Below are 72,089 nucleotides of genomic sequence, written 5' to 3'. Positions count from 1 at the left end.
ACGAGGAGGAGCCCAGGCCGCTGAACAACAGTGGACAGAAGGGATTTCCCCCGCAAGTGCGGACGGTGAACATGATATACGCAACCCACATCCCCAAGAGGGAGCGGAAGCGTGCGTTACGGGACATATATGCGATGGAGCCGGTCGCCCCAAAGTTCAACCCATGGTCCTCCTGCCCGATCACCTTTGATCGAAGGGACCACCCCACTAGCATCCGTCACGGAGGCTTCGCCGCATTGGTTCTAGACCCAATCATTGACGGATTTCATCTCACAAGAGTCCTCATGGACGGCGGCAGCAGCCTGAACCTGCTTTACCAGGATACAATGCGAAAGATGGGCATAGATCCCTCGAGGATCAAGCCCACCAAAACGACCTTTAAAGGCATCATACCAGGTGTAGAAGCCAACTGTACAGGCTCAGTTACACTGGAAGTGGTCTTTGGATCTCCGGATAACTTCCGAAGCGAGGAGTTAATCTTCGACATAGTCCCGTTCCATAGTGGCTATCACGCACTGCTCGGGCGAACCGCATTCGCAAAATTCAACGCGGTACCACACTATGCATACCTCAAGCTCAAGATGCCAGGCCCTAGAGGAGTAATCACGGTCAATGGGAACACTGAACGCTCCCTCCGAACGGAGGAGCACACGGCAGCGCTCGCAGCAGAAGTACAAAGCAGCCTCTCTAGGCAGTTCTCCAGTTCGGCCTTCAAAAAGCCGGACACTGTCAAGCGCGCCCGGAGTACCCTACAACAAGACCGCCTGGCATGTTCCGAGCTAGCGTAGCAATGCGGCCCCAACCCTAGCCCTCGCGATATAGCGAAACCAGCGCTTCGCGTACATAACTACGCTCTTGAAATACCATGGGCACAGGGGAAGGGGCACTATCACGGCACGCCCGAAATACGGCTTAAACCGCACCAGGGGCTGCCGGATTCCTTCTTTTTTTCTCTTACTCTCAGGACTCCATACTTCGGACGACCCGTTCGGCAATTCAACTGCTGCACAAACGATGCAAGATCCAGGGAAGCAGACGAGCCACGCCACATTATGGAACTCCCAGGTGGTCTCTATTGCGAGCAGTATACCTGTTTTTTAATACAATTCCGCGGCCTGCCCCTGGCCAGGACATGTTAAATAGTCCAATTTATTTGGCTTATCGCACTATTTGTATCGTTCCGCTTTCATAGCAGCCTTTCTATAAACAATGCATAGCTTTTTGTCTATTTTTTGCATTACCCTCTTTTTATATATATGTTTATTAATAACATGCTGCATCCGTACACTGTGGTACGGCAAAATACGCCAGGGGCTTCAGTACCCATCAATATGGCGTGAGAAGTCTGTCCACTTTCACAAGTGCGGCACCCCGAACTTATAGCACTATATGCATCGGCTCCGAATCATGATTTGGGTCAATAGTTGGGTTTGCCTGGATCCTATGTTTTGGTGCCTTACGTTCAGCTATATCGGCTAAGGTAGCACTAGGAGAACCACTGCGATTGTGCCCCAGTTGAGCTGGGCCGAGCACCTCAGTGGAGAAAGCTAAAACTGACTGTCATGATGAGGCGAGAGACCGGTCGTTGTTCGAGAGGTTTTTCGAGTCCTTAAAGGCTTATGCCGCTTCGAGCGAGGAACCGGCTTTGTCCGGCCAAGGCGTGGATAGCGCCCCGAACTCGGTCTTCCGAATACTAGGGGCTTCGCCGAAATTTAAAATTATAGAGTTCTATGGCTAAGTGAGAGTGTTCAAGCATTATAGTCCGATTGCCTTGTTCGTTGTGCTGACCGCCTCCCTCGAAGGACCCAATCATGGGAAAAAGAGCGCCCAGGTTTATCCCGAACACCCCAGCACTAGTGGCATGGGGGCAGAAGCCGACGACTGGCCATCTCTCAATTTTTTGATAAACGGCCGCACAGAAAGTAATATTTTAAATTCAAGCATTGCTTAGCGCATATGAACAAGTTTTCAGCGCACAGGATAACACGAGCGAGTTCATTCAAAAATTACATCCTTGGTACATTCATCTGCCACAAGGCGGGCACCAGCAAGAACATCCTTGTAATAGTTCTCGGGTTTGCGATGCTCCTTCCCCGGCGGCGGCCCGTCCTTCACAAGATTGTCACTGTCCAGCTTACCCCAGTGCACCTTTGCACGGGCAAGGGCCCTACGGGCACCTTCGATGCAGACAGAGCGCTTGATGACCTCGAGCCTTGGACAAGCCTCCACCAGCCGCCGCACCAGTCCGAAGTAGCTCCCAGGCAGGGCCTCTCCAGGCCACAGCCGAACTATGAAGCCCTTCAGGGCCTGTTCGGCAGCCTTGTGGAGCTCGACCAGCTGCTTCAGCTGGTCGCTCAAGGGCACAGGGTGTCCGGCCTCAGCGTACTGAGACCAGAATACCTTCTCCGTCGAGCTGCCTTCCTCGGCTCGGTAGAATGCGGCGGCATCGGATACGCTGCGGGGAAGATCTGCGAATGCCCCTGGAGAGCTCCGGATTCGGGTAAGTAACAAGTAGTTTACTTTTATATGTCTTCTTTGCATATAGAATGCCTTACCCGCCGCTATCTTTTTCACCGCATCCAATTCCTGGAGGGCCTTCTGGGCTTCGGCCTTGGCAGATTTCGCAGTTTTAAGGGCCGCAGCAAGCTCGGACGCTCGCGTCTTTGAGTCGAGCTCCAAACTCTCATGTTTTTGCATGAGAACCTGAAGCTCTTGCCGCACCTCGCCGACCTGCGCCTCAAATTTCTCCTGCTCGGCGCGCTCCGTGGCCGCTTTCTTCTCGGCCTCGGACAACGCCTGCTTGAGGGTCGCCACCTCAGTTGTGGCCCCTACAATAAGCAGTATACTCCTGTCATTTTTTGCAATTGCGCCTTCCTATAGGCATTTTTTCTATAAGGTATCTCTTACCTTCTTTCTCCTCGAGCTGCCGTTTGGCAAGGCCGAGCTCTTGCTCGATCCGCTTGAGGCCCTGCTTCAGGGCACCCACCTCCGCAGTCAGTGCGACGGTGGCCAGCAGCGAAGCCTGCATACATACATTGACTTCTTTTTTAGTTAGACTCCTGCGATATTTAATAGATCCTCTATTCGGCTTTTCTTTCCGAACGCCAAACAGAGCATCAGGGGCTACTGTCCATACGGTAATATTTTTACATATTTTTACTTACCTCGAAGCCTGTTAGAAGGCTAGCACAAGCTTCATTCAGTCCGCTTTTGGCGGACCGAACCTTCTGGACCACCATACTCATGATGGCACGGTGCTCCTCGTCGATGGAGGCGCCCTTAAGCTCCTCCAGCAGATTGTCCGGCGCTTCCGGTTGGACGGAGGACGCCGGCTCAGTAGGCTTGCTCCTCTTGGCAGGAGTTCGCCTACCGCGGTCCAGAACCGTTGATGATTCCAGCGCAGTGTCCGGCTTAAAGCCGGACTTGGAGCCCAGGGGGGTCTTGTCCCCTTCACTCCTGGAGTCCGGGAGGTCGCCTCGCGGCTCCTCCTGGACCACCTCCTCTCGCCCCGGAGCTTGTCGCGACGCCACTTCAGCGTCATCCACAGCACAGGGGGAAGCAGCGGGCGGAACTGAATTCACGTCCGATGAATCCAGGGAGCCGCTCGATGACTCGTCGAGCCCGTCCTTGGGCGGACTGCATGATTGTATCCGACGTTAGGGAAAGCTGTGCAACAAAAGGAATATCACGAGTTACTCTCGTATCCGAACACTTACGATCTCACCGGACGCTTGGCCCTGTCCGGCCACTCCTCTTCGTCCTCGTCGGCGTCGGGGACGTAGTCCGGCGGAGGGGTTTTCCTCTTCTTGGACCCCTCGGCTTCCCCTACTGGGGCGGCCTTCCTCTTCTCTCCTCCCCCCGCTGGAGGGGGAGAGGTTTCTTCTTCCTCCTCCTCGTTTTCACGGGAGGAGTGCGTCTCGGACTCGTCGGACGATGAGTCCGACACCACCATATGCCGGGAACTCTTTCGAGTCCCCGTGGCCTTCTTCTCCGGCACCACATAAGGTGCCGGAACCAGCAGCTTCTCTAAGAGAGCAGGGGCTGGGTCTTCGGGCAAGGGAGCCGGACAGTTAATCTGTCCGGACTTCTCCTGCCAATCCTGTCAAAGGTGAGGGAGTTTAGATCCCGCATAGAGTCAAACTATGAAAAAACTTAACATCCTGTAAAGGATGGAAATATCTTACCTTGACAGCAGGACGCTGCGAGCTGAATCCGCGGTCTTCGGAGGCGGATGTGGGAGCCTCGGCGCCTTTGGTTAGCCCCCTCCAGACATCTTCGTATGTCGTGTCAAAGAGCCTGCTCAGAGTGCGGTGTTGCACCGGGTTGAACTCCCACAAATTGAAGTCCCGTTCTTGACACGGAAGGATCTGGCGGACGAGCATGACCTGGATTACGTTGACAAGCTTGAGCTGCTTGTTCACCAGGGACTGGATGCATTTTTGCAGTCCGGTCAACTCTTCTTCGTCGCCCCACGACAAGCTCGTCTCCTTCCAGGACGTGAGCCGCGTAGGGGGTCCGGATCGGAATTCAGGGGCTGCGATCCACCTCGGACCACGTGGCTCGGTGATGTAAAACCACCCTGACTGCCACCCCTTCAAGGTCTCCACAAAGGAGCCCTCGAGCCATAGGACGTTGGCAATTTTGCCCGCCATGGCACCTCCGCACTCCGCCTGGTTGCCGCACACCACCTTTGGCTTGATGTTGAAGGTCTTGGGCCAGAGGCCGAAATGGGGGCGAATGCAGAGGAAAGCCTCGCACACGACGATAAACACCGAGATATTGAGGATGAAGTTCGGGGCCAGATCGTGGAAATCTAGGCCATAGTAGAACATGAGCCCACGGACAAATGGGTGGAGAGGAAAACCCAGTCCGCGGAGGAAGTGGGGAAGAAATACTACCCTCTCATGGGGCCTTGGGGTGGGGAGAAGCTGCCCCTCCTCAGGAAGCCGGTGCGCGATGTCTTTGGACAAGTATCCGGCCTTCCTTAACCTTTTGACATGGCCCTCCGTGACGGAGGAGACCATCCACTTGCCTCCCACTCCGGACATTGTTGGAGAGGGTTGAGGTAGGATGTGCGGGCTTGGGCGCTGGAGCTCGGGTGCGCAGAAGATGGATAGGCAAAGGAGGAAGAAGGCGTAGGTAAAAAGGTGGATCCTTATCCCCTTATATGGGCGGATGCGGCTATGCGTCCCCACCAGCCTAGTAAAACTCGCTTGCCTCCCAAGCACCGTGATAAGTGGCGCAGTTGGGTTACCCACGTCCGTATTAACGAGAATCCCGTAAACAAAGGGGACACGATCTCTGCTTTGACAAGACGTGCCAAGGAAACCGCCTCGCAAAACACACTGAGGTGGAGAAGTGAAAACGATTCGAATAAAGGCTTGGCCGTAGTGTGATGTCACGTTGCGGAATACGTCAGCAGATTAGATTGGTGTTAATATTATTCTCTCTATGGCAATACGTGGAAGATTATTTTGCAGAGCCGGACACTACTCTTGGTGTTTACAAAACTTTTATGAAGAATTTGGAGGAGGAACCCGCCTTGCAATGCCGAAGACAATCTACGCGTCGGACTCGTCGTCATTGAAGCCTGGTTCAGGGGCTACTGAGGGAGTCCTGGATTAGGGGGTGTTCGGGTAGCCGGACTATACCTTCAGCCGAACTCCAGGACTATGAAGATACAAGATTGAAGACTCCATCCTGTGCCTGGATGGGACTTTCCTTGGCGTGGAAGGCAAGCTTGGCGATGCGGATATTCAAGATCTCCTACTATTGTAACCGACTTTGTGTAACCCTAACCCTCTCCGGTGTCTATATAAACCGGAGGGTTTTAGTCCATAGGACAACTTCATCATACAACAATCATACCATAGGCTACCTTTAGGGTTTAGCCTCCTTGATCTCGTGGTAGATCTACTCTTGTACTACCCATATCATCAATATTAATCAAGCAGCACGTAGGGTTTTACCTCCATCAAGAGGGCCCGAACCTGGGTAAAACATTGTGTCCCTTGTCTCCTGTTACCATCCGGCCTAGACGCACAGTTCGGGACCCCCTACCCGAGATCCACCGGTTTTGACACCGACAGGCGCCACACCCCCCTAAGGCCCATGCGCCTAGGGTTGGGGGAAACCCTAAGGGGGCGCCCCCTTGCTTGGGGGGCAAGCCCCCCTCCCGTTGCCCCCCCCCCCACTAGATCTCATCTAGAGGGGGTCGGCCCCCTTCCTCTTTCCCCTATAAATAGAGGGGTGAGGGGAGGGCTGCATACAACATCCAAGGCGCAGCCCCTCCCCTCACCAACACCTCTCCTCCTCCATAAGAGCTTGGCGAAGCCCTGCCGGAGTACTGCAGCTTCATCACCACCATGCCGTCGTGCTGCTGTTGGAGCCCTCTTCCTCAACCTCTCCCTCCTCCTTGCTGGATCAAGGCGCGGGAGACGTCCTCGCTCCGTACGTGTGTTGAACGCGGAGGTGCCGTCCGTTCGGCACTAGGATCTTCGGTGATTTGGATCACGTCGAGTACGACTCCATCAACCCCGTTCTCTTGAACGCTTCCGCTCGTGATCTACAAGGGTATGTAGATGCACTCCTCTCTCCCTCGTTGCTAGATGACTCCATAGATTGATCTTGGTGATGCGTAGAAAATTTTAAAATTCTGCTACGTTCCCCAACAGTGGCATCATGAGCTAGGTCTATGCGTAGTTACTATGCACGAGTAGAACACAAAGTAGTTGTGGGCGTCGATATTGTCAATTTGCTTGCCGTTACTAGTCTTATCTTGATTCGGCGGCATCGTGGGATGAAGCGGCCCGGACCAACCTTACACGTACGCTTACGTGAGACCGGTTCCATCGACTGACATGCACTAGTTGCATAAGGTGGCTGGCAGGTGTCTGTCTCTCCCACTTTAGTTGGATCGGATTCGATGAATAGGGTCCTTATGAAGGGTAAATAGAAATTGGCAATTCACGTTGTGGTTTTGGCGTAGGTAAGAAACGTTCTTGCTAGAAACCTATAGCAGCCACGTAAAAACTTGCAACAACAATTAGAGGACGTCTAACTTGTTTTTGCAGCAAGTGTTTTGTGATGTGATATGGCCAAAGGTTGTGATGAATGATGAATGATATATGTGATGTATGAGATTGATCATGTTCTTGTAATAGGAATCACGACTTGCATGTCGATGAGTATGACAACTGGCAGGAGCCATAGGAGTTGTCTTTATTTATTTATGACATGCGTGTCAACATAAACGTCATGTAATTACTTTACTTTATTGCTAAAGCGTTAGCCATAGTAGTGGAAGTAATAGATGACGAGAAAACTTCAAGAAGACATGATGATGGAGATCATGGTGTCATGCCGGTGACAACGATGATCATGGAGCCCCGAAGATGGAGATCAAAGGAGCAAATGATATTGGCCATATCATGTCACTATTTGATTGCATGTGATGTTTATCATGTTTTACATCTTATTTGCTTAGAAGGACGGTAGCTTAAATAAGATGATCCCTCGTAATAATTTCAAGAAAGTGTTCCCCCTAACTGTGCACCGTTGCAAAGGTTCGTTGTTTCGAAGCACCACGTGATGATCGGGTGTGATAGATTCTAACGTTCGAATACAACGGGCGTAAGACAGATTTACACACGCAATACACTTAGGTTGACTTGACGAGCCTAGCATGTACAGACATGGCCTCGGAACACAAAAGACCGAAAGGTCGAGCATGAGTCGTATAGAAGATACGATCAACATGAAGATGTTCACCGATGTTGACTAGTCCGTCTCACGTGATGATCGGACACGGCCTAGTTAACTCGGATCATGTTATACTTAGATGACTGGAGGGATGTCTATCTGAGTGGGAGTTCATTTAATAATTTGATTAGATGGACTGAATTATCATGAACTTAGTCTAAAATCTTTACAATATGTCTTGTAGATCAAATGGCCCACGTTGTCCTCAACTTCAACGTGTTCCTAGAGAAAACCAAGCTGAAAGACGATGGCAGCAACTATACGGACTGGGTCCAGAACCTGAGGATCATCCTCATAGCTGCCAAGAAAGATTATGTCCTAGAAGCACCGCTAGGTGACGCACCCGTCCCACAGAACCAAGACGTTATGAACGCTTGGCAGACACGTGCTGATGATTACTCCCTCATTCAGTGCGGCATGCTTTACAGCTTAGAACCGGGGCTCCAAAAGCGTTTTGAGAGACACGGAGCATATGAGATGTTCGAAGAGCTGAAAATGGTTTTTCAAGCTCATGCCCGGGTCGAGAGATATGAAGTCTCCGACAAGTTCTTCCGCTGTAAGATGGAGGAAAATAGTTCTGTTAGTGAGCACATACTCAAAATGTCTGGGTTGCACAACCGCTTGACTCAGCTGGGAGTTAATCTCCCGGATGACGCGGTCATTGACAGAATCCTTCAGTCGCTTCCACCGAGCTACAAGAGCTTTGTGATGAACTTCAATATGCAGGGGATGGAAAAGACCATTCCTGGAGTATTTTCAATGCTGAAATCAGCAGAGGTAGAAGTCAAAAAGGAACATCAAGTGTTGATGGTGAATAAAACCACTAAGTTCAAGAAAGGAAAGGGTAAGAAGAACTTCAAGAAGGACGGAAAGGGAGTTGCCGCGCCCGGTAAGCAAGCTGCCGGGAAGAAGCCAAAGAATGGACCCAAGCCCGAGACTGAGTGTTTTTATTGCAAGGGAAGTGGTCACTGGAAGCAGAACTGCCCCAAATACTTAGCGGACAAGAAGGCCGGCATCACGAAAGGTATATGTGATATACATGTAATTGATGTGTACCTTACCAGTACTCGTAGTAGCTCCTGGGTATTTGATACCGGTGCGGTTGCTCACATTTGTAACTCAAAGCAGGAGCTGCGGAATAAACGGAGAATGGCGAAGGACGAGGTGACGATGCGCGTCGGGAATGGTTCCAAGGTCGATGTGATCGCCGTCGGCACGCTACCTCTACATTTACCTACGGGATTAGTTTTAAACCTCAATAATTGTTATTTAGTGCCAGCTTTGAGCATGAACATTGTATCAGGATCTCGTTTGATACGAGATGGCTACTCATTTAAATCCGAGAATAATGGTTGTTCTATTTATATGAGAGATATGTTTTATGGTCATGCTCCGATGGTGAATGGTTTATTCTTAATAAATCTCGAGCGTAATGCTACACATATTCATAGTGTGAACACCAAAAGATGTAAGGTTGATAATGATAGTCCCACATACTTGTGGCACTGCCGCCTTGGTCACATAGGTGTCAAACGCATGAAGAAGCTCCATGCAGATGGACTTTTAGAGTCTCTTGATTACGAATCATTTGACACGTGCGAACCATGCCTCATGGGTAAGATGACCAAGACTCCGTTCTCAGGAACAATGGAGCGAGCAACCAACTTATTGGAAATCATACATACTGATGTGTGCAGTCCAATGAGTGTTGAGGCTCGCGGTGGCTATCGTTATGTTCTCACCCTCACTGATGACTTGAGTAGATATGGGTTTGTCTACTTAATGAAACACAAGTCTGAGACCTTTGAAAAGTTCAAGGAATTTCAGAGTGAGGTTGAGAATCAACGTGACAGGAAAATCAAGTTCTTGTGATCAGATCGTGGGGGAGAATACTTGAGTCACGAATTTGGCACACACTTAAGAAAATGTGGAATAGTTTCACAACTCACGCCGCCTGGAACACCTCAGCGTAATGGTGTGTCCGAACGTTGTAATCGCACTCTATTAGATATGGTGCGATCTATTATGTCTCTTACCGATTTACCGCTATCATTTTGGGGCTATGCTTTAGAGACTGCCGCATTCACTTTAAATAGGGCTCCGTCGAAATCCGTTGAGACGACACCGTATGAATTATGGTTTGGGAAGAAACCTAAGCTGTCGTTTCTAAAAGTTTGGGGATGCGATGCTTATGTCAAGAAACTTCAACCTGAAAAGCTCGAACCGAAGTCGGAAAAATGCGTCTTCATAGGATACCCTAAAGAAACTGTTGGGTATACCTTCTACCTCAGATCCGAAGGCAAGATCTTTGTTGCCAAGAATGGGTCCTTTCTAGAGAAAGAGTTTCTCTCGAAAGAAATAAGTGGGAGGAAGATAGAACTTGATGAAGTATTACCTCTTGAACCAGTAAGTGGCGCAGCTCAAGAAAATGTTTCTGAGGTGCCTGCACCGACTAGAGAGGAAGTTGATGATGATGATCATGAAACTTCAGATCAAGTTGCTACTGAACTTCGTAGGTCCACAAGGACACGTTCCGCGCCAGAGTGGTACGGCAACCCTATCTTGGAAATCATGTTGTTAGACAACGGTGAACCTTCAAACTATGAAGAAGCGATGGCGGGCCCGGATTCTGACAAATGGCTGGAAGCCATGAAATCCGAGATAGGATCCATGTATGAAAACGAAGTATGGACTTTGGCTGACTTGCCCGTTGATCGGCGAGCCATAGAAAATAAATGGATCTTTAAGAAGAAGACAGACGTGGATGGTAATGTGACCATCTATAAAGCTCGGCTTGTCGCTAAGGGTTATCAACAAGTTCAAGGGGTTGACTATGATGAGACTTTCTCGCCCGTAGCGAAGCTGAAGTCCGTCCGAATCATGTTAGCAATTGTCACATTCTATGATTATGAGATATGGCAAATGGACGTCAAAACGGCATTCCTTAATGGTTTCCTTAAGGAAGAATTGTATATGATGCAGCCAGAAGGTTTTGTCGATCCTAAGAATGCTGACAAGGTGTGCAAGCTCCAACGCTCGATTTATGGGCTGGTGCAAGCATCTCGGAGTTGGAACATTCGTTTTGATGAGATGATCAAAGCGTTTGGGTTTATGCAGACTTATGGAGAAGTCTGCATTTACAAGAAAGTGAGTGGGAGCTCTGTAGCATTTCTCATATTGTATGTGGATGACATACTGTTGATGGGAAATGATATAGAATTCTTGGAAAGCATAAAGGCCTACTTGAACAAGTGTTTTTCAATGAAGGACCTTGGAGAAGCTGCTTATATATTAGGCATCAAGATCTATAGAGATAGATCGAGACGCCTCATTGGTCTTTCACAGAGTACGTACCTTGACAAGATATTGAAGAAGTTCAAAATGGATCAGCCAAAGAAGGGGTTCTTGCCTGTATTGCAAGGTACGAGATTGAGCACGGCTCAATGCCCGACCACGGCAGAAGATAGAGAAAAGATGAGTGTCGTCCCCTATGCCTCGGCCATAGGGTCTATCATGTATGCTATGATGTGTACCAGACCTGATGTAAACCTTGCCGTGAGTTTGGTAGGAAGGTACCAAAGTAATCCCGACATGGAACACTAGACAGCGGTCAAGAATATCCTGAAGTACCTGAAAAGGACTAAGGAAATGTTTCTCGTTTATGGAGGTGACGAAGAGCTCGTCGTAAAGGGTTACGTCGATGCTAGCTTCGACACAGATCTGGATGACTCTAAGTCACAAACCGGATACGTGTATATTTTGAATGGTGGGGCAGTGAGCTGGTGCAGTTGCAAGCAAAGAGTTGTGGCAGGATCTACATGTGAAGCGGAGTACATGGCAGCCTCGGAGGCAGCACAAGAAGCAGTCTGGGTGAAGGAGTTCATTACCGACCTAGGAGTCATACCCAATGCGTCGGGCCCCATGACCCTCTTCTGCGACAACACTGGAGTTATTGCCCTTGCCAAGGAGCCCAGGTTTCACAGGAAGACCAGGAATATCAAGCGTCGCTTCAACTCCATTCGTGAAAGTGTTCAAAATGGAGACATAGAGATTTGTAAAGTACATACGGACCTGAATGTAGCAGATCCGTTGACTAAACCTCTCCCTAGAGCAAAACATGATCAACACCAGAACTGCATGGGTGTTCGATTCATCACAATGTAACTAGAATATTGACTCTAGTGCAAGTGGGAGACTGTTGGAAATATGCCCTAGAGGCAATAATAAAATGGTTATTATTATATTTCTTTGTTCATGATAATTGTCTATTGTTCATGCTATAATTGTGTTATCCGGAAATCTTAATACATGTGTCAATACATAGACCACAACACATCCCTAGTGAGCCTCTAGTTGACTAGCTCGTTGATCAAAGGATAGTCATGGTTTCCTGACTATGGACATTAGATGTCATTGATAACGGGATCACATCATTAGGAGAATGATGTGATGGACAAGACCCAATCCTAAGCTTAGCTCAAAGATCGTGTAGTTCGTTTGCTATAGCTTTTCTGAATGTCAAGTATCATTTCCTTAGACCATGAGATTGTGCAACTCCCGGATACCGTAGGAGTGCCTTGGGTGTGCCAAACGTCACAATGTAACTGGGTGACTATAAAGGTACATTACAGGTATCTCCGAAAGTGTCTGTTGGGTTGGCACGAATCGAGACTGGGATTTGTCACTCCGTATGACGGAGAGGTATCTCTAGGCCCACTCGGTAATGCATCATCATAATGAGCTCAATGTGATCAAGTGGTTGATCACGGGATCATGCATTACGGTACGAGTAAAGTGACTTGCCGGTAACGAGACTGAACAAGGTATTGGGATACTGACGATCGAGTCTCGGACAAGTAACGTACCGATTGACAAAGGGAATTGTATACGGATTGATTGAATCCTCGACATCGTGGTTCATCAGATGAGATCATTGTGGAGCATGTGGGAGCCAACATGGGTATCTAGATCCCGCTGTTGGTTATTGGCCGGAGAGTCGTCTCGGTCATGTCTGCATGTCTCCCGAACCTGTAGGGTCTACACACTTAAAGGTTCGTGATGCTAGGGTTGTTAGGAAGACTTGTATGTGATTACCGAATGTTGTTCGGAGTCCCGGATGAGATCCCAGACGTCACGAGGAGTTCCGGAATGGTCCGGAGGTAAAGATTTATATATGGGAAGTTGTCATATGGTCGTCGGAAAGTTTCGGGGGCATATCGGTATTGTACCGGGGCCACCGGGGTCCACCGGGAGGGTCCACCTCTTCCGGAGGGCCTTATGGGCTGTATGGAGAAGGGAACCAGCCCAAGTGGGCTGGGGCGCCACACCCCCCTAGGGCCCATGCGCCTAGGGTTGGGGGAAACCCTAAGGGGGGTGCCCCTTGCTTGGGGGGCAAGCCCCCCTCACCTTGGCCGCCCCCCTCTAGATCTCATCTAGAGGGGGGCGGCCCCCTTCCCCTTTCCCCTATAAATAGAGGGGTGAGGGGAGGGCTGCATACAACATCCAAGGCGCAGCCCCTCCCCTCCCCAACACCTCTCCTCCTCCATAAGAGCTTGGCGAAGCCCTGCCGGAGTACTGCAGCTTCATCACCACCACGCCGTCGTGCTGCTGTTGGAGCCCTCTTCCTCAACCTCTCCCTCCTCGCTGGATCAAGGCGCGGGAGACGTCCTCGCTCCGTACGTGTGTTGAACGCGGAGGTGCCGTCCGTTCGGCACTAGGATCTTCGGTGATTTGGATCACGTCGAGTACGACTCCATCAACCCCGTTCTCTTGAACGCTTCCGCTCATGATCTACAAGGGTATGTAGATGCACTCCTCTCTCCCTCGTTGCTAGATGACTCCATAGATTGATCTTGGTGATGCGTAGAAAATTTTAAAATTCTGCTACGTTCCCCAACAGAAAACCCTAGCGCCCGCATCGGGGTGCGGCGGCGGCCAGTGGGCTCGAGCGGCGGCGGCTCGCACGCGGGCGCGGCCGGGGCTGGCCAGGCGCGCGCGCTCGCAGGAGCGGCGACCTGCAGCGGGCAGGGCCGGGCGAGCCGATGGCCAGTGGCGCGACGCGGCCAGCGGCATCTGCGCGGCCACGGCGCGGCGCGGCTAGCAGCCAGGGCGCAGCACGGCCACGGGACGGCGCGGCCACGGCGTGCAGCCACAACGACGTCCACGGCGGGCGGCCCGCGGCCACGGCTACTGCCACGGCACGAACGCAGCGGCGACCAGCGGAGCCGCGGCCAGCTGGGCACGCGGCGGCGCGGGCGTCCAGCGGGCACGTGCCAGCGGCTGCGGGTGGGCTGCGCACGAGTACGCGTCAGCAAGGCGTGGCGGTGACGACGGCGTCAGCAGGACGCGGCGCTTCACGCGCGACCAGCGGGGTCGCGGAAAGCACGGCGTCATCTGGACGCCGTCCTCGGGATGAGAATCTGAAGGAAATATGCCCTAGAGGCAATAATAAAGTTATTATATATTTCCTTATATCATGATAAATGTTTATTATTCATGCTAGAATTGTATTAACCGGAAACATAATACATGTGTGAATACATAGACAAACAGAGTGTCACTAGTATGCCTCTACTTGACTAGCTCGTTGATTAAAGATGGTTATGTTTCCTAACCATAGACATGAGTTGTCATTTGATTAACGGGATCACATCATTAGGAGAATGATGTGATTGACTTGACCCATTCCGTTAGCATAGCACTTGATTGTTTAGTTTGTTGCTATTGCTTTCTTCATGACTTATACATGTTCCTATGACTATGAGATTATGCAACTCCCGTTTACCAGAGGAACACTTTCTGTGCCACCAAACGTCACAACGTAACTGGGTGATTATAAAGGTGCTCTACAGGTGTCTCCGACGGTACTTGTTGGGTTGGCGTATTTCGAGATTAGGATTTGTCACTCCGATTGTCGGAGAGGTATCTCTGGGCCCTCTCGGTAATGCACATCACCTAAAGCCTTGCAAGAATTGCAACTAATGAGTTAGTTGCGAAATGATGTATTACGGAACGAGTAAAGAGACTTGCCAGTAACGAGATTGAACTAGGTATTGAGATACCGACGATCGAATCTTGGGCAAGAACATACCGGTGACAAAGGGAACAACGTATGTTGTTATGCGGTCTGACCGATAAAGATCTTCGTAGAATATATAGGAGCCAATATAGGCATCCAGGTCCCGCTATTGGTTATTGACCAGAGAGGTGTCTCGGTCATATCTACATAGTTCTCGAACCCGTAGGGTCCGCATGCTTAACGTTCGTTGACGATATAGTACTATATGAGTTATGTATGTTGATGATCGAATGTTGTTCGGAGTCCAGGATGAGATCACGGACACGACGAGGAACTCCGGAATGGTCCGGAGATAAAGTTTGATATATGGGATAGTAGTGTTTGATCTCCGGAAGGGTTCTGGAATTCACCGGAAGGGGTTCCGGATGTTTCCCGAAATGTTTGGGCACGAGAACACTTTATCTGGGCCAAAGGGGAAAGCTCACGAGGCTTTTGGAAAGTGCAAAAGGAAGTTTTGCGGAGACCAGAGGCTAGACGCCAGGAACCCTGGCATCTAGGGGTAGACGCCGGGAACCCTGCCGTCTAGCCCTGGAGTCCGAGAAGGACTCTTGCCTTTCGGGTAAAACCGACTTTGAGGAGGCTTTTACTCCAAGTTTCGACCCCAGGGCTCAACATATAAATAGAGGGGTAGGGCTAGCACCAAAGACACATCAAGAAACACCAAGCCGTGTGTCGGCAACCCCGTTCCCTCTAGTTTATCCTCCGTCATAGTTTTCGTAGTGCTTAGGCAAAACCCTGCGGAGATTGTTCTTCACCAACATCGTCACCATGCCATCATGCTGCCGGAACTCATCTACTACTTCGCCCCTCTTGCTGGATCGAGAAGGCGAGGACGTCACCGAGCCGAACGTGTGCAGAACTCGGAGGTGCCGTGCTTTCGGTACTTGGATCGGTCGGACGTGAAGACGTACGACTACATCAACCACGTTGATATAACGCTTCCGCGAACGGTCTACGAGGGTACGTAGACAACACTCTCCCCTCTCGTTGCTATGCATCACCATGATCTTGCGTGTGCGTAGGAATTTTTTTGAAATTACTACGTTCCCCAACAGAATCTTCGTCACGTTCATCCGAAACTCGGACGGCGCATGGCATATCTGGTGCTTTTGCGGTGGTACCGGGACTATCTGGATCGCAATCTGTACCGACTCCCTATAGTGCAGTCAACAAGTTCCTAGTCCAAGAACATCGACATTGGTCGGTGACGTATTCATCCGCTCGGTTGTTGGGAGGAAAATCCACACCATAGGTAGAAGAAATCCGAAAAATAAACTAACCGCAAAAAAAAGAATCGCAGTAACGGGAGGAATCCATTTTTGCAAAAGTGGAGATCGAATCTTATATCTCCGCGGGATCGACGAAAGCCTGCATGATGCGGGCTTGACGGAGAGTTGATGAAGTGAAGCATGCTGATAACGTGTTCCGCAACTCCGCCGGCGGGTCCGGTCAAAGATTGCGGAGCGAGAGCGAGCGTCGTAGACAAAGTAGTCAAACACGTGAAAGTAAATGACACGGGGAGATATGCAGGAGACCAGCTTTATTAATCAATAATCAGGTGTTACAACAATGGCTCCTCGTTGCTTTATATAGGGACTAGAGGGTCAAGGAATAAATACCCACTTAACGTAAAAAGGAGAAACGGGAGGGCTATCCCGAGCGCTTCGTGGGCTAGCCGCCAGAAGGAACTGCCTACGGGTGACTTACCCGATTTTGATTTTGCTGCGTACATATCGTAAACGGGATATCCGTGCATGGATATCTGTGGCTGCTTTAAGATTCACGCTAACCATTTTTGTCGTTGTCAAAATTTATCTTGTCTCAAAATGTTTGTTCGTTCTTTATTTCAATGGGTATCATCATGTGCCAATAAAAAAGATGCTCCTGTTTTGGATCGGTTTTAATATGCACGATAATATATGATGAGACATTAATGTACACTTTGGAACGAGAACAAAAACCGAATGTAACATTTTGAAACAAAGACAAACTCTAAACATGGTAAAAAACGTAGACACATACATGCTATAATTCATCTTCTTCCGGCCCCGCAAAACCTTCCTCGCATAACCAATGACCTTCATCACCCACGGCTGGCTACACTGCCTCGCACGACATCGACACCCGAGCAATGTTACACACACAGACGGGGTATTACGGGATCAACGAAGAAGTTTGCATGGGATCTTCCGATTGGATCAAATCAGGTGAAGGGGCCCACCCTTGCTTGAAAATTAAGGAGGGGGGGGGGGGGCAGAGATTAGTTAGAAGAGAGACCCTGTAATGGCCCCGTAAGCGTCCTTTTGTTTAGAATTATCGATCGACACCCACACCCATAGTTTTTAAATAGCAGACAAATTAAATGTCATTACTTTTTGCTAATAGACTAGAAATCTATACAACAATTTAAATGTTTTTTTATAAATCCGCTACACGGGCATACTGTCCATAATATCACCCTCTATCCGCCACATACGCCTTGCCACCGCCTCTACCATGCTACCACCGCCCCAGACGTGACTTTAGGCCCCATCCACCTCTGGGTGCCGGTTACCGCACCCCACCCTGCACCGTCAATCATTGCCTCCCTTCCGCCGGTGAGGTCCTTAGTGAGGCCTTGTCAAGGATGTCGCAACCAGACGCCGGCCTCCCCGTCTCAGCCTTGGAGTGCTGCCGCTCCACCACACAAAATCCACTGACCAATGCAAGCTAAATTCTCAGGCACTTGACAAATACTAAGGGGTTGTTTGGTTGCTACCTTGAGATAAACGTGCCTGGCCACAAGCAAGCCAGACACTGGTCTGAGCCTTGTTTGGTTGTTATCCTAAGCATTTGTGCAGGCGCATAGGCATGTGATTAGTCGGAGTGTTGAAGGCATTGCTTAGATATGCTTGAAGTTGTTTTTCAGAGTGAAACCTAAAGTCTAACCTTTGGTGGTTGGATCCGGTGATGGTGACGCTTGAGCGTCATTTCTTTCTTGAAGGCGTTGTTGTTGAAGAATCTTATTGTCAGTGTGATGTCAAAAGAAGATTAGTGCATATATGGTTGTTTTCGTAGTTTGCCGACTATTGTTTTGATCAATTCGGATTTTTTTCTCTCGCTAAGGCATAGATTTGGTTTTGTATGACCTTGATATTTGTCGGCATGTTTTTGTGTGTGTGTGTGCGTGTTGGTATTGGCTATATACATCCTAATTATGTAGAGGACGGATATGTATTTATTATGTTTTGTATCTACGTGATGGTTCACTTTGAATCAACAAAATTCATCCTTTATAAAAAAAAGTGATTAGCCGGAGTCAGACCACCAGAATCGGAGGCATGAGACTCAGACGCGCGCATGCAGCTTAGCGTATTGATGGGTGCATGCATGTTTCAAATATAGTGCATCCTTGATTTCCATACTTCAATTTTGACCATAAATTTAACTTTTTTTTAGAAAAGAAGGATGACCCCCGACCTCTGCATCTGGGAGATGCATGATGCCACTTTATTGATTATTCTCGAGGACCTTACAAAGTGTTACAAACAATATGCCTGAATCCGCCGTCTAGGCAACATATGCCACTACTCCTATCCAAATGATGAAGGGGTGCTAGCTGGGCCACTATCCAGACCACTCACCTAAACCTAACATCAATAGCCGGAATCCCCAGCCTAGCCACATATCGGGTCTGGGGCATAAACCGGTCTGACGCACTCACAAGTGTCGTCGCCGCCATCTTCCACTGGTCCGTCTTCAAAGCAGATTGAAATTCCAACCTTGGCAGGTTCCTCTGCCATCGACGCCACCATGACGCCAAATGACGACCACCACCTACGCTAGTCCATCTCCAAGCAGAAGGAGCGCTACCACAAGATGAAGATCGGCGGTAGAAAAGATGAAACGCCGCACACATTGCCGCCGCCAAACACCTCACACGCACCACAAAGCGCCCACCGTGCTTTCGGGAACCCCAGGCGACGCCTTCAAGAAGGAGCGCGACGAAGGTACCACGCCGTCGCCCGCAAGGAGAACTAGAGCTTTCGCCCAAATGAATAGCACAGCGAGAGACGGGATAGGACCTCGACAAGGCCTCCAAGAAGGGAACCGACGCCCACAAAGGCGCCGCCCTTGTCGTGGCCTCCACCGACGGCCAAGGGTTTCCCCCGATCCCGCCCCCGTCCCATCCACCCGGCCAAAGACCTGGCCAGGGGAGCGCACACAGCCGGAGAAGGCGTTGGACTCCATCAAAGCAGGCACGCCGGATGACGGGGCACCCCGACCCACCGCAGTAGACGTCCACCGAGACCTCGCCGCCCGCACGGCCGAAGTCACGGACCACCAGCTCCCACGACCGTTGTCCGACGAGAGGCAACGCCGTCCACACCGCCCGAGGCCGCCGCCCCGGCATCCACCCACCGCGCACATCCCGTCAAAACACGGAGAACGACCCACACAGCCGCCACCAGGGAGACCACACCGTGAACACGCAAGCCGGGCGACGAGGCAGGGCTACGCCGGCCAGATCTGACCGGATCCGGCGATTCCCGGCCCACTAGCCGCCAAAGAGGAGCCGACCCCGATCCAGGGCAGAGCCGGCCTGATCTGGCAGTCGGACCTTCCCAGGAGTCCCCCGCACCGGAACTGGAGGGGGGCAAACCGACAGCTCCGGCGACCAACGGCCACCACAAAGGGCTGGCGTCGGCGGCCACCAGGATTTGGAGAAGTCAGCGGCGGCGTCTGATGCGGGGTGGGGCGGTCACCAATGTCAAGGCGGGTGCACGGGGAATCCCTGCCGCCACCTACCACCGTGAGGGCGGCGGCGGGGGAGAAGGAGGGAGGTGGGGGGAACCGGCGGCCTGCTAGGGTTTGGCCCCCAAGTTGCCCAGAGCGGACGACGCGGGGAGGGAGGGCGGCCATAAATTTAACTAACGAGACCGATTGCGATGGGAGCAATATAACCAACAAGACCGACTGCGATGAGAGCAATATAATAAGTTAAACCTTGAAAAGCGCAAGCGCACTATATTTTGAAACGAAACGGCTATCATTTTTTATTGCATAATGCTCAGGTACGCTCAGGCACGAACCAAACAGCATCTTAGCTAGGTTGCCTCGCCAGGCTAAAGTCGCAAGAATCTCCGGCTGCTCTGTCTACTTTTCTCAGGCACGCTGCTCAGGTCACCAACCAAACAGCCCCTAAACCCGAGAAGAAAAAAACGAGTATCACATCTAACAACTTCATAAAATTGTCAACCTGGCTGCAGTGTGTTTTCTACCTTGCATCGGTGTTCGAATTCTATGTTTAAGATAACAACAGTGGCAGTTTTTCAGGCGGTACAAATTCCAAAGTTCAAAAAGAAAAAACGACAGCAGCACACAAGTCATAAGCAATATTTTCTTGCATATAAGGGGGTAGTAATAGATTAGGAAAGTCTTACAAGTAAGACCTGAAGCAAAAGTGATGCCAGTTACATACCCCAGGTTCAGGCTTACCGTTGATAAACCGAGATAACCGCGGACTGTTTTGAGCCCCTGAAGACAGCTCCATTGCAAAATGAGGCTTGGCTGTCTATAGGGAGGGGTATTCGTTTAGACTAGATAGCAGATAGTAGTAGTAGAAAACAGCATTACTTGTGCTGTTCTGGACTCGTGGTCGATGTTCGCCACGCAAAATGGCCCTAACTGTACAAAACACCTCATGTCGAACGTTGCGTCGTCATCTTGGAAGGACAGAGTTTCTCTGCTCTAGTGAGACCCTTGCAGCAGAGACACAGCCTCCAAAATGATCCTTCACCGCCCACCGTAGAACTGAATCAGCATTTCCAGCCTCCCCCACCTCTGATCCGACTCCCTGTAGCGATTCTCAAGGAAATCAGAGTAACCCAGGCTGGCTCCTCCAGGCATCAGTTGCCTCTCAATCTCATACTCCCGCTGCAGACTCCTCTGGTATTCTCCTGAGTAGTAGTCGTTGCTTCTCCATGGTGGCACAACTGGAGGCCTCTCTTGGTGCCAAGGCTGCTCCGGATGCACGAGGCGGGGCATTGGTGGATGAAACCCGCCGCCTTGGCTGGGCAAAACATGCAGCGGTGGCCCTCTGCACAGTGGCTGGATCATGTCCATTGGTGGATGAAAGCTGCCTTGGTTGGGCAAAACATGCAGCGGTGGCCCTCTGCACAGTGGCTGGATCATGTCCTGGTGATGAAAGTAAGGAGCTCTCTCTGGGCCATAGAAGTTGAGTGGCAAACCTGGACGTTCCATTGGAGGACCTCCAAAGGGGTAAGGATCAAACATGATTGGCATGTCAACTCTGTTGGCTGGAGGAAAGTGTGGCCGAGGCCATGCTGGAGCAAGTGGATGCAAATCAAATGGCCTCGTGTCAGTTGCTAAGATGCCAGGATAGAATTTGCTGCCTCCAAGGGATGAGACTGAACCAACGTTTCCACGTGCTTTCTTCAGTTTCTTTACGTCTCCGATGCAGAACTTATACGTGTAGCAAGGACCTAGAGCAAAAGATTGATCGCACTTTGCATCATCTCCTCTCTTTTGGTTATAACCAGGGTACTCCTCTTTGCAGAAAATATCTTTAGCAAACATAATAAGACAAGACTCATTGGCTAGTTGCTCGATATCCCATGTGTCGTAAGGATATCCTGTCTTGTGGCTAAGGTGGATTTCACCAAAGGGCCGAAGCAGGTGTTGTGCATTGGCAAAAAACCCATTTACCAGCTGCTTATGCAAGCTACAGGTCAAAGCAACATGTTAATTAGAAGTTAGCAAATAAACCAACGATCCAAAAGTATGTTAAAACATTAGATTTGAGAAGGTTCTTGGGTTAACTAAACTAAATAAGAAACCATCAGTTAACTACCATTAGCAGACAAACATTAAGCTCCTTACAGATAAACGAACCAATCTTACTTCACAGTTCATATGTATAGAAACTTCTGCTTACAAGTTACAAAAACAGTTTGATGTTACAGTTCGAATGCCTTGTATTTGTAAGTACTACTACCTCCGTATCATAATATAAGACATTTTTGTAGCCTACAGAAACGTCTTACATCTACAAAAACGGAGGTAGTAGTAGATACAGAGAAGGAACTAGCAAACAGGGTGATGTATAAGATTTACGTGAAGGTTCAGGAATCGAATGAAAACATTCTAGTTTACTTTTCTTGCATTTGGTACATGGAGATATTTCTGCCTTCATGATAAGATAAATGTCATCTTGAATACAGAGAATACATAGCTATGGCATGTGCAATATATCTAAAATGCTATCTATTCTTACTGCAACCATAAAAAACAGCGCATTTCAACCAACGAGACTGTGCAACGTGACAGAGTCCTCGTTGGCCATAACTAAAATAAAATTAAAATTCCTATAGATTCCATTCAATGACGCATGCACCTATGCATAAATTTTCTAGACTAAACCACCAAAAATGAAACTCCTCATACACAGATGCTGCCCCATGAATACTAAATCAAACTTAAACCAAAGAAAGTCACTAAGACCAATTATGATGCAACCAGCCAATATGTTAAAAGATATCAATTTTGTAATCCATGAATTAACCAAAGATTAGTGCACATACTTGATGACTAGCGGGTTATCCTCTTTTCCGTTGAACCCAGCATGAGGAAAATTAAAGACGATCCGATCGAACCGTCTCATCTTCAGAGAAGGGTAAAGCTTCATCAGTTTTGCATCAACACCATGCAAAACTGTACAGTCCAACCTTTTCAGCTCTGTTATGTTTGCCTCAGCATTGCCATACTTCTTCTTTAAAGTGTCTGCCCGAGAAGATTGCGAATAAGATATGCAGACCAAACAGATAAGTTCATCGAAAAATGATCACAGAACAACAATATCTCTCTCAGATTAATGTAGTTTTAGGAGTGGAGCAAATAAGAAATCTATAAAGTAAAAACGAATTAAATGCGAAATATTTAGAAGAAGAAAAACAAGAAAGAGTGGTTTTTACATGGAATGAAATCAAGATATTTTTCTGAGCTACCCTGATACCTTAATATAGTATGTTCACTGAGTTAATTTCTCACTCATTCATTTCCATTTCCTGCTCCAAGGGCATTTTGTCACAGTTCATTGAGTTGAATAATCGTTGACACAACAGAGTGACAAAAGGAAGAATAATGGTGTGGATAGGCTACAAGGTGCAAACCATATCAAAACAACAGGTTACTCTAAACAGCGCTGATCAGCAAAACTAGCCAACAAGACTTGGTACACACACTTAACCTGTTCACTTCATAATCGATACAATATGAAGAAAAACAAAAACTTGAAATAGCAACAGCGATTCCCAATACATGAATGGATGTGATATTTCCATGACACACAATTCCTAGCAATAAAAAACAGTACAACACACGGTTGGAGTTGGAACTTCTTCATGATTAGTTTCAGCCAGATCACATACAATCCTTGCCGAAATCAATCATGTTTGAATGTATATATGTATAACACCTTGTCTTCTCCATACAGCTCGAGAAAAATTACTACCAGCTCAATTTATAGCATGCAAGATTAGTTCCTTTGTCACAGAATGTGAAGCCAGTTTACGATAACTTGATCCTAAGTTCCTAACCCAGTAAAGTGCATCAAATCCTTTTTAACCAGTAGAAGATACCAAATTGTCCATGGCACATGGTATGCTCGTATATACCCTACATCTCCACGGTCCCATTTATTCCCCATGTCCAAAGCACGAAATGCCAAAAATGTAGTAGCAGTATCATCCAAATTAGTACTACTAGTAGAACACAGAGCACACATATCTGGTCATATACTCCTATATTAGGAGCAGCAAGAGGGTATGGAATGGAACAGATCGAACCGTAGGAGTCGAGGGACGTGGCGACGATGTGCTCGCCGGAGCCGAACGCGGTGGCGAGCGCCAGCGAGAAGGAGAAATCCCCGTCGCCGACGACGAGTATGCTCTGCATCGACGAGTAGTGCTTGAGCCACCTCACCCCCTCGTCATCCTTCTCCGCCACTCCTTTCGCCGCTGGCGCATCGGCCTTCCGATCAGCGGCGGGGGCCGCCGGATCCCCTTGCACGGGGGCCTCGGCCTCCCCGCCGACGGCGACCACCGGCGCCCCCTTGGCGCCCTTCACGGCCGCCGCGACCTCCGCCCCCAGTGGCGCCTTCTCCCCGCCGTCACCGCCCCCAGCCGCCGCGGCCACCGGAACCCCTAGCACCGCCGGCTCCACATCACTGACGACGGCGATCACCGGCACCCCCTCGGCGCTCTTCAGGGCAACCGCGACGGCCGTCCCCAGCGGCGCCTTCTCCCCGCCGCCATCCCCAGCCACCGGGATCCCTGGCACCGACGGGTCGCCCTCCCCGCCGACGGCGATCACGGGGCCCCCTTCAGCATCCTCGGCCCCCGGCGCCGCCTTCCCCCCGCACCCGCCGTCGCCCCCGGGCTTCCCCGCTCGGCGTGGCCGCCGCATTCTCCCTCTCTCTCTCTCTCTCCCACAGCGGCGAGAGCAAAGCAGAGCAGTCGCTGTGCGCTCGTGCGAGGCGAAGAGGCTAAAGCGCGTGGACTCGGGTCCACCTGCGAACCCCAAGTTGCAATCAGAGCGCTCCGGCGAGGGGACGAGCCGAAAGGGGGGTTAACCCCTTGGAGCTGCGGCGGCGGGCCCGAGGGGGCGTGGGACCCGAATGGCGGTGAGTGAGCTGCGGGCTCGGCGAAAGGGTGCCGGATTTTGCGCGGACGCCGGCCTTGTGGACTCTGTGTTGACGGGGTTTGAAATTTGAACTGCTTACACAGGTTTGGGACTCGCTGTCGTCGCAACGTTTCTCGGTGGCTTGTTGAGCGAGAGTCGCGTCGCGTGATTCGCACCCCCGGCCTTCACTGCCATCGCTGGCGCCTGATTGGACGCGGGCTACGGCAGCGCCACCACGTGGAGGCTGCGGCAGGGGTAGGGGAGGGCGTGGTGGCGATTGGGGGAGCGACGCCTGATGTTGGGATTTTTTTTTCTTTCAGAAAGAAAGAGGACGAAACTAGGATGTGACGTACGGTTTGGTTTCTGGACTTGATGCAAGCAAACAAGGTAGGCTTAGAGGAATTTCATAAAAATTCTAGAAAATGGAATTCTTATAGGATTTTTTTCTTTAGATTCCTTTGGTTCATAGGAATGGATTCTTATTCCTACATAGGATTGGTTCCTATCCTCCACATTTCATAGGAAAATTAAAAAAAGCCTAGACTCAATGAAAAAATTCATTTGGTGTCAACCAAATGACATCTTGTTTCCTATTCCTACTCATAGGATTTGAGATACATGTCATCTCATTTTCTACAAAATTCCTATTCCTATGATAATCCTATCCTATGAACCAAAAGAGGCCTAAGTGATTAATAACAAACAAAGGTACAGAACATAGGCAACCTAGAGAATCTCTAACGGGTGATAAGAAATCTGACATCAACGCGGACATGCTAGAATAGTAGATCATCACCATGTGATACATGTGGTAAACAATTCAAAAAGAACAGTAGATCATCAAAAAAATAACGCCTACAGAACTCAATGGGTTCCTCGTCGTCGAGGTTGATCATCCCTGGTGCTCTGTCAGAGGGACCTGACTTGTGGTCATTGACGGTAGACGACCTCACGTCCTCCTCCTTCTCGGGTACGTAGCACGTTTCCTTCCCGAACCCGTCGAACATCGCGTCGACATCATTGGAGATTTTGCGATACATCTCGTCTTCCTACTGATTCCGCTTCACTTTTTTTCTTCTCAACAAACAAACGAAGCTCCGCCTCGACAAGGTGTGGATTGGCCTTGGCAATTACCATGTAAACCCTTATCCCCCCCCCCCCTCACACCGCAGTGTGCTTTTGCCTCCTCGCTGGAGACAATGTGCATCTTGGGGGTTTGCGCCTCCTCCTCCCTATCCACCCACATATGAGCCGGATACGAGGGGAGGAGGACAACCCTGATTTTGGGTTGCATTTGAGGGGTCCAGTTGGGTGGCTAGATTTGGTCCAGGTGGTGTGTAGGTTGTCCACCCAGACATTTAGGGGGCAGAGGGGGGAGGGGGAGGTGAGGGGTCCGATTGCAAACGCTCTAAACACTTTTACGCCATCAATTTTCCAATCCAGCTTTCCTTCTGCATAAATCTGGAAAGAAGCCTGATTGTTAATTATGTAGCAAGATTACAAGCGAGTGTTTGTGACAAACAAAACTGGTCTACTGATTATGCCCATAATTTTCGGCTATTGTCTGGATTGGTACCAATTTTGACCGGCACGAAACATGAACGCAACTGTGTGCAAAATTTGCCCACTCACCCGCATGGATGATAATGGAATGGGTTTGGATGGGTAGAGTTAAAGCAGATCCATACTCATACCCATAAGTCCGTTCATGACCGCCCATGAAATGTTGTCCATACTCATACTCGATGGATATCAGCAATTGATAAAATAGAAAAGGATATGGACCATGGGTAGCGAAGATCCATGTGCAAAACATGCACTCATGAAACCTTTGCCCAACGGGTTGGACATGGGCGGATCCAGCCCAGCCCAGCGCCCTGGGCCCCCTTTGTGTACTGTAGCAGTTGCTACAGTATTTTCCCTACAGCCCACAAAGAAAATGGGCCTCACGCTCCAGGCCTGCCCCCCCCCTCCCCCCCCGGCCTGGGGCCTAGATCCACCACTGGGGCTGGATATACTTGGATACCTAGGCCCATGGATAACAGTGTTATCCCACTCACCCGACCAAATGATTGGTTACTTTTTTATAAGTGTAGACACTAAGGATAGTCATAGTGAGGAGTAACTTATACTAGTGTCATTATATGACACTAATCTAAGTTACTACCTTCATAGTACAAAGTACTCCCTCCGTCCGGTTTTATTGGGCCCGTGAGCAAAGGAGAGGCGTCCCTTCCTGTTAGGCCCTTCGGTCCGACTACCAAGGAAAATTAATTGGAAAGACTGCATGCATGCGCGTTTAACGCATGGGGCAGCATTATTAATGTGATAATTAATTCGCTGACACTGCATGCATGGAGATTTCGATTGGCATCGGCTACTCTCGCGGGAAATAAATTCGCATGCATAGGCTCCAGAGGGAAAGTCGTGCATGCTATTGGTGGAGAGCATGCAGGATTGTGGCGGTATAAATTATCTGCAGTAAATGACATGCCATACGAAGCATTAGGTAACTACTCGAGGGACAATGCCTCAATTAACATGCGCGAATAGGAAACTGCCTTGGTCTTGCCGATTTTGTCTCCGGGCCTAATAAACCCGGACGGAGAGAGTAACATACTAGTGGTGTCATAGATGATTTTATTATTAGTTTGTAGACTCATATTGTCTTAGGAACTGCTATGTTACAGTAACATATTATGTTATTACTTCTTATTAACTACTCGCCGCGTAAGGAAAATTTTCTTGAAGTGCGCTATGTTACTAGCTAAGTTACTCCCACTATGACTAGCCTAATATACGCGCATGAGCAATCATCCCTATGAGCATTTCAACCTCATAATTGAAGAGAACATTGTCAAACATAGAAAGCAGTGTTTACTGGGCACCAATTACATAGCACTAGAAATACAACCAAGTATTTTAAAAATTCTATATACTCATGCATAGAAAAAATTGGTTGCGGTAATGACACTAGTATAAACTTTCTTTCCTAGAAAGGATATTGAAATCCCGATCTACGCATCAATGTGCACAATCATTTTTTTATATTAAAGTTGATACAAAGCATCCAGCCGATTACAAGATATGAATATACCATCTATGACTAAGTCAGACTTTTCCCGCAACAAGGACGACAATGTTCCACTTACCATCTTCATGATGGGTCTTCTCAACCCGGAGACGACACCATGAACATGGAGAAAATATCAGGTGCTACCAGCTCTTATATGCTACCATGATACCAAATTCAAAAATTCAAATTTAAACTTGTCAAAAATTCTGAAAAAATCATAAATGTTCACAACATATATGGCGACAATCCCCTACAAAAATCAGATAAAAAATCGACATACACATAGAGAAACAAAAAAGACAAATCCATGATTAATAGTCTTTTTGTTTCTCCGTGTATATTTTGAATTTTGATCTAAATATTTTAGTCGTTGTCAACATATATGTCATGAACATCCATGATATTTTCCAGATTTTTTTGACAAGTTTAAATTTGAATTTTTTAAATTGGTATCATGGTAGCATATAAGACATGGTATCATCTGATATTTTCCCATGAACATGGTGACTTGTTTCAAGCTTGTACCTACCTTTGTCTCAAGTTTTTTTTTTTTTGAGTGGAACATTTGTTTCAAGCTTGTACGTACCTATTGATGCATAGCAAGCAATGCTAAATTCCGTCTCGTCATCATGCAAGTTTTCTCTCTTTTCCTTTTGACATATTTCATTAGCATGACAGCTCATGTATAAATAACTAATGAAACATACTTTAGTTTTAGTACGTCAATGTGAAGCCAAATGCATCGCGAACCTATTGCTTGTGGCTCCGTACCTGTATCTTGAGAATCCCTTGATCGGAGTTAATGGACAGCCGCCGCGAAAAACACCCGACCGACCACGCTAAACACAGATCACTTATTTCACAAGCAACCAGCAATTCTTGTCTTACCCCCGTCCACGAAGCAATTCTATCAACCAAAACCCGCGATTATTCCTTAGCATGTCGCGAGAGATATCACTCAGATGCAAGCAAGAAAAAGAAGATTGTTAAACCTTCCCTCCTTTTACTTCCCAACCCGGCTCACTCCATCCCGCTCTAGCTTGCTCGCCACCCATGATAAAGAAACCGATGCACATTAGCAGGAGCAGTATCGAACAAGCACATCCCGATCCATCTGAGCTCCTGATTCGAAGCTACCGCCCGAGGCCATGGGGCTCTGCGCGTCGATGCTGCAGCGGAGGACGGAGGGGCGGTACCCCGAGCCGAGGCGCGGCACGGCGAGGGCGCTGTTCGTCGTCAGAGGCGACCGCCGGCCGTCGAACCCAGAGGCGCTGGTGGTCCGGGTGCAGGACTCCGGTCGGACACAGCTCCGGAGACATGGCACTGGCAGGGCGGAGAGTGGAGGACGCGGGGGGTGCTGGCAGCAAGGCACGGACGCGCTGGACAGGATGATCACTCGCGCTCGGATGCCCCGGCTGCCTTGCGCGGGCAGCGGGACCGTCGGGGTCGAGCCGGACGCGGCGTTGCGCACGCGTCAGACGGCGTCGGCGGAGCGAGGTGCCCCACCAGGGCTCGGGGTCGAGCCGGACGCGCCGTTGTATACGCGCAAGACGACGGCGGCGGCAGACCGAGGGGGCCTGCCAGGGCCGCGCTGGACGCCACCAACGGCCCCAGCGACGGCGACGCCGGCCATGACACCCATGGGTGGGGCGCCAGCGGCACCGAGTACGCCGGCCTCGGCAGCCATGACGCCGGGCCGGCCGGTGTGGCAGAGGAGGATACTGATGGGGATGCGGTGCGAGCTGCCGCGGTTCAGCGGGCTCGTGCTGTACGACGAGCACGGCCGGCCCATCCAGGTCGGCACCCCGGGCAGAAGGAACCACCGCCAGGTACGCAGCAGGCAGCCAGGCAGACTAAGCTTAGCTCGACAGGTAGTTAGTTTCTTCCTGAGCAATACAGGAGTTCAGATTAATGTACGCTTTTGACCTGTTTTTCTCCAGGGGAAGAAGAAGACTGCCAGGACATCTTCCACCACAACTCTCAGGGACCTCTTATAGGCTAGAGCTAGCTGCGATTCATTGACAGAGAATGCTTCTCTGTCGAATGCTCTGTTGTAAAGCGGCAAATACTTCTCATGCGAGTATATCAATGTTCTAGTGTCGAGAAATTGTTTGGAGGCCTTCACTGTAACATTGCAACTTACTACATTGTTGGAAAAATTGATGATAGGGCGCGGACGCTGATGGGCCATCTAACCATGTCCCCTAATTGTCTGTATTTCTTTTCTAATTCCGCAACACTCAAAATAATAATAGAAAATAGCACAATTCATCCACTTTTCTTTCAATATCCCTAGTATAACAATAGTTCAGGATGTTCACAAGAATTCACTGGTTTTGAATTCAGCGGTACTCGAGTCACATAGTTTCTCTTGAACTTCACCTAACAATGTATGAGCGTAAATAGCTCGCCCTTGGTCTTGTAGTACAGGGTGACAAGCGTCCAGGCTATACAACCTGATGGTTATCAAGTTGCAAAACTGAGTGAATCAATAAACTGACCAACTTCCTGCCAAAAAAAAAGATCAACATTATGTAGAATAACAAGCAAAACTTACGGGTTGACGAGCCCGATGGTCACATTGTCTCCTCTTGTGCAATCACACCACAAAACTTCATGACATCGTTGGAGATGATGTACAACCTGATACGTTAGTGACTTTGCATTGCGTTTATAGATGATGTGCATGTCGTTGGGTGCGGAGTTTTTTTGCTCATGAAATGAAGCCTGCACGTTTTGCCAAAATGTCGAGCCCTTATTCATGCCTATAAAGTCCGCAGATACGACAAACCACGCATCACACAACAACTCATCATCAATAACCGAGTACACCGCCATCGTGCTTACTCCAGAAAACAACAAGTTCAACAAAAAAGCTCAATAACATTTGACTAAAGACCTGTCGGGCGTGGTGTCTGCCGTAGACGGCGTCGAGAGGGGGCGGATGATACCTGGCTGCAGAGGGATCCTGGGTGGACCGCATGTAGGCGCGTGGGTGGGGGCTGTAAACGTCTGAGGATGCCTGGGCGGCGGCCGGAGAGGTACAACGGCGGATGGTGCAGATGAAAGCAAGGGGGAGCAAGGGTGGAGTGGAAGAAAAGTGGACTGGGAGGGAGATTTGAGTAGGCTGGGGTTGTCAGAGTCATATGTGGCGGTGGTCCGGACTCTCGCAAAGCCCCCGCCCCAATTTGTTTTTGGTTTGCCGGAAAACAGACAGCTGGACGCATCGTCGGACAGATATGGGTCTATGCTGGATGCCAAAATGTGTCCGGACAGCTCGGTCCAAAGGTTGTGGGAGGTTTGAGGGTGCATTAGAAATGCTTTTACAGGCATGGCCGAGGTGGTGGTAGAACATTAGAGATGATGACTCTTGCAAATTGGGGCAACGAGACGCGCGCAGTAGTGTAGTCAACCGTGGTTGATGATGGCCATCGGTTAGGCTTGGATTGGGGGAAGGATTGAAGGTGGGAAGAAGATGGACATAATAGATGGAGGAGAAAGCAGGAGGGGAACTTTTGGTCTGTGGGGACATATGCACCTTATATGGGAAATTTTTTAGTAATTCAACAAAAAGTCAAAAATTCCTGAAAATATTTTTGAAATAAACTTGACCTTCTATTGTACTCGTGAAATAAAATCCACAAAAAAATATATCCTTTTGACTTTTTTTCAAAAAAGACAAATTTTTGGCTAAAATAATGTGAATAGTGACCTATAATAGCAAATAAATTTTGTCTTTTTTGCTGTGAGGTCAACTTTTGTTGTTTTTTTCGTCGACATTTATATATCAGTGCAAAAGTAAGTCAAGTGTTTTGTTAAAAATATTAAAAAAAATCCCCATATAGGGTGCATATACAACCAGGAACCAAAATGTATTTCCCGGAGAAAGCAATTCTATCATGCACGGATCCATGGTCTGTGGTTACTTTGAGATTCATGCTTTGTTTTTTTGACCATTTCCAAAATTTGTTAGCGTTACATTTGCTTTTTCCTCTTGTTCCAAAGTGTATATTAATGTCTCATTGTTATATATTATCGTGTATATTAAAAACGATCCAAAATAAGAGCATTTTTTTATTAGCACATAATGAAAAGTGATGATACACAGTGAAATTAAAAAAAATGAACAAAACATTCTGAAACGAGATAAATTGTGACAACAAAAAATAAAATAGCATGAACCTCAAAGGAACCACAGACGTTGGGTCCATGCACTAGGTAATCTGTGCAGCCCCGTAGATGAACCACTCTCCAGCAAAACCGAAATCGGGCAAGTGACCCGTAGGCAGTTCCTTTTTCCTCCTCTGCGGCTAGGAATCCGAACGCGTACATGATCCCGTTGCAGTCTCGGTCTCGCCCAAGCCACGCAGCGGGTTGACTTCGAGTCCGGGGAGCAGTCGAGCACGTCTCGCTGACGCTGGGCATCCCAACCTCTATATATACAGCCGCCACCATGCGATCCTCTCCTCTCCTCTGCTCTGCTCGTCTCCTTTCCTTTTCTGCCGCGCCGCTTCTTCCATCGACCTCCTCCTCCGTTCCCGATCGATGGCCATCAAGCGCGTCTTCCCCGGCGACCACCCCGACTTCAAGGTGGACATGAGCGGCGGCGCCCCGAGGCTCACCTTCTGCAACAGGGCGCGCTACTGGAGCTCCACCGACTACCAGGAGACGCGCGCGCTCGGCGTGGGCGCCTACGGCGGCGTCGTGGAGGCGCGCCACCTCACCAACGGCTGGACCGTCGCCGTCAAGAAACCGCTCCCCTGCGTGCACGAGGGCGCCGGCATCGCGTGCGGCTGCGCCGACGCCCGTACGCTGCGCGAGGCGGCGTTCCTCGCCGCGTGCCACCGCCACCGCGCCATCGTCGAGCTCCGGGCGCTCTCGCTCGACCCCTTCACCCGGAAGCTCTCCGTCGTGATGGAGTGCGTCGGGCCCAACCTGCACGACGTCCTCCACGAGCACCGCCGCGGCCGGCCGTTCCCCGAGGCCGACGTGCGCTGCATCATGGAGCAGCTCCTCGGCGCCGCCAAGCACATGCACGGGCTGCGCATCATCCACCGCGACATCAAGCCGGGGAACATCCTCGTCGGCGCAGACGGCATCAGCAGCGTCAAGATCTGCGACCTAGGGCTCGCGGTGTCCATGTCCGAGCCCGCGCCGTACGGCCAGCACGGCACACGCCGATACATGGCGCCGGAGATGCTCCTCGGCAAGACCGACTACGACGCCACGGTTGATATGTGGTCCCTCGGCTGCGTCATGGCCGAGCTCCTCTCCGGGAAGCCGCTCTTCGACGGGGACGACGACGCCCAACAGCTCCTCGCCATCTTCCGCGTTCTCGGCGTGCCATTGTTCACCACCTGGCCAGACTACGAGTCATTGCCGCTCGCCGGGAAGCTGGTGACGCCGCCGCATGTCATTTCCCGCAACAAGCTCCGTGAGCACTTCCCAGAGGACCTCCTCTCCAAAGAAGGCTTCGAAGTCCTCAAGGGGCTCCTCTCGTGCAACGTCGACAAGAGGTTGTCGGCCACCACCGCGCTCAGGCGACCATGGTTTGCCAACGTCACCAATGATTTGTATTGCGTTGATCACAAATGTGCATGAGATTGTATGTTGGTCAAGTGAAGAGCACTTGGTGTATAGCTTGTTGCAAGAACATAAAACTACAACTGTAGGCGTCCTAAACACTACTAAGTGTTGGCTGGTTTCCTCATGGATCAGTCCTCTCCATTGGATGTTGAATGAACGATGGATTGGTGGCTGCATGTTACAGCGTGACTGGCCATGGGCAAGTCACCTGATCCCAGTCCTGATCGAATATACTTCTTCCGTTTTTATTTACTCTGCACATTAGAGTCGACTGAAGTCCAACCTCATAAAGTTTGACCAAGTTTATAGAAAATAATATAAACAATTATCATAACAAATCTATATGATGTGAAAATGCATTCAATAATAAATCTAATAGTATTGATTTGTTATTGTATATGTTAATAACTTTGTCTATACACTTTGTCAAAATTTACCAAGTTTGACTTTGACCAAAGCTAATATGTGGACTAAATCAAAATAGAGGGAATGCCTTTTGGCTGAAAACTAACGCATCCGCACTTGACCACGAGTGAGAGGAGGTGCCTTATCGGGGCGCTGCGTGCTGTGGAGGACCCCATGCATGTGTTGCATGTCCCGACAGGCCCAAGGAGGGCCACACGGACAAAGTACATGCTTTGGAAGATTACCTTCGGGGCACGCACGCCTAGTGAGGGGGGGGGGGGGTGTTGGAGATATGCCCTAGAGGCAATCATGTATGATGTTATTTTCTATGTGTTTATGAATAAAGATAGTCCTTGGACATTATCAATGATCTGTATCAGAAAGTACGTGACTTGTTTGTAGGACTATGCATTATATGATGAACGTCCTAAAAGGTCCCTAGTCGAAAGGGCTGTGTGGACGCGCAGCCGACTAGACTAGCATATAACACGGTCGATGGCTTGGTCTCACTAGTCATGGAGCATTGGATGCTAACCGGATAATATGGACTCGGGATGATCTGGTCGGATTCGACGTATTCGGATCCGAGTTGAGATCGGTCCGAGTCGGACAGACCCAACTATGAGACGCATCGATATGTCATCTGTGAGTTTCTAGTACAACATACGTTCTATGTCCTAAAACCTGAGCTGGCGCATGTACTCGGGATGGTGACAGACTTGATTTGGGCCAACCAAACGCTACTCCGTGACTGGGTAGTTACAAAGGTAGGTTTCGGGCTTGTCCAGACCCATGCCGCGAGACATGGTCGAGCAAGATGAGATTTGTCCCTCCGATCAGGAGAGATATACTCTAGGCCCCTCGTGTGATCCGATCAGGATAAGCATGGCCATGCGACAAGGATTATGAGATAATCTGGTTTATGGTCGGCATCACTGGAACGAGAAAGAGGTCAGGCTAGCACAAGGATGACAGACTTGCCTTGAGCCCGACAACATGTATAGTGTGGCAAAGGGAACAGAAGCATGATGTACGGTTCGCCTAACCAGCTTCATAGTCTGCTTGGTGTTCGGCATGCCTTGCTAGGGGCCGCTACCAACCGTGCAGTTCGGAGGTGATCCGAACTGCGACCAAGCCGGCTTGAACCTAAGGGGTCGCGCGCTTAAGGGAAAGAACCTACGAGGTCGGATCCGAGGACACTGGTCGGATGTGATCCGAGCTGTATTTGGATTGTGGCCGAGTAGACTTATGGGCTTTAGGGTTCATGCGAGGCCCAAGTGTTGAGCCCGCGACAGATGCCTATATAAAGTGAAGGTGCCGCACACTCATGCGATTGATCGCTTTGGCGTTATCACTAGGATTTGCATGTGTTGTGAATAGACACCTCCACTTGCCGCCGGTTGTGTGATCGGACCTAGCAGTTCGCCGCATGACGTTCCTCTTACACGCGCGGATACCGTTAGAGACAGTGCACCTGCGTCGCTCTAGCAAACTTGTATGTGGGATCCGGCGACCGACTGTTCGAGAGAGATCGGACGAGGAGGAGACGATCCACGCGGACGCGCTGCACCAACTCTTCTTTCGCTGCACGACACTGCACGTCTCATGGTTCGCCAGCGACGTCGATGCTTCAGCCTGATCTCTAACTACTGCAAAGACTATTTTTGGGCTTCTGTTTAACACAATTGATTTTGAAATAGTTTGGAACTATTTGTTTGCAGCCCAAAAATATATATACTTTGATTCCATACCAAAGATTTGGATTGCATTTTTTTTGAGCATCAGTACAGACACAAGCGCTCATATACACGCGCATACACTCACCCCCATGAACGCACACACGCACACCCTACCCCTATGAGCACCTCCGAGAGACTGAGCCGGCATATCATTTTGAGATTTACGAAGTCACCGTAGGCGCCTCGTCGTCGACGGGAATGTCTCCTCCCACTGAAAGCGCATCGCCGGAAATCCTGAAATAAATCCAGGAATAATGCGAGCACCAGGATTTGAACCCTGGTGGGTTGGGGATACCACTGTCCACCTAACCAACTCAACCACAGGTTGATTCGCAAGATTTGGATTGCATTGATCGCTAGTGTGCATGAGATTGTATATTGGTCGAATATATCTTTGGGCTGCAAACTGACGCGTCCGCAGTTGACCATGAGCGAGAGAAGGCACCTTTTAGGGGAGCTTCTATTTGGTGCGTTCGGCGCCGTGGAAGCGAACGGGCGCCTACAGGCAACACTAGTGGCCAGCCCACGGACGAAAGAGAGCAGTAAACGTCTCGCGACAAAAAATGCAAAAATACATAAGAAGCACTGATGACCCACAAATATACGGGATCAATCATAGTTTTTTCGATAAGTAAGAGTGTCGAACCCAACGAGGAGCAGAAGAAAATGACAAACGGTTTTCAACAAGGTATTTTCTGCAAGCACTGAAATTATTGGTAACAAATAATTTGGTAGTAAGATAATTCATAACGGGTAAGAAGTAACAAGTGTAGCAGAGGTGCAGCAAGGTGGCCCAATCCCATTTATAGCAAAGGACAAGTCTGGACCAACTTTTATATAAAGCAAAGCCCTCTTGAGGACACATGTGAATTATCATCAAGTTATTTTCATCATGCTCATATGGTTCACGTTCGTTACTTTGATAATTTGATACGTGGGTGGACCGGTGCTTGGGTGCTATTCTTACTTGGACAAGCCTCCCACTTATGATTAACCCCTCTCACATGCATCCGCAACTATGAAAAAATTAAGATAAATCTAACCATAACATGAAACATGTGGATCCAAATGAGCCCCTTATGAAGCAACACATAAATTAGGGTTTAAGCTTCTATCACTCTAGCAACCCATCATCTACTTATTACTTTTCAATGTTTTTTGCTATCTCTTGACCACTGCGTTGGTTTTCCCCAAAGAGGAAGGGATGATGCATCAAAGTAGCGTAAGTATTTCCCTCAGTTTTTGAGAACCAATGTATCAATCCAGTAGGAGGCTACGCGCGAGTCCCTCTTACCTGCACAAAACAAATGAATCCTCGCAACCAACACAAATAGGGGTTGCCAATTCCTATAAGGCCACTTACGAGAGTGAGATCTGATAGATATGATAAAGATAATATTTTTGGTATTTTTATGATAAAGATGCAAAGTAAATAGGAAATGAAATAACTAAGTAGTAGGAGATTAATATGATAAAGATAGACCCGGCGGCCATAGGTTTCACTAGTGGCTTCTCTCGAGAGCATAAGTATTCTATGGTGGGTGAACAAATTACTGTTGAGCAATTGACAAAATTGAGCATAGTTATGAGAATATCTAGGTATGATCATGTATATAGGCATCACGTCAAGGTACGTACTCTGTGAAAGACCAATGAGGCGTCTCGATCTATCTCTATAGATCTTGATGCCTAATATATAAGCAGCTTCTCCAAGATCCTTCATTGAAAAACACTTGTTCAAGTAGGCCTTTATGCTTTCCAAGAATTCTATATCATTTCCCATCAATAGTATGTCATCCACATACAATATGAGAAATGCTACAGAGCTCCCACTCACTTTCTTGTAAATGCAGGCTTCTCCATAAGTCTGCGTAAACCCAAACGCTTTGATCATCTCATCAAAACGAATGTTCCAACTCCGAGATGCTTGCACCATCCCATAAATCGAGCGTTGGAGCTTGCACACCTTGTCAGCATTCTTAGAATCGACAAAACCTTCCGGCTGCATCATATACAATTCTTCCTTAAGGAAACCATTAAGGAATGACGTTTTGACGTCCATTTGCCATATCTCATAATCATAGAATGCGGCAATTGCTAACATGATTCAGATGGACTTCAGCTTCGCTACGGGTGAGAAAGTCTCATCGTAGTCAACCCCTTGAACTTTTCGATAACCCTCAGCGACAAGCCGAGCTTTACAGATGGTCACATTACCATCCGCGTCTATCTTCTTCTTAAAGATCCATTTATTTTCTATGGCTCGCCGATCATCGGGCAAGTCAGTCAAAGTCCATACTTTGTTTTCATACATGGATCCTATCTCGGATTTCATGGCTTCCAGCCATTTGTCGGAACCCGGGCCCGCCATCGCTTCTTCATAGTTCGAAGGTTCACCGTTGTCGAACAACATGATTTCCAAGACAGGGTTGCCGTACCACTCTGGTGCGGAACGTGTCCTCGTGGACCTACGAAGTTCAGTAGCAACTTGATCTGAAGTTTCATGATCATCATCATCAACTTCCTCTCTAGTCGGTGGAGGCACCACAGAAACATTTTCTTGAGCTGCGCTACTCTCCGGTTCAAGAGGTAAAACTTCATCAAGTTCCACTTTCCTCCCACTTACTTCTTTCGAGAGAAACTCTTTCTCCAGAAAGAGTCCGTTCTTGGCAACAAAGATCTTGCCTTCGGATCTTAGGTAGAAGGTATACCCAATGGTTTCCTTAGGGTATCCTATGAAGACGCATTTTTCCGACTTGGGTTCGAGCTTCTCAGGTTGAAGTTTCTTGACATAAGCATCGCATCCCCAAACTTTTAGAAACGACAGCTTAGGTTTCTTCCCAAACCATAATTCATACGGTGTCGTCTCAACGGATTTCGACGGAGCCCTATTTAAAGTGAATGCGGCAGTCTCTAAAGCATAGCCCCAAAATGACAGCGGTAAATCGGTAAGAGACAACATAGATCGCACCATATCTAATAGAGTGCGATTACGACGTTCGGACACACCATTACGCTGAGGTGTTCCAGGCGGCGTGAGTTGTGAAACTATTCCACATTTTCTTAAGTGTGTGCCAAATTCGTGACTCAAGTATTCTCCCCCACGATCTGATCGCAAGAACTTGATTTTTCTGTCACGTTGATTCTCAACCTCACTCTGAAATTCCTTGAACTTTTCAAAAGTCTCAGACTTGTGTTTCATTAAGTAGACATACCCATATCTACTCAAGTCATTAGTGAGGGTGAGAACATAACGATAGCCACCGCGAGCCTCAACACTCATTGGACCGCACACATCAGTATGTATGATTTCCAATAAGTTGGTTGCTCGCTCCATTGTTCCTGAGAACGGAGTCTTGGTCATTTTACCCATGAGGCATGGTTCGCACGTGTCAAATGATTCGTAATCAAGAGACTCTAAAAGTCCATCTGCATGGAGCTTCTTCATGCGTTTGACACCTATGTGACCAAGGCGGCAGTGCCACGAGTATGTGGGACTATCATTGTCAACCTTACATCTTTTGATATTCACACTATGAATATGTGTAACATTACGCTCGAGATTCATTAAGAATAAACCATTCACCAACGGAGCATGACCATAAAACATATCTCTCATATAAATAGAACAACCATTATTCTCGGATTTAAATGAGTAGCCATCTCGAATTAAACGAGATCCTGATACAATGTCCATGCTCAAAGCTGGCACTAAATAACAATTATTGAGGTTTAAAACTAATCCCGTAGGTAAATGTAGAGGCAGCGTGCCGACGACGATCACATCGACCTTGGAACCATTCCCGACGTGCATCGTCACCTCGTCCTTCGCCAGTCTCCGTTTATTCCGCAGCTCTTGTTTTGAGTTACAAATGTGAGCAACCGCACCGGTATCAAATACCCAGGAGCTACTACGAGTACTGGTAAGGTACACATCAATTACATGTATATCACATATACCTTTAGTGTTGCCGGCCTTCTTGTCCGCTAAGTATTTGGGGCAGTTCCGCTTCCAGTGACCACTTCCCTTGCAATAAAAACACTCAGTCTCGGGCTTGGGTCCATTCTTTGGCTTCTTCCCGGCAGCTTGCTTACCGGGCGCGGCAACTCCCTTGCCGTCCTTCTTGAAGTTCTTCTTACCCTTTCCTTTCTTGAACTTAGTGGTTTTATTCACCATCAACACTTGATGTTCCTTTTTGATTTCCACCTCTACTGATTTCAGCATTGAATATACCTCATGAATGGTCTTTTCCATCCCCTGCATATTGAAGTTCATCACAAAGCTCTTGTAGCTTGGTGGAAGCGACTGAAGGATTCTGTCAATGACCGCGTCATCCGGGAGATTAACTCCCAGCTGAGTCAAGCGGTTATGCAACCCAGACATTTTGAGTATGTGCTCACTGACAGAACTATTTTCCTCCATCTTACAGCTGAAGAACTTGTCGGAGACTTCATATCTCTCGACCCGGGCATGAGCTTGAAAAACCATTTTCAGCTCTTCGAACATCTCATTTGCTCCGTGTCTCTCAAAACGCTTTTGGAGCCCCGGTTCTAAGCTATAAACCATGCCGCACTGAACGAGGGAGTAATCATCAGCACGTGACTGCCAAGCATTCATAACGTCTTGGTTCTCTGGGACAGGTGCATCACCTAGCGGTGCTTCTAGGACATAATCTTTCTTGGCAGCTATGAGGATGATCCTCAGGTTCCGGACCCAGTCCGTATAGTTGCTGCCATCGTCTTTCAGCTTGGTTTTCTCAAGGAACACGTTGAAGTTGAGGACAACGTGGGCCATTTGATCTACAAGACATATTGTAAAGATTTTAGACTAAGTTCATGATAATTAAGTTCATCTAATCAAATTATTCAATGAACTCCCACTCAGATAGACATCCCTCCAGTCATCTAAGTGAAACATGATCCGAGTTAACTAGGCCGTGTCCGATCATCACGTGAGACAGACTAGCCAACATCGGTGAACATCTTCTTGTTGATCGTATCTTTTATACGACTCATGCTCGACCTTTCGGTCTTCCGTGTTCCGAGGCCATGTCTGTACATGCTAGGCTCGTCAAGTCAACCTAAGTGTATTGCGTGTGTAAATCTGGCTTACACCCATTGTATTCGAACGTTAGAATCTATCGCACCCGATCATCACGTGGTGCTTCGAAACAATGAACCTTCGCAACGGTGCACAGTTAGGGGGAACACTTTCTTGAAATTATTATGAGGGATCATCTTATTTAAGCTACCGTCGTTCTAAGCAAATAAGATGTAAAACATGATAAACATCACATGCAATCAAATAGTGACATGATATGACCAATATCATTTGCTCCTTTTGATCTCCATCTTCGGGGCTCCACGATCATCGTTGTCACCGGCATGACACCATGATCTCCATCATCATGATCTCCATCATCGTGTCTTCTTGAAGTTGTCTCGTCATCTATTACTTCTACTACTATAGCTAACGCTTTAGCAATAAAGTAAAGTAATTACATGATGTTTATGTTGACACGCAGGTCATAAATAAATAAAGACAAATCCTATGGCTCCTGCCGGTTGTCATACTCATCGACATGCAAGTCATGATTCCTATTACAAGAACATGATCATCTCATACATCACATATATCATTCATCACATCCTTTGGCCATATCACATCAGAAAACACTTGCTGCAAAAACAAGTTAGACGTCCTCTAATTGTTGTTGCAAGTTTTTACGTGGCTGCTATAGGATTCTAGCAAGAACGTTTCTTACCTACGCCAAAACCACAACGTGAATTGCCAATTTCTATTTACCCTTCATAAGGACCCTGTTCATCGAATCCGATCCGACTAAAGTGGGAGAGACAGACACCCGCCAGCCACCTTATGCAACTAGTGCATGTCAGTCGGTGGAACCAGTTTCACGTAAGCGTACGTGTAAGGTCGGTCCGGGCCGCTTCATCCCACAATGCCGCCGAATCAAGATAAGACTAGTAACGGCAAGATAATTGACAATATCGACACCCACAACTACTTTGTGTTCTACTCGTGCATAGTAACTACGCATAGACCTAGCTCATGATGCCACTGTTGGGGAACGTAGCAGAATTTGAAAATTTTATACGCATCACCAAGATCAATCTATGGAGTCATCTAGCAACGAGGGAGAGAGGAGTGCATCTACATACCCTTGTAGATCACGCGCAGAAGCGTTCAAGAGAACGGGGTTGATGGAGTCGTACTCGACGTGATCCAAATCACCGATGACCAAGTGCCGAACGGACAGCACCTCCGCGTTTAACACACGTACGGTTGGGAGACGTCTCCTTCTTCTTGATCCAGCAAGGGTGAAGGAGAGGTTGATGAAGATCCAGCAGCACGACGGCGTGGTGGTGGATGCAGCAGGATCCCGGCAGGGCTTCGCCAAGCGCAAGCGGGGAGGAGAGGTGTAACGGAGGGAGAGGGAGGCGCCAAGAGCAAGGGTGTGCGGCTGCCCTCCCCCCTCTTTATATAGGGGCCTTGGGGGGGGGCGCCGGCCCTAGGAGATGGATCTCCAAGGGGGCGGCGGCAAAGGGGTGGCTTCCCCCCCAAGTCAAGTGGGGGGGGGGGCGCCCCCACCCCTAGGGTTTCCCAACCCTAGGCGCAGGGGAGGCCCAAGGGGGGGCGCACCAGCCCACTAGGGGCTGGTTCCCCTCCCAACTCAGCCCATGGGGCCCTCCAGGATAGGTGGCCCCACCCGGTGGACCCCCGGGACCCTTCCGGTGGTCCCGGTACAATATCGATGACCCCCGAAACCTTCCCGATGGCCGAAACTGGACTTCCTATATATAAATCTTTACCTCCGGGCCATTCCGGAACTCCTCGTGACGTCCGGGATCTCATCCAGGACTTCGAACAACTTTCGGGTTACTGCATACTAATATCTCTACAACCCTAGCGTCACCGAACCTTAAGTGTGTAGACCCTACGGGTTCGGGAGACATGCAGACATGACCGAGACGCCTCTCCGGTCAATAACCAATAGCGGGATCCTGATACGCATGTTGGCTCCCACATGCTCCACGATGATCTCATCGGATGAACCACGATGTCGAGGATTCAATCAATCCGTATACAATTCCCTTTGTCAATCAGCACGTTACTTGCCCGAGACTCGATCGTCGGTATCCCAATACCTCGTTCAATCTCGTTACCGGCAAGTCACTTTACTCGTGCCGTAATGCATGATCCCGTGATCAGTCACTTGGTCACATTGAGCTCATTATGATGATGCGTTACCGAGTGGGCCCAGAGATACCTCTCCGTCACACGGAGTGACAAATCCCAGTCTCGATTCGTGTCAACCCAACAAACACTTTCAGAGATACCTGTAATGTACCTTTATAGTCACCCAGTTACGTTGTGACGTTTGGCACACCCAAGGCACTCCTACGGTATCCGGGAGTTGCACAATCTCATGGTCTAAGGAAATGATACTTGACATTCGGAAAAGCTACAGCAAACGAACTACACGATCTTTGAGCTATGCTTAGGATTGGGTCTTGTCCATCACATCATTCTCCTAATGATGTGATCCTGTTATCAATGACATCCAATGTCCATAGTCAGGAAACCATGACTATCTTTTGATCAACGAGCTAGTCAACTAGAGGCTCACTAGGGACGTGCTGTGGTCTATGTATTCACACATGTATTACGATTTCCGGATAACACAATTATAGCATGAATAATAGACAATTATCATGAACAAAGAAATATAATAATAACCATTTTATTATTGCCTCTAGGGCATATTTCCAACAGAACATTGTATCAGGATCTCGTTTAATTCGAGATGACTACTCATTTAAATCCGAGAATAATGGTTGTTCTATTTATATGAGAGATATGTTTTATGGTCGTGCTCCGCTGGTGAATGGTTTATTCTTAATGAATCTCGAGCGTAATGTTACACATATTCATAGTGTGAATACCAAAAGATGTAAGGTTGATAATGATAGTCCCACATACTTGTGGTACTGCCGCCTTGGTCACATAGGTGTCAAACGCATGAAGAAGCTCCATGCCGATGGACTTTTGGAGTCTCTTGATTACGAATCATTTGACACGTGCGAACCATGCCTCATGGGTAAAATGACCAAGACTCCGTTCTCAGGAACAATGGAGCGAGCAACCAACTTATTGGAAATCATACATACTGATGTGTGCGGTCCAATGAGTGTTGAGGCTCGCGGTGGCTATCGTTGTTCTCACCCTCACTGATGACTTGAGTAGATATGGGTATGTCTACTTAATGAAACACAAGTCTGAGACCTTTGAAAAGTTCAAGGAATTTCAGAGTGAGGTTGAGAATCAACGTGACAGGAATATCAAGTTCTTGCGATCAGATCGTGGGGGAGAATACTTGAGTCACGAATTTGGCACACACTTAAGAAAATGTGGAATAGTTTCACAACTCACGCCGCCTGGAACACCTCAGCGTAATGGTGTGTCCGAACGTCATAATCGCACTCTATTGGATATGGTGCGATCTATGATGTCTCTTACCGATCTACCGCTGTCATTTTGGGGCTATGCTTTAGAGACTGCCGCATTCACTTTAAATAGGGCTCCGTCGAAATCCGTTGAGACGACACCGTATGAATTATGGTTTGGGAAGAAACCTAAGCTGTCGTTTCTAAAAATTTGGGGATGCGATTCTTATGTCAAGAAACTTCAACCTGAAAAGCTCGAACCCAAATCGGAAAAATGCGTCTTCATAGGATACCCTAAAGAAACTATTGGGTATACCTTCTACCTCAGATCTGAAGGCATGATCTTTGTTGCCAAGAATGGGTCCTTTCTAGAGAAAGAGTTTCTCTCGAAAGAAATAAGTGGGAGGAAAGTAGAAATTGATGAAGTATTACCTCTTGAACCGGTAAGTGGCGCAGCTCAAGAAAATGTTCCTGAGGTGCCTGCACCGACTAGAGAGGAAGTTAATGATGATGATCATGAAACTTCAGATCAAGTTGCTACTGAACTGATAATTCGAAGAGACTTGCAAAGATAACCAATCATACATAAAAGAATTCAGAGAAGATTCAAATATTTTTCATAGATAGACTTGATCATAAACCCACAATTCATCGGTCTCAACAAACACATCCGCAAAAAAGAAGATTACATCGAATAGATCTCCACAAGAGAGGGAGAGAACACTGTATTGAGATCCAAAAAGAGAGAAGAAGACATCTAGCTACTAACTATGGACCCGTAGGTCTGAGGTAAACTACTTGCACTTCATCGGAGGGGCTATGGTGTTGATGTAGAAGCCCTCCGTGATCGATGCTCCCTCCGGCGGAGCTCCGGAACAGGCCCCAAGATGGGATCTCGTGGATACAGAAAGTTACAGCGGTGGAATTAGTGTTTTGGCTCCGTATCTGATTGTTTGGGGGTACATGGATATATATCTAGGAGGAAGGAGTACGTCGGTGGAGCAACAGGGGGCCCACGAGGGTGGAGGGCGCGCCTGGGGTAGGCAGGCGTGCCCCCTTACCGCGTGGCCTCCTCTCTTGTGCCTTGACGTAGGGTCCAAGTCTCCTGGGTCTTATTCATTGAGAAAATCACGTTCCCGAAGGTTTCATTCTGTTTGGACTTCGTTTGATATTCATTTTCTTCGAAACCCTAAAACAGGCAAAAACATAAATTCTGGGTTGGGCCTCCGGTTAATAGGTTAGTCCCAAAAATAATATAAAAGTAGATAATAAAGCCCAATAATGTCCAAAACAGTAGATAATATAGCATGGAGCAATAAAAAATTATAGATACATTGGAGACGTATCAAGCATCCCCAAGCTTAATTCCTGCTTGTCCTCGAGTAGGTAAATGATAAAAACAGAATTTTTGATGCGGAGTGCTACTTGGCATAATTTGAATGTAATTCTTCTTAATTGTGGTATGAATATTCAGATCCGAAAGATTCAAGACAAAAGTTCATATTGACATAAAAATAATAATACTTCAAGCATACTAACAAAGCAATTATGTCTTCTCAAAATAACATGACTAAAGAAAGTTATCCCTACAAAATCATATAGTCTGGCTATGCTCTATCTTCACCACACAAAATATTTAAATCATGCACAACCCCGATGACAAGCCAAGCAATTGTCTCATACTTTTGACATTCTCAAAACTTTTTCAATTTTCATGCAATACATGAGCGTGAGCCATGGATATAGCACTATAGGTGGAATAGAATGGTGGTTGTGGAGAAGACAAAAAGGGAGAAGATAGTCTCACATCAACTAGGAGTATCAACGGGCTATGGAGATGCCCATCAATAGATATCAATGTGAGTGAGTAGGGATTTCCATGCAACGGATGCACTAGAGCTATAAGTATGTGAAAGCTCAAAAAGAAACTAAGTGGGTGTGCATCCAACTTGCTTGCTCATGAAGACCTAGGGCAATTTGAGGAGGCCCATCATTGGAATATACAATCCAAGTTCTATAATGAAAAATTCCCACTAGTATATGAAAGTGATAACATGAGAGACTCTCTACTATGAAGATCATGGTGCTACTTTGAAGCACAAGTGTGGTAAAAGGATAGTAGCATTGTCCCTTCTCCCTTTTTCTCTCATTTTTTTATTTGGGCCTTTTCTCTTTTTATGGCATTTTTCTCTTTTTTTCGTCCGGAGTCTCATCCCGACTTGTGGGGGAATCATAGTCTCCATCATCCTTTCCTCACTGGGACAATGCTCTAATAATGATTATCATCACACTTTTATTTTTCTTACAACTCAACAATTACAACTCGATACTTAGGACAAAATATGATTCTATATGAATGCCCCCGGCAGTGTACCGGGATATGCAATGACTCATGAGTGACATGTATGAAAGAATTATGAACGGTGGCTTTGCCACAAATACGATGTCGACTACATGATCATGCTAAGCAATATGACAATGATGGAGTGTGTCATAATAAACGGAACGGTGGAAAGTTGCATGACAATATATCTTGGAATGGCTATGGAAATGCCATAATAGGTAGGTATGGTGGCTGTTTTGAGAAAGGTATATGGTGGGTGTGTGATACCGGTGAAAGGTGTGCGGTATTAGAGAGGCTAGCAAAGGTGGAAGGGTGAGAGTGCGTATAATCCGTGGACTCAACATTAGTCATAAAGAACTAATATACTTATTGCAAAAATCTACAAGTTATCAAAGCAAAGTATTATGCGCATGCTCCTAGGGGGATAGATTGGTAGGAAAATACCATCGCTCGTCCCCGACCGCCACTCATAAGGAAGACAATCAATAAATAAATCATGCTTCGACTTCATCACATAACGGTTCACCATACGTGCATGCTACGGGAATCACAAGCTTCAACACAAGTATTTCTCAAATTCACAACTACTCAACTAGCACAACTTTAATATCACCATCTTCATATCTCAAAACAATTATCAAGTATCAAACTTATCATAGTATTCAACACACTCATAAGAAAGTTTTATTATTAATCTTGTATACCAAGCATATTAGGATTTTAAGCAAATTACCATGCTATTAAAGACTCTCAAAATAATCTAAGTGAAGCATGAGAGATCAATAGTTTCTATAAAACAAATCCACCACCGTGCTCTAAAAAATATAAGTGAAGCACTAGAGCAAAACTATATAACTCAAAAGATATAAGCAAAGCACATAGAGTATTCTAACAAATTCCAAATCATGTATGGCTCTCTCAAAAGGTGTGTACAGTAAGGATGATTGTGGTAAACTAACAAGCAAATACTCAAATAATACAAGACGCTCCAAGCAAAACACATATCATGTGGCGAATAAAAATATAGCTCCAAGTAAAATTACCAATAGAAGTAGACGAAAGAGGGGATGCCTTCCGGGGCATCCCCAAGCTTTGGCTTTTAGGTGTCCTTAGATTATCTTGGGGGTTCCATGGGCATCCCCGAGCTTAGGCTCTTGCCACTCCTTGTTCCACAATCCATCAAATCTTTACCCAAAACTTGAAAACTTCACAACACAAAACTTAAAGTAGAAAATCTTGTGAGCTCCGTTAGCGAAAGAAAACAAAAGACCACTTCAAGGTACTGTAATGAACCCATTGTTTATTTATATTGGTGTTATACCTACTTTATTCCAACTTCTCTATGGTTTATAAACTATTTTACTAGTCATAAATTCATCAAAATAAGCAAACAACACACGAAAAACAGAATCTGTCAAAAACAGAACAGTCTGTAGTAATTTGTAGCTAGCGCAAGATCTGGAACCCCAAAAATTCTAAAATAAATTTCTGGACGTGAGGAATTTATCTATTAGTCATATGCAAAAATAATTAACTGAATATCACTTTCCAAATAAAAATGGCAGCAGTTCTCGTGAGCGCTAAAGTTTCTGTTTTTTACAGCAAGTTCAACAAGACTTTCCCCAAGTCTTCCCAACGGTTCTACTTGGCACAAACACACAAAAAACACAACCAAAATAGAGGCTAGATAAATTATTTATTACTAAAAATGAGCAAAATGTAAGGAATAAAAAGAAAATTGGGTTGCCTCCCAACAAGCGCAATCGTTTAACGCCCCTAGCTAGGCATAACAAGCAAGAATAGATCTAAGTATTGCCATCTTTGGTAGGCAATTCTTCAATTAGGCATCTAACATCTTTAGGGATTTCTTTCTTTTTATTAATTATCAAACTTTTAGGCACAAGATCTAAAAATTCATTTGTAGCAAATGGTTCCTTAATGATAGAAAAAAGATTGGGATGAATACTTATAGATTTGAGATCCGCATCCTTACTGGAGGATTCACCCTTATTTTTAGGAACGTACATAAGCTTGGCAACTTTAGTGGAAGGACTTGGAGTATTCTTTATGGAAGAAAAAGCGGTTCCCATGTTGGTAATGATATTCTCAAGTTTATCGATCCTAACGGAATCATGATTTATTTTCTCATTAACTATGGGTTCCTTTTCTTTAATATCTATCAAAGCAACTCCTACTTTAGATCCATATTGAGAGATTCGGCTGTGGATCTTTTTATCTAAATTTTCAATTAATTCTACGGTAGCAACCTTATTTTCAATAATTTCAAGCCTTTGCATTACATGCTCCAAAGTTAAGATAGTTCCATTAACCAAGAGAGGAGGTGAGCCAAATAAATCTAACATAGCATTATAAGAATCAAAAGTATGGCTACCCAAAAAATTCCCTCCGGTAATAGTATAAAGAACATAACGGTGCCAAGGAGTAATGCCTACATAAAAATTGCGAAGAAGAACGGAAGTAGATTGCTTCCTAGTAGATCTATTTTGAGCATTGCCAATTCTATACCAAGCATCTTTTAGATTTTTGTTGGGGAACGTAGTAATTTCAAAAAAATTCCTACACACACGCAAGATCATGGTGATGCATAGCAACGAGAGGGGAGAGTGTTGTCTACGTACCCTCGTAGACCGGCAACGGAAGTGTTGACACAACATAGAGGAAGTAGTCGTACGTCTTCCCGATCCGACCGATCCAAGTACCGAACGTGCATCACCTCCGAGTTCTGCACACGTTCAACTCGGTGACGTCCCTCGAGCTCCGATCAAGCCGAGTGTTGAGGGAGAGTTTCGTCAGCACGACGGCGTGATGACGGTGATGATGTTTTACCGACGCAGGGCTTCGCCTAAGCACCGCTACGATATGACCGAGGTGGAATATGGTGGAAGGGGGCACCGCACACGGCTAATGAACGATCACGAAGATCAACTTGTGTGTCATGGGGTGCCCCCTTTCCCCCATATATAAAGGAGGGAGGGGGAGGTGCGGCCGGCCCCTAGTGGTGCGCCTGGTAGGACTCCCCCCTCTTGCCTTGTTGGAGAAGGAAAGGGGAAGGGGGAAAGAGGAAAGGGGGGCGCCGCCCCCCCTTCCTTGTCCTATTAGGACTAGGGGGGGAGGGGGCGCGCGGCCTGCCCTGGCCGGCCCTCCTCTTCTCCCTTAGGGCCCATGTAGGCCCATTAACCTCTGGGGGGTTCCGGTAACCCCCCGGTACTCCAGTAAAATCCCGATTTCACCCGGAATGATACCGATATCCAAATATAGGCTTCCAATATATCAATCTTTATGTCTCGACCATTTCGAGACTCCTCGTCATGTCCATGATCACATCCGGGACTCCGAACAACCTTCGATACATCAAAACACAAAAACCCTAATTACGATCGTCATCAAACTTTAAGCGTGCGGACCCTACGGGTTAGAGAACTATGTAGACATAACCGAGACACGTCTCCGGTCAATAACCAATAGCGGAACCTGGATGCTCATATTGGTTCCTACATATTCTACGAAGATCTTTATCGGTCAAACCGCATAACAACATACGTTGTTCCCTTTGTCATCGGTATGTTACTTGCCCGAGATTCGATCGTCGGTATTCCAATACCTAGTTCAATCTCGTTATCGGCAAGTCTCTTTACTCGTTCCGTAATACATCATTCCGCAACTAACTCATTAGTTGCAATGCTTGCAAGGCTTAAGTGATGTGTATTACCGAGAGGGCCCAGAGATACCTCTCCGACAATCGGAGTGACAAATCCTAATCTCGAAATACGCCAAACCAACAAGTACCTTCAGAGACACCTGTAGAGCACCTTTATAATCACCCAATTACGTTGTGACGTTTGGTAGCACACAAAGTGTTCCTCCGGTAAACGGGAGTTGCATAATCTCATAGTCATAGGAACATGTATAAGTTATGAAGAAAGCAATAGCAACAAACTAAACGATCAAGTGCTAAGCTAACGGAATGGGTCAAGTCAATCACATCATTCTCCTAATGATGTGATCCCGTTAATCAAATGACAACTCATGTCTATGGCTAGGAAACATAACCATCTTTGATCAACGAGCTAGTCAAGTAGAGGCATACTAGTGACACTCTGTTTGTCTATGTATTCACACATGCATTATGTTTCCGGTTAATACAATTCTAGCATGAATAATAAACATTTATCATGATATAAGGAAATAAATAATAACTTTATTATTGCCTCTAGGGCATATTTCCTTCAGTCTTCCACTTGCACTAGAGTCAATAATCTAGATTACACAGTAATGATTCTAACACCCATGGAGCCTTGGTGCTGATCATGTTTTGCTCGTGGAAGAGACTTAGTCAGCGGGTCTGCAACATTCAGATCCGTATGTATCTTGCAAATTTCTATGTCTCCCACTTGGACTAAATCCCAAATGGAATTGAAGCGTCTCTTGATGTGCTTGGTTCTCTTGTGAAATCTGGATTCCTTCGCCAAGGCAATTGCACCAGTATTGTCACAAAAGATTTTCATTGGACCCGATGCACTAGGTATGACACCTACATCGGATATGAACTCCTTCATCCAGACTCCTTCATTTGCTGCTTCCGAAGCAGCTATGTACTCCGCTTCACACGTAGATCCCGCCACGACGCTTTGTTTAGAACTGCGCCAACTGACAGCTCCACCGTTCAATATAAACACGTATCCGGTTTGCGATTTAGAATCGTCCGGATCAGTGTCAAAGCTCGCATCTATGTAACCATTTACGATGAGCTCTTTGTCACCTCCATATACGAGAAACATATCCTTAGTCCTTTTCAGGTACTTCAGGATGTTCTTGACCGCTGTCCAGTGATCCACTCCTGGATTACTTGGGTACCTCCCTGCTAGACTTATAGCAAGGCACACATCAGGTCTGGTACACAACATTGCATACATGATAGAGCCTATGGCTGAAGCATAGGGAACATCTTTCATTTTCTCTCTATCTTCTGCGGTGGTCGGACATTGAGTCTTACTCAACTTCACACCTTGTAACACAGGCAAGAACCCTTTCTTTGCTTGATCCATTTTGAACTTCTTCAAAACTTTGTCAAGGTATGTGCTTTGTGAAAGTCCAATTAAGCGTCTTGATCTATCTCTATAGATCTTAATGCCCAATATGTAAGCAGCTTCACCGAGGTCTTTCATTGAAAAACTCTTATTCAAGTATCCCTTTATGCTATCCAGAAATTCTATATCATTTCCAATCAGTAATATGTCATCCACATATAATATCAGAAATGCTACAGAGCTCCCACTCACTTTCTTGTAAATACAGACTTCTCCAAAAGTCTGTACAAAACCAAATGCTTTGATCACACTATCAAAGCATTTATTCCAACTTCGAGAGGCTTGCACCAGTCCATAAATGGATCGCTGGAGCTTGCACACTTTGTTAGCTCCCTTTGGATTGACAAAACCTTCCGGTTGCATCATATACAACTCTTCTTCCAGAAATCCATTCAGGAATGCAGTTTTGACATCCATCTGCCAAATTTCATAATCATAAAATGCGGCAATCGCTAACATGATTCGGACAGACTTAAGCATCGCTACGGGTGAGAAGGTCTCATCGTAGTCAATCCCTTGAACTTGTCGAAAACCTTTCGCAACAAGTCAAGCTTTGTAGACAGTAACATTACTGTCAGTGTCAGTCTTCTTCTTGAAGATTCATTTATTCTCAATTGCTTGCCGATCAACGGGCAAGTCAACCAAAGTCCACACTTTGTTCTCATACATGGATCCCATCTCAGATTTCATGGCTTCTAGCCATTTTGCGGAATCTGGGCTCACCATCGCTTCTTCATAGTTCACAGGTTCATCATGATCTAGTAGCATGACTTCCAGAACAGGATTACCGTACCACTCTGGTGCGGATCTTACTCTTGTTGATCTACGAGGTTTGGTAGTAACTTGATCTGAAGTTTCATGGTCATTATCATTAGCTTCCTCACTAATTGGTATAGGTGTCACAGAAACCGGTTTCTCTGATGTACTACTTTCTAATAAGGGAGCAGGTAAAGTTACCTCATCAAGTTCTACTTTCCTCCCACTCACTTCTTTCGAGAGAAACTCCTTCTCTAGAAAGGATCCATTCTTAGCAACGAATATCTTGCCTTCGGATCTGTGATAGAAGGTGTACCCAACAGTCTCCTTTGGGTATCCTATGAAGACGCATTTCTCCGATTTGGGTTCGAGCTTATCAGGTTGAAGCTTTTTCACATAAGCATCGCAGCCCCAAACTTTTAGAAACAACAACTTTGGTTTCTTGCCAAACCATAGTTCATAAGGCGTCATCTCAACGGATTTCGATGGTGCCCTATTTAACGTGAATGCAGCCGGCTCTAAAGCATAACCCCAAAACGATAGCGGTAAATCAGTAAGAGACATCATAGATCACACCATATCTAATAAAGTACGATTACGATGTTCGGACACACCATTACGCTGTGGTGTTCCGGGTGGCGTGAGTTGCGAAACTATTCCGCATTGTTTCAAATGTAGACCAAACTCGTAACTCAAATATTCTCCTCCACAATCAGATCGTAGAAACTTCATTTTCTTGTTACGATGATTTTCAACTTCACTCTGAAATTCTTTGAACTTTTCAAATGTTTCAGACTTATGTTTCATTAAGTAGATATACCCATATCTGCTTAAATCATCTGTGAAGGTGAGAAAATAACGAGATCCGCCACGAGCCTCAACATTCATCGGACCACATACATCTGTATGTATGATTTCCAACAAATCTGTTGCTCTCTCCATAGTACCGGAGAACGACGTTTTAGTCATCTTGCCCATGAGGCACGGTTCGCAAGTACCAAGTGATTCATAATCAAGTGATTCCAAAAGTCCATCAGTATGGAGTTTCTTCATGCGCTTTATACCGATATGACCTAAATGGCAGTGCCACAAATAAGCTGCACTATCATTATCAACTTTGCATCTTTTTGCTTCAACATTATGAATATGTGTATCACTACTATCGAGATTCATCAAAAACAGACCACTCTTCAAGGGTGCATGACCATAAAAGATATTACTCATATAAATAGAACAACCATTATTCTCTGATTTAAATGAATAACCGTCTCGCATCAAACAAGATCCAGATATAATGTTCATGGTCAACGCTGGCACCAAATAACAATTATTTAGGTCTAATACTAATCCCGAAGGTAGATGTAGAGGTAGCGTGCCGACTGCGATCACATCGACTTTGGAACCATTTCCCACGCGCATCGTCACCTCATCCTTCGCCAGTGTTCGCTTAATCCGTAGTCCCTGTTTCGAGTTACAAATATTAGCAACAGAACCAGTATCAAATACCCAGGTGCTACTGCGAGCTCTAGTAAGGTACACATCAATAACATGTATATCACATATACCTTTGTTCACCTTGCCATCCTTCTTATCCGCCAAATACTTGGGGCAGTTCCGCTTCCAGTGTCCAGTCTGCTTGCAGTAGAAGCACTCAGTTTCAGGCTTAGGTCCAGATTTGGGTTTCTTCTCCTGAGCAGCAACTTGCTTGTTGTTCTTCTTGAAGTTCCCCTTCTTCTTCCCTTTGCCCTTTTTCTTGAAACTGGCGGTCTTGTTGACCATCAACACTTGATGCTCCTTCTTGATTTCTACCTCCGCAGCCTTTAGCATTGCGAAGAGCTCGGGAATCGTCTTATCCATCCCTTGCATGTTATAGTTCATCACGAAGCTCTTGTAGCTTGGTGGCAGTGATTGAAGAACTCTGTCAATGACACTATCAATAGGAAGATTAACTCCCAGTTGAGTCAAGTGATTATGATACCCAGACATTTTGAGTATATGTTCACTGACAGAACTATTCTCCTCCATCTTGCAGCTATAGAACTTATTGGAGACTTCATATCTCTCAATCCGGGCATTTGCTTGAAATATTAACTTCAACTCCTGGAACATCTCATATGCTCCATGACGTTCAAAACGTCGTTGAAGTCCCGATTCTAAGCCGTAAAGCATGGCACACTGAACTATCGAGTAGTCATCAGCTTTGCTCTGCCAGACGTTCATAACATCTGGTGTTGCTCCAGTAGCAGGTCTGGCACCCAGCGGTGCTTCTAGGACGTAATTCTTCTGTACAGCAATGAGGATAATCCTCAAGTTACGGACCTAGTCCATGTAATTGCTACCATCGTCTTTCAACTTTGCTTTCTCAAGGAACGCATTAAAATTCAACGGAACAACTGCACGGGCCATCTATCTACAATCAAACATAGACAAGCAAGATACTATCAGGTACTAAGTTCATGATAAATTTAAGTACAATTAATCATATTACTTAAGAACTCCCACTTAGAAAGACATCCCTCTAATCTTCTAAGTGATCACGTGATCCAAATCAACTAAACCATAACCGATCATCACGTGAAATGGAGTAGCTTTCAATGGTGAACATCAATATGTTGATCATATCTACTATATGATTCACGCTCGACCTTTCGGTCTCAGTGTTCCGAGGCCATATCTGCATATGCTAGGCTCGTCAAGTTTAACCTGAGTATTCTGCGTGTGCAAAACTGGCTTGCACCCGTTGTAGATGGACGTAGAGCTTATCACACCCGATCATCACGTGGTGTCTGGGCACGACGAACTTTGGCAATGGTGCATACTTAGGGAGAACACTTTTATCTTGAAATTTAGTGAGAGATCATCTTATAATGCTACCATCAATCAAAGCAAGATAAGATGCATAAAAGATAAACATCACATGCAATCAATATAAGTGATATGATATGGCCATCATCATCTTGTACTTGTGATCTCCATCTCCGAAGTACCGTCATGATCACCATCGTCACCGGCGCGACACCTTGATCTCCCTCGTAGCATCGTTGTTGTCTCGCCAATCTTATGCTTCCACGACTATCGCTACCGCTTAGTGATAAAGTAAAGCATTACAACGCGATTGCATTGCATACAATAAAGCGACAACCATATGGCTCCTGCCAGTTGCCGATAACTTGGTTACAAACATGATCATCTCATACAATAAAATTTAGCATCATGTCTTGACCATATCACATCACAACATGCCCTGCAAAAACAAGTTAGACGTCCTCTACTTTGTTGTTGCAAGTTTTACGTGGCTGCTACGGGCTTAGCAAGAACCGTTCTTACCTATGCATCAAAACCACAACGATAGTTTGTAAAGTTGGTGCTGTTTTAACCTTCGCAAGGACCGGGTGTAGCCACACTCGATTCAACTAAAGTTGGAGAAACTGACACCCGCCAGCCACCTGTGTGCAAAGCACGTTGGTAGAACCAGTCTCGCGTAAGCGTATGCGTAATGTCGATCCGGGCCGCTTCATCCAACAATACCGCTGAACCAAAGTATGACATGCTGGTAAGCAGTATGACTTATATCGCCCACAACTCACTTGTGTTCTACTCGTGCATATAAGATCAACGCATAAAACCTGGCTCGGATGCCACTGTTGGGAACGTAGTAATTTCAAAAAAATTCCTACGCACACGCAAGATCATGGTGATGCATAGCAACGAGAGGGGAGAGTGTTGTCTACGTACCCTCGTAGACCGGCAACGGAAGCATTGACACAACGTAGAGGAAGTAGTCGTACGTCTTCCCGATCCGACCGATCCAAGTACCGAACGTACGGCACCTCCGAGTTCTGCACACATTCAACTCGGTGACATCCCTCGAGCTCCGATCCAGCCGATTGTTGAGGAGAGTTTCGTCAGCACAACGGCATGATGACGGTGATGATGTTCTACCGACGCAGGGCTTCGCCTAAGCACCGCTACGATATGACCGAGGTGGAATATGATGGAAGGGGGCACCGCACACGGCTAAGGAATGATCACGAAGATCAACTTGTGTGTCATGGGGTGCCCCCTTGCCCCCGTATATAAAGGAGGGAGGGGGGAGGTGCGGCCGGCCCCTAGGGGTGCGCCTAGAGGAGTCCTACTCCCACCGGGAGTAGGACTCCACCCTCTTGCCTTGTTGGAGAAGGAAAGGGGAAGGGGGAAAGAGGAAAGGGGGGCGCCGCCCCCCTTCCTTGTCCTATTCGGACTAGGGGGGAGGGGGCGCGCGGCCTGCCCTGGTCAGCCCTCCTCTTCTCACTTAGGGCCCATGTAGGCCCATTAACCTCTCGGGGGGGGGGGGTTCCGGTAACCCCCCGGTACTCCGGTAAAATCCTGATTTCACCCGGAACGATTCCGATATCCAAATATAGGCTTCCAATATATCAATCTTTATGTCTCGACCATTTCGAGACTCCTCGTCATGTCCGTGATCACATCCGGGACTCCGAACAACCTTCGGTACATGAAAACACAAAAACCCTAATTACGATCGTCACCGAACTTTAAGCGTGCGGACCCTACGGGTTCGAGAACTATGTAGACATGACCGAGACACGTCTCCGGTCAATAACCAATAGCGGAACCTGGATGCTCATATTGGTTCCTACATATTCTACGAAGATCTTTATCGGTCAAACCGCATAACAACATACGTTGTTCCCTTTGTCATTGGTATGTTACTTGCCCGAGATTCGATCGTCGGTATTCCAATACCTAGTTCAATCTTGTTACCGACAAGTCTCTTTACTCGTTCCATAATACATCATTCCGCAACTAACTCATTAGTTGCAATGCTTGCAAGGCTTAAGTGATGTGTATTACCGAGAGGGCCCAGAGATACCTCTCTGACAATCGGAGTGACAAATCCTAATCTCGAAATATGCCAAACCAACAAGTACCTTCAGAGACACCTGTAGAGCACCTTTATAATCACCCAGTTACGTTGTGACGTTTGGTAGCACACAAAGTGTTCCTCCGGTAAATGGGAGTTGCATAATCTCATAGTCATAGGAACATGTCTAAGTTATGAAGAAAGCAATAGCAACAAACTAAACGATCAAGTGCTAAGCTAACGGAATGGGTCAAGTCAATCACATCATTCTCGTAATGATGTGATCCTGTTAATCAAATGACAACTCATGTCTATGGCTGGGAAACATAACCATCTTTGATCAACGAGCTAGTCAAGTAGAGGCATACTAGTGACACTCTGTTTGTCTATGTATTCACACATGTATTATGTTTCCGGTTAATACAATTCTAGCATGAATAATAAACATTTATCATGATATAAGGAAATAAATAATAACTTTATTATTGCCTCTAGGGCATATTTCCTTCAATTTTCTCCCTCCCTTTGCTTAAAATTTAGAATTTCATTCTCGGGAGACAACGGAGAAGATAAGGGACTACCCATAATGACAAGCAAGCAAACTAACACACAAGCAAACAAAAAGCAAGCAGAAAAAAAGAGGCAAATAGAGAAAGAGAGGGAGTATAGAGAGAGAGGGCAAATAAAGCGGTAAGGGTGAAGTGGGGGAGAGGAAAACGAGAGGCAAATGACAAATAATGTAATGCGGGAGATAAGGGTATGTGATGGGTACTTGGTATGTTGACTTTTCCGAAGACCTCCCCGGCAACGGCGCCAGAAATCCTTCTTGGTACCTCTTAAGCACTGCGTTGGTTTTCCCCGAAGAGGAAGGGATGATGCAGCAAAGTAGCGTAAGTATTTCCCTCAGTTTTTGAGAACCAAGGTATCAATCCAGTAGGAGGCTACGCGCGAGTCCCTCGTACCTGAACAAAACAAATAAATCCTCGCAACCAACGCAAATAGGGGTTGTCAATCCCTATAAGGCCAGTTACGAGAGTGAGATCTGATAGATATGATAAAGATAATATTTTTGGTATTTTTATGATAAAGATGCAAATTAAAATAAAGGCAAAGTAAATAGGAAAGGAAGTAACTAAGTAGTAGGAGATTAATATGATAAAGATAGATCCGGGGGCCATAGGTTTCACTAGTGGCTTCACTCGAGAGCATAAGTATTCTACGGTGGGTGAACAAATTACTGTTGAGCAATTGACAGAATTTAGCATAGTTATGAGAATATCTAGGTATGATCATGTATATAGGCATCACGTCCGAGACAAGTAGACCGACTCCTGCCTGCATCTACTACTATTATTCCACTCATCGACCACTATCCAGCATGCATCTAGAGTATTAAGTTAAAACAGAGTAACGCCTTAAGCAAGATGACATGATGTAGAGGGATAGACTCATGCAATATGAAGAAAACCCCATCTTGTTATCCTTGATGGCAACAATACAATACGTGCCTTGCTGCCCCTACTGTCACTGGGAAAGGACACCGCAAGATTGAACCCAAAGCTAAGCACTTCTCCCATTGCAAGAAAGATCAATCTAGTAGGCCAAACCAAACTGATAATTCGAAGAGACTTGCAAAGATAACCAATCATACATAAAAGAATTCAGCGAAGATTCAAATATTGTTCATAGATAGACTTGATCATAAACCCACAATTCATCGGTCTCAACACACACCGCAAAAAGAAGATTACATCGAATATATCTCCACAAGAGAGGGGGAGAACATTGTATTGAGATCCAAAAAGAGAGAAGAAGCCATCTAGCTACTAACTATGGACCCGTAGGTCCGAGGTAAACTACTCAGACTTCATCGGAGGGGCTATGGTGTTGATGTAGAAGCCCTCCGTGATCGATGCCCCCTCCGGCGGAGCTCCGGAACAGGCCCCAAGATGGGATCTCGTGGATAAAGAAAGTTATGGCGGTGGAATTAGGGTTTTGGCTCCGTATCTGATCGTTTGGGGGTACGTGGATATATATAGGAGGAAGGAGTACGTCGGTGGAGCAACAGGGGGCCCACAAGGGTGGAGGGCGCGCCTGGGGTAGGCAGGCGCGCCCCCTACCACGTGGCCTCCTCTCTTGTGCCTTGACGTAGGATCCAAGTCTCCTGGGTCTTATTCGTTGAGAAAATCACGTTCTCGAAGGTTTCATTCCGTTTGGACTCCGTTTGATATTCCTTTTCTTCGAAACCCTAAAACAGGCAAAAAACATAAATTCTGGGCTGGACCTCCGGTTAATAGGTTAGTCCCAAAAATAATATAAAAGTAGATAATAAAGCCCAATAATGTCCAAAACAGTAGATAATATAGCATGGAGCAATAAAAAATTATAGATACGTTGGAGACGTATCACCTTTCCCTAGGCCCCAAATCATGGTGAAGTATCATGTAGTCGACGTTCACATAACACCACTAGAGGAAAGAGAACATACATCTCATCAAAATATCGAACGAATACCAAATTCACATGATTACTTATAACAAGACTCCTTTTCTAAAAACTTATAACAAGATTTCTCCCATGTTCTCAGGAATAAACGTAACTACTCACAAAGCATGCTAATGTTCAAAATCAGAGGGGTATTGAATATCATTAAGGATTTGAATATATGATCTTCCACCAAATAAACCAACTAACATCAACTACAAAGAGTAATTAACACTATTAGCAACCCACAGGTATCAATCTGAGGTTTTGAGGCAAAGATTGAATACAAGAGATGAACTAGGGTTTGAGAGAAGATGGTGCTGGTGATGATGATGATGAGATTGACCCTCCCACGATGATAGGATCATTGATGATGACAATGGCTTTGATTTCCCCTTCCCGGAGGAAAGTTTCTCCAGCAGAATAGCTTGGCTAGAGCCCTAGATTGCTTCTGCCTAGGTTCCGACTCGAGACAGCGGGGCTTCATCCGCAAGCTTCCTTATGATTTTTTCTAGGTTAAAACCCTTCATATAGCATAAGATGGACACCGGGGCTGGCCAGGGGGTCCACAAGCTTGGGAGCCGCGCCTTGGGGAGTAGGGCGCCCCCAGGCTTTGGAAACTTCATAAAACTAACCCGGTTTGTTTCTTCGTCCAATATTTTCTATATATTACAAAACAATTCTCCGTAAAGTTTTAGGACATTTGAAGTTGTGCAGAATAGGTATCTCAGATTTGCTCCTTTTCGGTCCAGAATTCCAGCTGCCGGCATTCTCTCTTTATATGTAAACCTTGTAAATAAAGAGAGAAAAGACATAAAAATTGTATCTTAAAGTGTAATAATAGTCCATAGTCAACATAAAAACATGATGCAAAATGAACGTTGATACGTCTCCATCGTATCTACTTTTCCTAATGCTTTTGCTCTTGTTTTGGACTCTATTTTGCATGATTTGAATGAAACTAACCCGGACTGATGTTGTTTTCAACAGAACTACCATGGTGTTGTTTTCATGCAGAAATAGAAGTTCTCGGAATTGGATGAAACTTTTTTAAAGAATTATTCTAGAATAAATAGAAAATACTGGAACCAAGACCCACTGGAGGGGGGGGGCAGCTGTCACAAGGCACCAGGGGCACCACCCTCCTCTAGCACGCCCTGGTGGGTAGTGGGCCCACAAGGCTCCGCTGACCTTAATTCTGACGCTATGAAATCCTATTTTTCAAAAAAATAGAAGAGAAAGTTTAATCGCGTTTTACGATATGGAGCCACCGCCACTTCCTGTTCTTCATCGGAAAGCCAAATTTAGAGCCCATTCGGGGCTTCGGAGAGGGGAATCTTTGACACTACCCAAGTTAAATGGATCGTGCATGGGCCTGGAGGCTAGGCATGCGGGCCGACACGTCACGGCCCATTTTTCTTTTTATTATATATATACGACCTGAAAACAGCCTAATAGACCAAAAATGGCTCAAGACCAGCCCAACATGCCAAACAAATCATGGACCTAGGTGTCTGGCGTGCCGGCGGGCCGGCCCGATTATCAAAGGGTCGTGCCTAGACTAACTAGTCCTGCCTCCGTGGGCCGTACTGTTCCATGCCAGGCCGGCCAGATATCCTCAGAATTTGCGTGGTGTGTCTGTCTCTTAAATTTGCCGTGCTTCTCAAATACTGCAACGCTGCCATCCTCACCGCATCTGCCCCCACCATCGGAGGCTCCTCCGCCACCGGTGCCGCACGCCGTAGCCACCGACGTACCACCGTGTGGAGCCGCCGTAGACGAAACCGCTCCTCTGTGGAGCCGCTGTCCCACGCCGGCACCGCACTCCTTCACCTCACGTCGCGATCTCGCCCTTGGTTGCAGCTGCCGTGCAGTAAGGAAAAAGAGTCGCCGGAGTGGAGGGAGAAGGTGCTGCAAGCCACGTGCGCATCAGCAGCCGTCCTCCCCGCGCCAGAGACGCCACCCTGCTATTGCTGCTGATCTGATTCCATGGTGCCCACCAAGTGTTTGAGGTAATGTCGCTTTGGTGAAAATGTCTACTCGCTTTCATGAAAACGTCCACTCGCTTTGTTTGATGTGTACATGTACATAACTGGCGTAGCCAGCGCCGGCCGATGCCCCGGGACAACAGCCTAAGCTACACTAGCTATAATTCCCGTAGTACTACAAATTGCTACAGTCAATGAATGGGTGCACAGTCACGCCCCAGGATATGGCCCTAGTTGCCTGGGGCCTGAGTACGCCCAGTACATTATTGTAGCGACCAGACCTCAAACAGTCTGATCTCGGTGCTCCGGTGTCATCCCTGGATCAGTAATGCTGACACCACACAGTACTCGAAGGATTTATAATAGAGTAGCAATCACACACTTATTACATTGAGTGTCTCAATAGAGAACTCATTACAACAAATATGGCTTAAGGCCATCTAATAACGATAACAGCGGAAGGCGTGGAAGATAAGTGAGTCCATCAACTCCAACGGCATCACTGAGTATAGAACCACGACCTAAAAACTCCTTAATCATCGTCTGAAAAGTCTGCAACATTAACGTTGCAGCCCGAAACGGGTCAGCACATGGAATATGCTGGCAAAGTAACACATAGAGAATAATGGAATGAAACAACTATACTATATGCATATTTGGCTGGTGGAAAGCTCTATGGTTACAGTTTTGCGTAAAGCCAATTTTTCCCTACTACAAAGGAATAAATTTATTTAACTATCATGGTAGTTGTTAAACATTGAGAATGGTTGACAGCATCCTCAATCCCAATTAAACATCATCATTACATGACCCAACAAAATTAATTTAGAGTAACATGTTGAGATTCACATGATAATCCAAGTACTAGATACTCAAGATGTCTATAACCGGGGACACGGCTAACCATGATTAGTTTATTACACTCTGCAGAGGTTTGTGCACTTTTCCCCACAAGACTTGATCGCCTCCGTTTGGTTTCTCGCACTACATGGTGTTTGAGAAGACGGATGACCGAGACACCGTCTTTCAGAAGCGCTAGCACCTTACGATGGATAGACCGTTACACCTACTTTCCCCTACATCTGCTAGTCTACCCTGTAAGAGTTTGCACGACTTAATCAACTATGCCAGAGCCCATAATGGCTTGTGGCTGCACACGGAAGTTTCTAGTATGAATAATCTCATGATCCCTTTGAGCCTGGGTGGCGGTCCAAAAAAAACAGGCAATCCTGGAATACCCAGATACCTCAATCCACCCAGATGTGTGTTTAAGTTGCCACCTTAGATAAACCATTAATTAACAAACTCACATCTGTCATGGATATCACTCACCCAATCCACGTCTACTAGCATAGCATGGCATAATGGCAAACGTAGAAGTAACTCCCAAAGGTTTGATAATAAACACGTAATAGGTACTACCTCAACTACTTCCCATCCCACAATTTAATTAGATCCTAATCATGCAAAGTGTGAGGATTTGATCTAATGCAATAAAACTGGGTAGTCGGAAAGGTATGATCAAAGTGTTACTTGCCTTGCTGATGATCCGCGAAACCTAGAGATTCGAAGTAACAGGCGGCGCACTCCGGGTATTCTATCGCAGACAAACAAACAAACATACAATAAGTACTCATCTAATGCACGGGTAAAACTCAAATAAGAGAAACTAACCAGAAAGTTCAACTTAAGAACTCCGGTTGGCAAAAAGAATCAAATCGAACGAAGCAACGAAAGTCAAACGACGAAAGAAAACAACTTCGTTCTACTAATCTGGATCTAGGGCAATTTTTACAGTAGAAAAAACTTTTTAAGTTGGTTAAACGGATAGAGGGTTTCGAGACGAAACTCCAGGCGCTTGAATTGCCTGATTCCGATAAACGAGCGAAAAGTTATACTAAAACGAAAATTGGATCAGAAATCGCGATCAGAAAAATCGCGGATTTAATCCGAGAAAAAGAAAAACAACGAATGTTCACTAGAACGAACGAACGGATGAATGCTCACTATTTAAATAAATCAAAAAAACCGATCTATTAAAAAAACCGAAACTAAAGAAAAACCGACGGAAAAACCGAACGATTTTTCGAAAAAAATGGCGGCGCGGTTTTCGAGGCGAGGCGAACCTCGGTCGGCGAGGCGGCGGCGGCGGCAGGCGGCGGTGGCGCTCGAGGCGGCGGCGGCAGGCGGCGGCTAGGGTTTCGGGGGCGCGGGCGGGCTGGTTTCGGCTGGGCTCCCCCCCGGCTTATAAAGCCTAGCGGGCCAGAGTCCCGGTCGGACACGACCCGTAGGTCAATTCGTTTTTTAAATAATTACGCACAGAAGAAAAAAAATACTAAACAGACTCCAAAAATCCCGAAATAAATTTTCCCGGGTTTCTAAAATCAAGCCGCACAAGGTGAACATTTATTTGGGGCCTAAATGCAATTTTGAAAAACGCACATTTTTCCTAAATTCAAATAAAATAACGAAAAACTCCGAAATAAAATCTTATTTGATTTTATTATTAAATCCTCAATATTTTTTTTATTTTGGGAAAGTCATTTTATTCCCTCTCTCATATTTTTGTAATAGAAATAATTGATGATAAAATAATAAAATCAAATGATCCTATTCTCAAAATTTGAGAAAACTCAAATATGAAAATAAAGAATTTCCCAACTCTCTCCGTGGGTCCTTGAGTTGCGTAGAAATTTCTAGGATCAAACCCAAAAGCAAAACAAAATATGATATGCAATGATGATCTAATCTATAACATTCCAAATTGAAAATTTGGGATGTTACAAACCTACCCCCCTTAAGATGAATCTCGCCCTCGAGATTCGGGTTGGCTAGAAAATAGGTGAGGGTGGTCCTTGGGCAAATCTTTCGCTCGCTCCCAGGTGGCTCCATCCTCCGTGTGGTGGCTCCACTGAACTTTGCAAAACTTGATAACCTTGCTGCGAGTGACTCGGCTGGCAAACTCGAGAATCTTAATTGGTTTCTTCTCATAGGTCAAATCGTTATCCAACTGAATTACTTCCAATGGCACTGTGTCTCTCAAAGGTATGTCAGCCATCTCCGCGTGGCACTTCTTCAATTGAGAAACGTGGAACACATCATGAACTCCTGACAATTCTTCGGGAAATTCCAACTTGTAGGCCACTTCTCCCATACGCTCCAAAACTCGATATGGTCCTACAAATCGTGGCGCTACTTTCCCTTAACACCAAAACGCTTTGTTCCCCGAAGTGGTGATACTCGAAGATAAGCTCTATCTCCGACTTCATAAACTGTCTCCTTGCGTTTAGAATCTGCATAACTCTTCTGCCTGGACTGGGCTATCTTGAGCCTTTCGCGAATCAACTTCACCTTCTGTTCAGATTTCTTTAATCAAATCAGGTCCAAACAACTGGCGGTCTCCAACTTCGTCCCACGACAACAGTGTCCTGCACCTCCTTCCGTACAAAGCTTCGAAAGGGGCCATCTTTAAACTGGTTTGGTAACTGTTGTTGTAAGAGAACTCTGCATATGGCAAATTGTCGTCCCAACTAGATCCATAATCTAGCGCACAAGCTCTCAGCATATCCTCCAAAATCTGATTGACTCTCTCGGTCTGTCCATCTGTCTATGGATGAAAAGCTGTACTGTATTCTAGCCTGGTACCCAAAGTTTCATGCAACTGCTTCCAGAACTTTGAGGTAAACTGGGTTCCTCTATCTGATACGATACTCCTCGGAACTCCATGCAGACATACGATCCTGGTCATGTATATCTTTGCCAACTTAGCACTGGTGTAAGTGGTCTTTACTGGGATGAAATGAGCTACTTTCGTCAACCGATCGACTACAACCCAAATCGTGTCATAGCCTGAACGAGTCCTGGGTAATCCCGTGATAAAATCCATGCCTAACTTATGCCACTTCCATTCGGGTATCGGCAATGGCTGTAGCAATCTTGCTGGCTTCTGATGCTCTGCCTTTACTCTCTGACATACATCACAAACTGCTACATACTCCGCAATATCCTTCTTCATCCCGGTCCACTAGAAAATATCCTTCAAATCCAAATACATCTTGATATTTCCTGGGTGAATCGAATATGGTGAATCGTGTGCCTCTTGCAGAATTAGTTTCCTAATCTCCGGGTCATTGGGCACATAAACACGATCTTCAAACCATAGGGTGTCATGATCATCCTCACGAAATCCCTTAGCTTTTCCTTTGCTCAGTTTCTCCTTAATAGAGGCAATCTCCTTGTCAGTCTTCTGAGATTCTCTGATTCTATCCATCAAAGTTGACTGAATCTCCAATGCTGCTACATAGCCTCTCGAAACTATTTCCAAACATAGTTCACGAAGATTTTCGGCTAACTCCCTTGGGATTTCTCCCGTCTTTAGTGTATTGACATGGCTCTTACGGCTCAATGCGTCAGCTACTACATTAGCCTTTCCGGGATGGTAATGCAATCTCATATCATAATCCTTGATGAGCTCCAACCATCTCCTTTGTCTGAGGTTTAACTCCTTCTGTGTGAAGATGTATTTCAAACTCTTATGATCCGTGTACACCTCACAATGACTTCCAATCAGAAAATGTCTCCAAGTCTTCAGTGCATGCACTACGGCTGCTAATTCCAAATCATGCGTAGCATAATTCAACTCATGAGGCTTAAGCTATCTTGAGGCATATGAAACAACTCTCCCTTCCTGCATAAGCACTGCTCCAAGTCCTCGACGTGAAGCGTCGCAGTACACCTCATAATCTTTGGTCTGATCTGGTAAAATCAACACTGGTGAAGTAACCGAACGTTTCTTCAACTCCTGGAAACTAGCCTCACACTCCTCAGTCCATTTGAACTTGGTATCCTTCTTTAATAACTCCGTCATAGGCCTTGCAATCTTGGAGAAATTCTCAATGAATCTCAGGTGGTATCCTGCGAGTCCAAGAAAACTCCGTATCTCTCCAACTGTGGTTGGTGCTTCCCACTTGGTCACGGTATCAACTTTAGTGGGATCTACTGATATACTTTCTCCGGATATAACGTGTCCGAAGAATCCTACTTCCTTCAACCAAAACTCACATTTGCTGAACTTGGCATACAACTGATGTTCTCTGAGCTTCTCAAGTACCAAACACAAATGCTCCTTATGCTCCTCTTCATTCTTCGAGTAAACCAGGATATCATCAATGAACACCACGACGAACTTATCCAAGAACTCCATAAACACTTTGTTCATCATGTTCATAAAATAAGCAGGTGCGTTAGTCAGACCAAATGACATAACGGTATACTCGTACAACCCATACCTGGTGGTAAAAGCTGTCTTAGGAATATCCTGTTCTCGAATCTTCAACTGGTGGTATCCTGATCGCAGATCGATCTTGGAAAATACCTTAGCTGCTTGCAATCGATCAAACAGATCATTGATCATTGGTAGTGGGTACTTGTTCTTGATGGTTACTTCATTCAATCCTCGATAATCAACAACCATCCTTAACGATCCATCCTTCTTCTCCACTAGAAGTACTGGCGATCCCCAAGGCGAAGAACTTGGGCGAATATATCCCTTATCCAGTAACTCCTTAATCTGCTTCTTAATTTCCACCAAATCCTTTGCAGGCATCCTATATGGTCTCTTAGATACTGGCCCTGTGCCTGGCAATAGCTCAAGCAAAAACTCAATATCTCTATCCGGTGGCATGCCTGGCAACTCTTCTAGAAATACTTCAGGGAAATCCCTTACCACTGGTACTTCCTCCTGCACAACTCCTGTTAAACAATTTACTTGAGTCCCTTTTGGCACATGTCGGGATACATACTTGATCCTTCTCCCTTCTGGAGTGGTAAGCAAAATTGACTTACTGGCGCAATCGATGTTTCCTTCATACATCGACAGCCAATCCATACCCAGAATTATATCCAATCCTTGTGATTCCAAAATGATTAAATCCGAGGGAAACACATGCCTACCTATACTCAATGACACTTGAAAACATCCTTGACTAGCCATATACTCCGCTCCTGGTGAGCTTACTAGCATAGGTGTTCTAAGAACCTTAGTGGGCAAGTTATACTTATCCACAAATCCCCTTGATATGTATGAATGCGATGCACCAGTATAAAAAAGAACGAGTGCAGTAAATGACTTAACCAAAAACTTACCGATTACGGCATCCGGCTGCTCTTCAACCTCCTCCACGTTAACGTGGTTCACCTGTCCCCTGTTGAAAGGGTTCGGCTTCTTCCCAGAACTTCCATTGCCATTTTGGCCTTCAGGACATTCATTGGCATAATGTCCGGTCTTCTGACACTTAAAGCAAGTGACTTGGCTCAGGTCCTTCTTGGCTGGGGTTGATGGGTTGGTGCGATTCTGGCCGTTGCTTCCTCCATTCCCATTACCATTCTTGGTGCCATTGTGATTGTGTGAGCTACCTCCTCCATGGGTATGCTGCAAATGTCCTCCCGATCTAGGGGTAAAACGTGGCTTCTGCTGAGCTCCTGAATTGTACTTTCCTTGTCCATACTTCCTCTTGCGGTTCTCAATTTGCTGCTGCTTGCCTTCAATCATAAGAGCACGATCTACCAACTCCTGGTAGTTGTTGAAGGTTGCTACCATCAACTGCATGCTCAACTCATCATTCAGTCCTTCCAGAAACTTCTCCTGCTTAGCTGCATCTGTAGCAACGTCATCTGGGGCATAACGTGCTAGCTTACTAAAGTCCTCCACATACTGGCCAACTGTCCGTCCTCCTTGGCGTAAGTTGCGAAACTCACGCTTCTTCATGGCCATAGCTCCTGCTGAAACATGGGCAGTACGAAAGGCCTGCTGAAACTGGTCCCATGTGACAGTGTAGACAGGGAAAGTGGCAGTAAAATTCTCCCACCATGATGCTGCGGGTCCTTCAAGCTGATGTGCGGCAAACTTCACCTTCTCCGCATCTGTGCATCCTGCTGTGGTCAACTCTCTAGCTGTCTTGCGGAGCCAATCATCTGCTACTATCGGCTCGGTGCTACTGGAAAACACCGGCGGATTCAGCCTAAGAAAATGGGCTAAGTGATCAACAGGTGGTGGTGGTGGTGGTGGGTTGTTGTTGTTGTTCCCCTGTTTCTGATTCTGGACTAGCAACTGCATCAATGTGTTCTGCTGCTAGATCAACCGGGTGAGCTCCGGTGGAAAGGTAAATCCGGGGTCACGTCTCGGAGGCATCGGAGGGTTTAGAAAAGATGAGATGTAAGAATAGAGGGGGTCTAAAGAGAAAACACTACCCATATGCACATGAGGCAAAGCAAACAATTCACTTCATTCAATCAAACAAGGGCATACAATCGATCTAATTATCGCAAAAGTGCTCGGACTACTATATTTACATGGTGGACTACTACTACTGATGAGGTGGTCTACTAGAAATATTCTTCGGTTGCAGACTCCATGATATCTGCTCCGGCTTCATCAACATAGTCATCATCTGGGTTCGAGTCGGTGTCGTCGATGATGATGTAGTCTTCCGGGCGAATCTCCTTGGGTTCTTCGTCTTCATCTACTGGTGTAGGGCCTCCCATAAATATTCCGATCTTCATTGTTAGGTCGGCATTCTTATCCACTAATACTTCAATTTCTTCTTCATAATCTTCACGTGTAGCCTTAAGTTCTTCCTCCAGTTCCTTAATTCTTGTCCTTGCCTTCTTCAGGTCTATCATGTCGGCGCACATCTGGTTCTCCTGTCGTCGAATGTGCTGGTTTAATTCCTGGATAAAAGCTGCAATTGATCTATCCTTTCTGGTGCTGATCATCTCCCAGTGCTCATCTCTGCGCCCACAAATCTGGTAGATAGTATCCTTGAGATCATTGCGGTAGACTTCTCCAATGCGTCCCATGGCGATGTGTGCTGCCATGCTCTTTCCTAGACTCCAAGTTGGTGCATCAAAAGAAAACTCTATGGGCTCAGTGACTGGCATGAACGTCCTTCTTGGAACTTGAACTTGAATTATCCAGCGCTCTTCTTCAGGTAAAGTGGCGTTGTAGGTTCCGGTGAAGCTTGGTACTCCTATATTCAGGTATCTAGTGACTTCCTTCAAGTGACATCCAAAAGGTGTATCGTCATCCGGTTGCGTGAACTTGTTCTTTGCATCCGCCATCCTAAAGAGTAGAAAAGATGAGAGGTCAGAAAAGAAGAGAATGAATAGTGATCTAGGTCTTTAGCTTAGTGGTCCTGTCCTACAGTCAGCGTGTGCTTTGATACCATCTCTGTAGCGACCAGACCTCAAACAGTCTGATCTCTGTGCTCCGGTGTCATCCCTGGATCAGTAATGCTGACACCACACAGTCCTCGGAGGATTTATAACAGAGTAGCAATCACACACTTATTACATCGAGTGTCTCAATAGAGAACTCATTACAACAAATATGGCTTAAGGCCATCTAATAACGATAACAGCGGAAGGCGTGGAAGATAAGTGAGTCCATCAACTCCAACGGCATCACTGAGTATAGAACCACGACCTAAAAACTCCTTAATCATCGTCTGAAAAGTCTGCAACATTAACGTTGCAGCCCGAAACGGGTCAGCACATGGAATATGCTGGCAAAGTAACACATAGAGAATAATGGAATGAAATAACTATACTATATGCATATTTGGCTGGTGGAAAACTCTATGGTTACAGTTTTGCGTAAAGCCAATTTTTCCCTACTACAAAGGAATAAATTTATTTAACTATCATGGTAGTTGTTAAACATTGAGAATGGTTGACAGCATCCTCAATCCCAATTAAACATCATCATTACATAACCCAACAAAATTAATTTAGAGTAACATGTTGAGATTCACATGATAATCCAAGTACTAGATACTCAAGATGTCCATAACCGGGGACACGACTAATCATGATTAGTTTATTACACTATGCAGATGTTTGCGCACTTTTCCCCACAAGACTCGATCGCCTCCGTTTGGTTTCTCGCACTACATGGTGTTTGAGAAGACAGATGACCGAGACACCGTCTTTCAGAAGCGCTAGCACCTTACGATAGATAGACCGTTACACCTACTTTCCCCTACATCTGCTAGTCTACCCTGTAAGAGTTTGGACGACTTAATCAACTATGCCAGAGCCCATAATGGCTTGTGGCTGCACACGGAAGTTTCTAGTATGAATAATCTCATGATCCCTTTGAGCCTGGGTGGCGGTCCAAAAAAACAGGCAATCCTGGAATACCCAGGTACCTCAATCCACCCAGATGTGTGTTTAAGTTGCCACCTTAGATAAACCATTAATTAACAAACTCACATCTGTCATGGATATCACTCACCCAATCCATGTCTACTAGCATAGCATGGCATAATGGCAAACGTAGAAGTAACTCCCAAAGGTTTGATAATAAACACGTAATAGGTACTACCTCAACTACTTCCCATCCCACAATTTAATTAGATCCTAATCATGCAAAGTGTGAGGATTTGATCTAATGCAATAAAATTGGGTAGTCGGAAAGGTACGATCAAAGTGTTACTTGCCTTGCTGATGATCCGCGAAACCTAGAGATTCGAAGTAACAGGCGGCGCACTCCGGGTATTCTATCGTAGACAAACAAACAAACATACAATAAGTACTCATCTAATGCACGGGTAAAACTCAAATAAGAGAAACTAACCAGAAAGTTCAACTTAAGAACTCCGGTTGGCAAAAAGAATCAAATCGAACGAAGCAACGAAAGTCAAACGGCGAAAGAAAACAACTTCGTTCTACTAATCTGGATCTAGAGCAATTTTTACAGTAGCAAAAACTTGTTTAAGTTGGTTAAACGAATAGAGGGTTTCGAGACGAAACTCCAGGCGCTTGAATCGCCTGATTCCGATAAATGAGCGAAAAGTTATACTAAAACGAAAATCGGATCAGAAATCGCGATCAGAAAAGTCGCGGATTTAATCCGAGAAAAAGAAAAACGACGAACGTTCGCTAGAAAGAACGAACGGACGAACGCTCGCTATTTAAATAAATCGGAAAAACCGATCTATTTAAAAAAACCAAAACTAAAGAAAAACCGACGAAAAACCAAAAAAAAACGGCGGCGCAGATTTCGAGGCGAGGCGAACCTCGGTCGGCGAGGCGGCGGCGGCGGCTAGGGTTTCGGGGGCGCGGGCGGGCTGGCTTCGGCTGGGCTCCCCCCCCCCCCCCGGCTTATAAAGCCTAGCGGGCCGGAGTCCCGGTCGGACACGGCCCGTAGGTCGGTTCGGTTTTTTTAAAAATAATTACGCGCAGAATAAAAAAATAAAAATAAACACTAAACTGACTCCAAAAATCCCGAAATAAATTTTCCCGGGTTTCTAAAATCAAGCCGCACAAGGTGAACATTTATTTTGGGCCTAAATGCAATTTTAAAAAAAGCATATTTTTCCTAAATTCAAATAAAATAACGAAAAACTCCGAAATAAAATCTTGTTTGATTTTATTATTAAATCCTCAATATTTCTTTATTTTTGGAAAGTCATTTTATTCCCTCTCTCATATTTTTGTAATAGAAATAATTGATGATAAAATAATAAAATCAAATGATCCTATTCTCAAAATTTGAGAAAACTCAAATATGAAAATAAAGAATTTCCCAACTCTCTCCGTGGGTCCTTGAGTTGCGTAGAAATTTCTAGGATCAAACCCAAAAGCAAAACAAAATATGATATGCAATGATGATCTAATCTATAACATTCCAAATTGAAAATTTGGGATGTTACCATTATCCACCCTGTAACTGGTGTTATCATGAATGCTTGTC

General features: G+C 46.4%; 3 protein-coding genes across 3 annotated transcripts; 2 read left to right on the top strand and 1 right to left on the bottom strand.

The window, feature by feature from the left end:
- Nucleotides 1-20,217: 20,217 nt before the first annotated feature.
- On the bottom strand, nt 20,218-24,593 carry LOC125509728 (uncharacterized). Its single transcript, XM_048674749.2, has 3 exons — nt 23,686-24,593; nt 22,423-22,621; nt 20,218-21,563 (listed from the first exon to the last, which is right to left on the bottom strand). Exons 1-3 carry the CDS (start codon nt 24,302-24,304, stop codon nt 20,615-20,617), a joined length of 1,767 nt encoding a protein of 588 aa, XP_048530706.2. The 5' UTR covers nt 24,305-24,593; the 3' UTR covers nt 20,218-20,614.
- Nucleotides 24,594-28,211: 3,618 nt separating this feature from the next.
- Nucleotides 28,212-29,779, top strand: LOC125556233 (uncharacterized). The gene is made up of 2 exons (XM_048719007.2): nt 28,212-29,425; nt 29,537-29,779. The coding sequence occupies exons 1-2, from the start codon at nt 28,745-28,747 to the stop codon at nt 29,591-29,593; spliced, it is 738 nt and encodes a 245-aa protein (XP_048574964.1). The 5' UTR covers nt 28,212-28,744; the 3' UTR covers nt 29,594-29,779.
- Nucleotides 29,780-32,141: 2,362 nt separating this feature from the next.
- Nucleotides 32,142-33,197, top strand: LOC125556232 (putative cyclin-dependent kinase F-2). The gene has a single exon (XM_048719006.2). It carries the CDS (start codon nt 32,142-32,144, stop codon nt 33,195-33,197), a length of 1,056 nt encoding a protein of 351 aa, XP_048574963.1.
- Nucleotides 33,198-72,089: the final 38,892 nt, after the last annotated feature.

The sequence above is a fragment of the Triticum urartu genome, chromosome 5A (genome assembly GCF_056163025.1).
Source record: "Triticum urartu cultivar PI428250 chromosome 5A, HENAU_Tu73, whole genome shotgun sequence".
NCBI lineage: Eukaryota > Viridiplantae > Streptophyta > Magnoliopsida > Poales > Poaceae > Triticum > Triticum urartu.
This window is presented reverse-complemented; position numbering and strand designations above follow the sequence as displayed.

Bases quoted from the DNA above. Each gene is read 5' to 3' on its own strand.
- LOC125556233 (XM_048719007.2), top strand. From the start codon at position 28,745: ATGGGGCTCTGCGCGTCGATGCTGCAGCGGAGGACGGAGGGGCGGTAC. The intron at 29,426-29,536 runs GTACGCAGCAGG...GTTTTTCTCCAG, and splicing joins GCAGAAGGAACCACCGCCAG to GGGAAGAAGAAGACTGCCAG.
- LOC125556232 (XM_048719006.2), top strand. From the start codon at position 32,142: ATGGCCATCAAGCGCGTCTTCCCCGGCGACCACCCCGACTTCAAGGTG.
- LOC125509728 (XM_048674749.2), bottom strand. From the start codon at position 24,304: ATGCGGCGGCCACGCCGAGCGGGGAAGCCCGGGGGCGACGGCGGGTGC. The intron at 22,622-23,685 runs GTTCGATCTGTT...CTTCTCGGGCAG, and splicing joins CACGTCCCTCGACTCCTACG to ACACTTTAAAGAAGAAGTAT. The intron at 21,564-22,422 runs GTATGTGCACTA...TTTGACCTGTAG, and splicing joins GATAACCCGCTAGTCATCAA to CTTGCATAAGCAGCTGGTAA.